This window comes from Camarhynchus parvulus, chromosome 3, assembly GCF_901933205.1.
Source record: "Camarhynchus parvulus chromosome 3, STF_HiC, whole genome shotgun sequence".
Lineage (NCBI taxonomy): Eukaryota > Metazoa > Chordata > Aves > Passeriformes > Thraupidae > Camarhynchus > Camarhynchus parvulus.
This window is the reverse complement of record NC_044573.1, coordinates 49,181,683-49,253,771: the sequence shown is the minus strand read 5'-3', so window position 1 is coordinate 49,253,771 and position 72,089 is coordinate 49,181,683. Positions and strand designations below refer to the sequence as shown.

General features: G+C 41.4%; 2 protein-coding genes across 2 annotated transcripts; both read left to right on the top strand.

Moving 5' to 3' along the window:
- Positions 1–23,971: 23,971 nt before the first annotated feature.
- IFNGR1 (interferon gamma receptor 1) lies at positions 23,972–43,897 on the top strand. The gene is given in 8 exon segments (XM_030945901.1): positions 23,972–24,076; positions 24,079–24,105; positions 30,973–31,087; positions 31,484–31,656; positions 33,072–33,220; positions 33,885–34,056; positions 35,079–35,194; positions 41,437–43,897. Coding segments are annotated over 8 exon segments (1,302 nt in total). The 5' UTR covers positions 23,972–24,018; the 3' UTR covers positions 41,929–43,897.
- An 8,953-nt stretch (positions 43,898–52,850) lies between these two features.
- Positions 52,851–58,367, top strand: IL22RA2 (interleukin 22 receptor subunit alpha 2). Its single transcript, XM_030946256.1, has 6 exons — positions 52,851–52,968; positions 53,985–54,135; positions 54,959–55,137; positions 56,382–56,551; positions 56,985–57,163; positions 58,269–58,367. The coding sequence occupies exons 1-5, from the start codon at positions 52,905–52,907 to the stop codon at positions 57,138–57,140; spliced, it is 720 nt and encodes a 239-aa protein (XP_030802116.1). The 5' UTR covers positions 52,851–52,904; the 3' UTR covers positions 57,141–57,163; positions 58,269–58,367.
- The last annotated feature ends 13,722 nt before the right edge of the window (positions 58,368–72,089 follow it).

Below are 72,089 nucleotides of genomic sequence, written 5' to 3'. Positions count from 1 at the left end.
TTGTCCCCCCCTCCTCATTTTTCCCATCTCTGTGCCTGGGCTCAACTTCTCTCAGCAATGCTCCAGAGGCATGGTGGGGACATTCATTCTCAGTCAGTCCCTCATCAGCACGAACTGATGGCTTTTCAATAGCAAATGGGACACACATGCCTGGTCTTCTCATGCAGGACATGCCACTGAAACAGAGGAGTTGTGACACTGGACCTAACACTGGCTGGATCCAGAAAGCATCTTCTTATTTAGAGATTGAAAATACTAGCCCAACTTGGAAGTTGTGCTACTCATAGCAGAATTTCATCCTTGCCCTGTGACTTCGTCCTGACGGGGTTTTATGTGTGGTTCTACAGATAGTTTTAGCCACACTCATCTGAAACCACACGAAAAACTTAGACCGCAGGTATTCCTGAGCCAAGAACTCTAGACTGTGGTTCTTGCTATGAATGCCTCCACTGCACTACAGCACTCTTGCTTTTCCCCACCTGGTTATGGAATGGTGGGCTGCAACATTCCTTCTTCCCTAATCATCAGTCAGGTCGCTTCAGCCAAAGCAGCCCCATCTTGATGTACACAGATGACATTCAGTCTATTGCAGCAGCAATGGAATTATCTCTTCTTTTTTGCTGTTTTTTTGCTTCCTTAGTGCAGAAACAGATTGTGACAATTAAAACCTTCATACCTCCCAAGCACAAAGACTGAGGACCATGCTGGCTTGAGGACATTACAAGTTGAAGCAATGCTAGGAATTAAATCCCACAAGGGAAAAATCTGGCAGTTTACTATTGTACATTTACCTATGAGAATGTTTATATCAAATACATATGAAACAGACTGATTTTTTTTTTCCAGCAGAATTTCATTCTTTCCACTATGCATCTAACTGAGAATGCCTTGAAAAGTGTACTTGGATGCCAGGAATGCACCAGGCTGAAGGATCACTGCGTTGGTGTGACACCATCATACGTACCTAACAGATTTTTTCAGAGCAGAGACACAGACCTCACATCATCACCACTCTCAGTTCACTCTCAAATTCACATCTTTAGGCTGGGGCCATCTTTAGTGGCAGAAATAGAGTAGCTTTCCCTTAATTTCCAAACCCCATTCCCAAGCACTCAGTAGTCAGATTGTGGACACAGCAAATGCTGACTTTGCCTTCTTCCTCCTTTTTCTCCCTAATACTCTTTCCTCTTCAGCAGCAATTTGAAGTCTTACTGCAGCCTTCTGGCTACAGTAAAAATCACAGGAACGAAAGCATTCTTGACATTTGTCTAGGTTTTAACCCAGGCCTTCACAGGTCTTTTCTCCCCGTTTAAAGCTGAAACTTAACTCAAGGCAGTGGTAACAACCATAATTTTCAGCCAGACCCACATCAAATGAGAGAAAGAAGCAAAAATCTTCATTCCATCGTGCACTGCATTCAGAAAAATAAATACTAGGGAAGAAATCCCACAAGGCTGAATATGCGCACACACATGCGAATGCAACAAAAACGCAAACCCAGATTTTTATGAGCTGTGCTGTCAGCAGGGAGATTGTTTATAGTTGCCAGTAATTTATTGCTTTTAAATGTAATGTTGGAATGCAAATAACTTTCCCTATGCCCTTCCCTCAGTTATCTGTTCATGAATAGGGCTGAAAGGAGCCCAAATCAGAGACATCACTAGGAAGGATAACAAGACAGGGAATGACTCAGCCTGCTCTCGCTTTCTGTCAGCCCCTGGAGATGTCATCCCCTCACCATGGGATCTGCTCCCAGCTCAGTGTGAAGACGTACTTGGTGCACAGCTGTGTGGGGCATGATACTTAAAAAACTCCTGTCCCAGGCAATGAAATGGGAATAGTGCTCAGCCTACCCTGCAGCAAAAATATTTGAAATGGCATTAAGCAGAAAGAGCCCAAGCTTCTGGAATTTTGATGGGAAGTAAAGGTTTTTCCTTTTCCTGCAGGATAAACACCCATCCTGATGCTCCTCTCTTCTCTTTCTGCTACCTTTTCAGATCACTAGGATGGAGGAGGTATTGAAAAACGCCTTTCCATGCCTTCGGTGCCAATCAACATCAGAGCTGCTGACATCAATTCTATCACTGTTTAGTGGTGGCACTACAGTTCGTTGTCACAATCAGAAATGTGCTTTCTCTTTATGCAGTTACAGACTGATTAAAAACCTTCCCAAGGGTGCTCTCCCGGGCAGATGCCTTTGCCCAGCCTGCTCAAAAGACCAGCTTGAAACCAACTGCTTTGCCCGCAGGTCTCTGCCGGGTTTGAATGCAAGAACTCACAGGAAGATATATAAAGTAAGGAGTCAGCGAGTTACTGTAGTACTGTACTTATGCAGTACTGTAGTCATGCTCACAGTGCTAACAAAAAAGTTGTCTGCAGAGCTTTTAATCTCCATTCTCTGGTGATTTCACTGTTGGTTTTTTTTCCTCCTCCCTCCCCCCACAATGTCAGACATTTCTATTCATTTATATATATGACAAGTTATAGTTTAGATTCCATAAAACATTTTTGAGACCTACAGGTAAAAATGCAGGAGCTAGCCTGTCAGATACTTGTGAATAAACACAGAACTAAAAAGATCTGCCTCATCTCTCAACCTGTGAAAAACAGAAAGCAAGGAAAGAGTTAATGGGATCAGGCAGATGTGAACAAAACTGTCGGACTGATCTCAAGCAAAAATAGCAATAGCTCATTAGCAAACATTTGAGTTGTCAGTATTTTAGAGAAATAATGAAGAAGAACCCTGGGCCACTAACTGTTCAAAAACGAAACCCCAGACCACAAAATAAACCAAAACAAATCATAATGAGTGTTTTTAAATGCTTAAAAAATGAACAACATTTTGAGCTTAACTTAACACCTATGAAAAATCTGAAAGTTCTTTTGGTGGGCAGAGCTTTGGAGCCAACTTTTCAACTTTCTCTTCACCACTTCGTGGATGAGAAAATCCTGTCTCGTTTTGAAGCCGAGGCTTTGCTGTGCTCACATGGTGTCAGAGTGAGGGATGGGAAGGGAGGCAATGAAATCCCAGGGGCTGGGAAGGAGGGCTGCAGGGCAAGGGAGTGGCAGCTGCCTGGGGAAGGCCAAGGGGAAATGCTGCTGGAGACCGAAGAGGGACACAGACTTTATGGTCACTATGCCAGTCTGTGACTCTGTGTGGCAGCCTGATATTTGTAATGCATGTCAATATGCACATGGATAAGGTCAGAGAAACACTCTCATGCTAGAGCTAACATGAGTGGGCCTTGGGCTGATGAGTTTTGGTTTTGTCACATGGCAAAAGAAATTACACTATTGACCCCTAATTATTTTTATGTAAAGATAACAAGTCTAGGGTTTTAAGCAATTTAAAACAACTTGAGCTACCACAAGTAAGCTATTGATATTGTTGCTTCAATTGCTTCAGATAGATGAGTAGAAAATTAATTTTGCTGGTTTTGTTTAACTGAAAATCTCTGCAGGAGTCATCTTTTCACATAAGACTATCAAGATCATTATTATAATTTAAGAAAACCAGACAAACAAATAAAGCAGATGCTAAAAACTCCAACATCTAGCAAGTTACTTTTCATCAGGAAACTGTAAATACTTTCTTACCACTTAAAAATTTCAATTTGTCTATTAGAGGTAATTTTAATTTTTTTTTCATTTTTCTCATTTTCCTTCATTTTTTATTTTTCTACAAGGGCCCCCAATGTATGAGGAAATATTTTTTAAAGTCAAGAATTTCAAAGCTAAATATATGTCTTTTGGGAGAAAGTGCAACATCAGGGAGATGGTGGGAAGTGTGACTGTTCTCACCACTGCCAGGGCACCACGTGCAGGTTATGGTGGTGACTTAGTCCCTGGGAGATCAACCTCCAAGACTTCACTCAGTAAGCTCAGTCCAGCCTTATTGAGATGAGTGGGATTTTTGTCCTTGGCTCTATTTAATGCAAGATCACACCCTTAAATTGAATCTTTACCTTACAGTAGTCTTGGGAAGCTGTCTTTTTGACAGACAACCTGCTTTCTGAAGGGCTTTTGGCATAGTGCAAACCTGGACTCTTGGTCCAAAGCAAGTGATATAGCACTGATGTTGAAAGCCTAAGGCACAAGGGCACATTCCCTAGCAAAATGGGGGATGTCCTGCACCTCGATGGGCTCAGGTGGCTTTCATTCCATCATCCTAAAGCCTGTTCTTTCTGAGTGGTTTAACACTGAGAAGCACCATGAGATTTCACATATAAATGAGTTTTACCCACAACATTTAACAAACTGGGTTTGAGGGCAGCCATGTGTTGTTCAGTGCCATGTCTCCAAGAGCATCCACAGATCAGCCCTTTCCCAGGGCTTCCTGACCTGCATTTCAATCTCCTTCATTTTCATATGACCATGAGAAGCTAAAAACAGGGTCCTCAACCTTCAGAGACACTTCCTAAGTCTTAATTAACTAATCCACCTTCTGCTTCCAGGAAGGATTCGCTTGGGGTAGTTTTCTCCTTGCAAAGAGGAGGGAGCAGCCCATTACTACAGAGCAGCTCAGGGATCACCCCAGAGGTGCCCCAGGGCAGTGTCCTAGGCAGGAGTTGCATATTTAGCTTTAAAAGCTCCAGAAAGTTTCTGGGGGGGAGGACTTAAGAATGCAAATGGAAATTGGTTTCCCTTTATATAGATTATTAACATCTCAAATGTCCCTTAAAATCCTGTCCAATTTGCTGGTCAAATTAATGTCAGTAGTTTAACCCAGAAAGTATCACAGAAGCAGGAGTTAAATATATTTATCTGGAATTTGAAGCAGTTTCACTGCCAACTACTAAACTCCAGGCTGTGCACTGAAAAATCCTTCATGGCTCAATAGGTAGCAGCAGCATACAGTAAAATGTACCTGCCCTCCCTCTTCACCTTCCATGTCAGAAGGAATATATGATTTAATGAAGTTAAAGAGAAGTTTTTATGTACTTAAAGTATCCAACAATTCATAAAGTTGTGTTTTATTGAACACTGAGTACTTTCTATCTAGGAAATAAAAAATTAGTGCAACAATTACCTTGAAAAATGCTGTGGTGCAGTTCATTTGGAAAATTTTAAGCTGTCACCACTTACTAAAAAGAGCCAAATGACCACATTTATAGTATATATAATCCTACATTGCAGCTAATACAGTTTCTGTAACAGCACTTCTTAGAAAAGAGACTGCATATTTATGGAAGTTTATTGAAAAGTTTATCTTCATTTTGAAAATGCTCACATTGAAAATGTCTGCATTTGCTTGGACCTGTATTTCTTGGGAATGTTTCAGATTTGTCAATTCCTCTGCTCCCAGGCTCTTTATGGAAGTCTAAGTCACAAGTACTGTATAACCCCTACATATATGTAATATATAGAAAGAGGGTTTGCTGTAGAAATGGATTACATGCAAACTGGGGCTGGATTGAGCATACAGAATGAAGATAAAGAAACCAAATTAAATATATCATTTGCCACACTGGAAAATCTATAGTGTGCATTTGTTCATTTTTAATTATACAGATAGTGGAAATTATGCCATTCAGCAGAGACAAATTAAGCTTCAGATGGAAAGCATAATTCAGGTCAAGTGCATAGCTGAAGGAAAAAACCAATATAATTATATATTGCCATTTGCATCCTTAAGACTCAGATCTACTAGTTATATGGAAAAGGTATTCAGATTCCTTCAGACACTGTGGAAGTCTCCATTTTGATGTCCTCCTGCACAACACTGCAGTCTGTTCTGTCCTTGGAACACTGTTGTTCTATTCTGTGGTAAGTAAGCAAATTTATAAAGTATTCATGATGGAATCCTCTGGTTTCTTTGAGCATATTCTGCTGACAAGATCAATGTTATGATAATCATTTAAACTTTAATGTTGAAAACAATTTCAAATAAATAAATTGCCTAAACATACTGTAATGTTCATCAAAATAAAGTAAATATATGTGAGGATATAATTATGTGATGACTATTGTTAAACAGTTTTTTTTTGGTTTTGGTGAGTGTAAATCTGAGTAAATCCTTTACTCAGAATAACCAGGGATGATGTGTATTTTTTAAGTTAGATTCAAAATATGCCTTGCTTTTAATAGGTTAAAGGCAGTAGCTTCCTTCCTATTCAGCATTTTACACCACATTTACCCTTCTGAGGAATGCTGTTAAATACCAATTGCCACAGCCTCTCTGGGACTGCCCAGAGAATTGCAGCCTGTGCCCGCAGTCTGCTCAGCATCAGTTCTGTATTCTGGTTTGATCCTTTACTAAACTAACTCAATATGTATTTGTCTGGTGGCTTAGGATATTGATCAGAAGATACCTTTGAAATTATATAATGCTCGAGACAAAAACACACACAAAGCAACTATGGCAGCAGAGCTACTGTAAATGCCTCATTCGATACTTTGGCATGGTCTAAATATCTGGATTGCAAATGGTAATGTGGAGAAGGGACAGAGGACAGCAGAGTATTTCACAAGAAACATGACTATGCTGTTCCTGCCCAGGGAAAATCATCCCATCTCTGAAATACACCCAAGATTTCTTTATAAAACTGAAATGGATTCATGTGCATTCAAGTAATTTTTAGTGACTGAAACTGTAACGTAATAATTTAATAGGGTTTTAATACTGTTCCTTACAGCTATTATGCTTTCTTACCTCTCTGCCAAGCAAACCATTGAAAATCATTTCTTTTAATGTTCATTTGTTATATATCATTTTTTCTTGTTAAAGGGCATGCTAAAAATGCAATGTATCAATTTAGAGTGTTGTGCAGTGTTGTAATCCCTTGTCACCTTTGCCGCATTTGTGAGATTTACTGTGTAACAGTAGCAGAAAAAATGAAGGAAGTTTTAAAATAAAATTCTTTGGTAAAATACACTGCTCACTGTGTACAGCTCACAACCCGAAGACAATGCTCTTCTCAGTAGTTGTGCTCTGTCAATCTCTGTCCATTTTTGCAATCTTCATTTGAGAAGAGAGCTGGGCTCTTTCCCAGTCACGTCTCCTTCTCCCCCAGAGCTTCCAGCTCCGCAGAAGCACGTGTCTGCAGAAACAGGATGGTATGATCAACCCCATCCCCTCCATGGGACTGAGGTATGTGCTCCATATGAGCACATATCTCAGTGCACAAGCAGTAATGAAATAATTGCTTTTCCTAACAAATTAATGCTTTTCTTTAACACTACTTCACGAAGCATAAAGGTATCCCTCAAACATGCAGGAAAATGCACTTCGCCTATATCTGCTTTCATAAGCATCAACTCAAGCACACCACGTAAGGTGTATGTGGCAGGGTGCGATGTTTAGGGGCAGCTCGGACCTGGGCCGTCAGTGCCGCTGCTGGCAGGAGCGCTCTCGGGGGATGCAGGGATGGAGCCCGGCTCTGCCGCCGCCCCCCGGCCGGCCCCGGCCCGGCCGCTGTGTTGCAGTGACTCCAAGCGGATTCGGGGAGATACTGCAGTGCCCGAGAAAGGAAAGAATACTTTGGGGCAGTTTGAATCGAACCAAACTTCTCTTTAGTGCCTCCTTAAGCTCCGGCACGGCTTTATCCAGCAGTGGCGACACCAGTGTTATTGGCCTCGCTGATCTGAAGTTTATGCGTATGCTTGCTTCCGAGTCCATACATCCAGGTTATATGTAGAGAGAGATACAGACACAAAGAGATTCTGAAACCTAATTTTGTAAACTCCTAAGCATATCTTTCTCTGTTGAGATGGTACACCAGGACTGGCTGTGGGAGGTGGCAGGCACAGGTATGCCCAGCTGTGGGCTGCCTATCCCTCAAATACTCCATGGCCTCGACAGCAACCAACTTGTCATGAATTTGCCCCTGTAATCATCATTCATTACTTCCTGAGATTTTCTGAAAGGAATGGCCCACACATCATCCTGATAGCTGTCAAGGTGGTATCTAGGCCATTTTTTCTTGGATATTTTTTACTCCAAGATCTTACAGGAATGATATCTTTATAGAAAATGCCCACATTTTAAAGCAGAAAGGAATACCTTTCACAGCCATCTCTGGAAGTAAACTCAGGCACATGTCCATATAATTTATGAGTAAGTTTGTTATGATAAACAAGCAGTGAGCAACTTACAGAACTTCACAAGATTCATTGTGCTTTAAAAGGCTTCTTTGGGCACTGCCAACCCAGTATTTATAAAGAGAATGAATTTTTTGAAGCATTCATTAGTGTCCAGGTAGCATGCTGGGATCTGTGTGTCCTCCTAGCCCCAGCTGAAAGATATTATTCACCTAGCAAGCACTGCCTTTGTCAACATTTGTAATTGAAGCTGCAGGCGTTTGTGTTAGGTTACCCTTTCAGAGACCTGCACCCAAATCCAGATCTGCAGACCAGTTTTCCAAGGGGAACATAATTCTGGTGGCAGGACATCACAGCCAGCTGTGAGCTACCCCTGCCCAGCTGGGGAACCTCTGGAGGCAGAGGTATTATGCCCCTGGGGGTCCCTACCCATCCACCACTGCCATTAAAATAGCAGTGCTGGCCACCAAAAGTCTCTTTGAGGGGTGCTCAGGTAATGGGTTACAAAAAACTAAGTGGTGCATCTGCATTCTGTCTTTTGCCCTTGTGAGAAATAGGTATGAATAATTTCAAAAGCCTGGAAAATTCTGATATGGGAGAGCTTTAGGTGCCCTCTGCACAGGTCTAAAATACACTCCATACAACTGCTCTGTTAGCTGTGCTATGCAGTCCAGGTTTCTCCATGTTTTTCTTATAAACAAGTTGCAGGAAGAATTTTAGGAACAGTCAATATCCACCTCTTGATCTTCCAAGGTAAGAGCAATAGTGTGCCTCCAGTAAATTGCTGGCACCTAATAAAAAGGCTAAATCATTCCATGGAGCCCAGCTTGGCTCATTTAAAACAGAAAACAACTCACAGAGCCGCTACTGCTCCATAGTGAGCAGTCATTATTAAACGAATTCTCAGGGGCAAACTTGGTTGCAGTTGGTCAGTCATTTAAATATTCCTGTTCGGCTGCCTTCATGCTGTCCAGGACATGAAGCAAATGAAGCCTGGCTGTTACCCAGATGATCCACGATGTTGTGACCAGATGGAACTTCACTTACAACAAGTGTAGGTGCCTGCTGGACAATAAACAGGCTTTCGCTGTCTTTTGCTCTGGTGAACTCAAGGGGGTTACTGGCAGGTTAAAACAATCACAGCCCCCAAAAGATTTATTATTATTTTTCAAATTTATGCCAGATGAACAGAACAGCAACAACAAAAACAAAAGGTTAAATGGATGTTTATTTTTTGTATTAGTGTTGATTCCTAGTTTTCCCACTTAACCTGGAATCAGAAAAAACCCAAGCTGGTATCTTCGCCCATATGTCTGTGTTTGGTTTGTTGTTGATTTTTTTTTAATCTTAAAAATGTTGTAATCACTGCAAACACAGTTTACAGATAAAACAAAAATTTTTATAGCCTCATTTCCATCTGAGGAGAGTGCTTGCATATGTGCACACAGGAGTGACAGTCCCCCCACCCCTGCCATGTGTGCTTCTGCACAAGTGGTCATCCTCTCTTCCAAAAGCTTGCAAGTTAATTGGACAACTTTAATTAAATACCATGTGAATTCTTACAAATACAATGAACATTAAAAAAAACCCAAAAAACAACCAGAGATAGAAGGAAGAAAGAGATTGTAGCTTGTGCTGGAAGGAAAGCAGCAATGCAAGCTCTCCCCTTGCTATGCAGCAGAAATTTGAGAGAAGGCAGAGATGTGTACATAAACACATATACCCATTGGGACTCTTCCAGTTGCAGAAAGACCTTATTAGACACCAGAGAAGATGTAGATCCATGGCAAACAAGCTACAATGGCCCTACTGTGCTGTTCCTCAGACCATGGGCATGTTAGAGAATCACAGCACCATTTATTTTGGAAAAGACTTCTAAGATTAAGTATAACCTTTGACAGATCATGACCTTGTCAACTAAATCACAATATCCAGTCATTTCTTGAACACCTCCAGGGGTGGCGACTCTATCACTTTCCTGGGAAGTCTGTTCCAATGTTTAACAACCCTTTCCAGAGTTGTTCCATCGCAAATTCTCCCTGATGTCTAACCTGAATCTCCTCTGGTGCAACTTGAGGCTGTGTTCTCTTGTCCTGTTGCCTGGGAGAAGAGGTCAAACCCCACTTGGCTACAGCCACTTTTGCAGGAGTTGTAGCCAATGATCAGGTCCCCCATGAGCCTCCTTTTCTCTGGGTTAAACACCCCCAACTCCCTTAGCTGCTCCTCACAGCACTCGTACTCCAGACCCTTCACCAGCTCTGGACTTGCTCCAGGACCTCAAGGTCTTTATTATAGTGAGGGGCACAAAAGTAGGCACGGAATTCAAGGTGGGGCCTCAGCAGTGGCCAGTACAGGGGGACAATCACTGCCCTGATCTTGGTGACCACACTATTCCTGATACAGGCCAGGATGCCATTGGCCTTCTTGGCCACAGCTGGCTCATGTTCAGACACTTTGAATCAGCACCCCCAGATCCTTTTCTGCTGGGCAGCTGCTCTGCCCCCAGCCTGTAGCACTGCAAGGGGTTGTTGTGACCCAAGGGCAGGACCTGGCACTGGGCCTTGTTGAATCTCACATGGTTGGCCTTTGGCCCACTGATCCAGCCTGTCCAGATCCCTCTGCAGAGCCTTCCTGCCCTCCAGCAGATCAACACTCCTACACAACTTATTGTCATCTGTGAACTTACTGGGAGTACACTTGATCCCCTCACACAGATCATCAACAAAGACATTAAAAACATGAAACAGAACTGGGTGTAGAATAGAAGGACTGGACAGAGATCAAAACTTACGCAGAAAACACCAGTTGTTCTCTGCACCCTCAGGTTTTTTTTGTTGGTCAATGAAGTCTCTGGCTGGTCTCAGCCACAGAAGGGCCAGAACCAAACAGCTTTAAATTTAATTTCCCCCACTCATGACAAAGGATGCAAAAGCTAATCCCAACACCCACGCTTTAAATGAAACTTTTAATGTCAGTTGTTTTATTGCCCCCTGCTTAGCTCTATCACCCAGCTCTAGAAGCTGAGCACTGATGGATTGTACGAGCACTCCCAGTCTGCTCCTGGAAAAATTAGTCTTACCTAGCCAAAACCATTGTTGAAATTTGCACTAATATGTCCAGGTTTTAATGTAGAGAACACCCTTCAGATCTGTTCCAGCAGCTCAGCTGTGTGGGGAGCAATATTCAGATGAAAAGTTGTAATGAACAGCTGGCAATTTTTTCAAATGCTTCTGCTGGTTCTCAAACAATTATATAACAATGTCTCTGCAAGAACAGAAATATCTGCTTCTTTCAAGAAAGAAGGTGGAAAACAGTCACAACAGTGCCTGTTCAATATATATCATGTTATTATCCTGTAGGTCTTCACAAAGGATATGTTGATGTCTGGAAATGCCTCATTTGTACTGCAATGATTAAAAACAAATCACAGTTGCCAGAGCAGATGAACTTGGCAGCCTATGCCTTTTAGTGATGCCATTCTGATGCTAAATGTGTTGGGAGCCTGTATCAATTTAATTTCCATATTTTCCTACTGTTGAATTTTATTCTGCTAATATTAACTCTGCTGTTCTTCCTCAAAAAAAATTCTAAAGGGCTATCACGTTTGTGAGGTTGAGAATTTTCAAAGGTGACTGGTGCATTTGTATTTTTGTTTCCTTAAGCCAGTAGGAGAAGCATAAGATGATGGGAAAAGTTTAAGCAATAGCTGTATCTAAAACACAAAGGCCTATACAGGCAGACTGAGTTTCTTGTTGCCATGGATAGCTGGTGCCAGAATGGAAATCATGCCATAGAAAACAAGGTGTGCAGCTGTCAGGGGCTGTGCCAGGGTTTCCTAGGGAAGGCATCTGTGATGGATGCCTGATCAGTGAGAAGGGGGAAAAGACTTGTCTTTTATCCTAGTAAATGCAAACACTTTTAACAAGAAATGATAGAGTAGAAACTAGTTTCTAAAACCAGATGAATCTTGGCTTAGATGTGTTTCCACATTGAATGTTTAATTCAGAGGGATAAACTACTTCAAACAAGTGGATATCCAGGAAGAATGCTCATTTGAAATGCTCTTGCCATTTGGAAGTAGAGAAGAACTCTGAGACAGCATGATCAGCCTTGGAGAGAAAAGAAGACAGAGGTTAAAGATACATGGGAAAGAGGTATGCAGAGAGGAAATTACCTGTCTCATGTGTGTGAGATGCTGTTCCTTCTCTGTTGGACAGAGCACTGCAGCATCAGACACTTGAGTCCATTAGAGATGTGCAGGCAGGGCAGTGAGCAGTGAAACCCTTGTCTGTGGCTGTGGTGAGCACATTATACACAACCTGTTCCTGCCAAACCTCCTTTCTGAAGCCACTTCTGACCAGACTCCAGCACCAGCTCATGTCTGTCTAATCCTGAGTGAGCAAAACCCTCTTTCAGTTCTGTGGGATAGAAGCCAATGGTAAGGAAAGTGATGGAGGTGGTCAGTCAGGCTTTGAGAAGCTGGAGGTCAGTCAGGCTTTGAGAAGCTGAGGGGAACCAGCTTCTGAACTTTGTAGGAATGAGCTTGTAGGCCAACACAAGACATAGAGATTTTAGTGATCTGTGGGTAAAGATATCTCCCTTGTTTCTGCAAAGCTAGCATGAGGACTAGGTGTTCCAAGCTACATTGCCACAGTCCTGGGCAATGAGGCACAGCTCCCAGCAGAAAAAAGTACAAAAGCTACATTTACACTGCATGAAAGCAAGTTGCATCAGAGCAGTAATTGAAACCCTTCGGTACTGTATAAATAGCATCATCAAGCATTTTGGCATCACCACAGCACCCCTCTTGTCTCAAGAGACAACTGCAATGGTTTAAAGAATTCAGAAAAAATGCCATGTGCACACACAAGACCCCAAGAACGAACAGGAAGATTTTCTCCAGCCCTTTATTTATATACAAGTCTAGCAGGACTCATCGGCCTGGAATGAGGTCAGGGACAATGCTCTGTTTGCAAGGAGTGAGAGGGGGAATCATGTGCTGCTTTTGGTGTTGAATTATGCTAAAACGAGTCTGGGTCTCCAACCCCATATCAACATCCTGACAGTGAGACAGCTGGAGACCTGCGACTGGAAGTCAATCACTTTATACTATGGAAGTCCAGCCTACTCTGATATGGTTCAGTTCTTCTAACATATTCCTTCTTGGAGTGGGTGGGGATTCCTCCCTTGGGTAGGGGACATCCCCCAGGGAGACCCCTCAAGGCTGACTGAAAGAGATTAAGTCCTTGGTTGTTGGTATGGGGGAGTTACATCAATCTCTCCTTTAATTATTCCCTCTTTTTGCTAGGTTTAATACAACTGCTTTGATATAGTGCACTATCCTATCCACTATGAGTAATTTTAACTTTCACTAGCAAATAATTATGATTAAGATCTTTTTGTCTAATCATTTATTATAAGAATTCATTTTCATAGAAATATATCTGATTTGCCATCATTAAGACCATGGGACAAAGTTGTGCAAAGATGGCACCTCTCTAATTCCTTAAACTTAAACCCTTGACAAAGTCTAAGGCTAAGACTGGACGTAGCTGCACCTAGACTATTCTCTGAGAAGGCATTTAGGAAGCAAGGGGATTTCGGCACCTCTTGACTCAACCAGAGGACTTCTCTAATAAACTTCATCTGAAGTCTTCCACTCTCCGCACATTAACAAGTTAAAATCAAGCCAAACCAAACCAAAATAAAGAAGGTATGAGACATTATTGCAAATAAACATGTTTTTGTCAGGAAAATAACATGCTCTGTCATCAGTTCTCCTTCCTATAAGAAGCCTGGAAATCTCTAAGGGTTCTCGTGTCTTCTGCATGTCCTGTGGTGTGTAATCTCAGTTTATTTAGGAACTGAGGCTCTCTTCTAGTTTTTTTAAAGTTCTGCAGACAACACAGAAAAAGGATTTCAAAACTTCTTAAGGGAAGTGGTAGTTGAAATGTTCCCTATCATGCACCTTCTTGCACAACTCTTTACTAACCACAGTTGGTAATTTTTGCAGATTCTCATGTACTCTTGTATAATTGAATTGAAGAGACAATAAGGATCACCTAGTCCACCTTTGTACAGTGTGACCTCTTCTTAATTCCTGCATTACACTTCTTAGTTTCTGGACTAATCCTAGAACTTCTGTTAGGCTATGGCATATTTTCAAGAAAGATCTGTGATCTTGATTTAATATTAAGTGCTAAAGATCCTGTCTGTTTTCTGCAGAATTTGTTCTGACAGGATGTAAATACCTTTTATGAATTGCATCTGTTTACAACATTTTCCCTAGACTGAAGATCTGTCTTCTATCAGAAAACACTTCATGTCTAGGGAGACCACAATTTGCCCTTTGCCAGATAAACTGTACTAAACAACTTGTTTGCTTTCTTTTCACAAGGAACAATTTCCAGATCTCAAATTACTCTTTCCTGGATGCACTTAAATTTTTAAGCCATCTAGTCAATATAAACAGTCAAGACACTGAAGCATGAAACTGCACAAAGGCCTCATGGTCCCCCCTCAGAACTCTGTGGCATGCAGTGCATTGCTAATATATCAAGGTTTGGATTGCAGCACAAGATGTGGTGAAATATCTCAGTACATGGTAGGCTGCCATAGGAAAAAAAAAATCAAAAATGAGAGAAGCACTTTTGGCTTCTGCCCAGAAACCAAAAAAGTTAATGGAAAGCACAGGGACTGTTTTGCAGCCCAAAATTGCTGGCAAACTTCAGACTTAGCCCAACATCACTGACACAATCCTGTGAAAAGCAGTACTTTCATGTCATGGCTTAACAGCTGAGTAGAGTTTCATTGCATATCTTCATATTTATTAAATTTTGTTCAAAATGCATAGCATTAGAAGAAAAAGGATGAAAATTTAAAAAAAACCATTTTTTTCTTTCATACCATATTATTGCTATTTTGAGACTAATATGAAAAGGAAGATTTTATCCTCAATCTGTAAAGTGAAAGTAAAGTTCATATTTACTTTATATTAACAAGATTCACAGTGTATGAAATGCTATCTTGGGTCTTCACTGTTTATCTCGTATCTGCTATTATTTACTGAACACAGTTACTTCTTTTGATTCTAACTTACAGAAACTTTCAGGGATTTGGTTTCCTTTATAAGCAAAAAGTTAAGATTGAGCATCATTTCTTTTCTATCAGAACCTGAAAATAGTAAGAAGCAAACAACAAGAAGAAATGTGTTTCATAATACAGTCAAGCTCCCTCTGAAGCACTGCTCTTCCTAAAATGTTCCTGTTCTTTGTTTAATTCCCTATTAATTATTTCCTCTGTACATAGTTTCAAGGAGTTTTCTACTTTTCCTTCCTGTTCTTCACACCCTTCTGAAATTGTTTTCTACCACGTTTCCCTTACCACCGTGTTCACAAAGTTCATCTGATTTGCACTGTGGCCTCTGTTCGAGCAGCAGCTCTGGCTGTTTCCACCACAGAAGGTGCACATGCCCTTGGTGCATGACTGCAGTTGTGTCTGCCAGCTGCAGTGAAGCTTTGCAGTCTCACCAATTCAAATGCCTTCTCCCTCAGCTCTGCCCATCTTCCCAGGGAAGTTCAGAGGCATGGCATTCTGTATGGACCAAAGAAAGTGAAGGAAAAAGAAATAACAACAGATTGCAAATAGCAAAAATGCAACTATTAGAGAGAAGCCAAAACTCTGAAGAGCATTCATGTACAAACACCTTGCCACACATAGCCTTCATTATACATTTTTGCTGAGAAAAACCTTTGCTGTTGCCCAAGGGGCTCCAATGGAGGTATCTATGCAGGATTCCAGAGGGCGGCACTCCCCACTGCCTGTTCTCCATGCTGAAGATGCACCTGGCCAGGGAGAGAGGAAGCCTGGCTGTGAAGGCCAGTGATCAGAGACCTCCAGTAGAAGGGGAGTTCTGGACTCTGGTCCTTACTGGTAGCAGTATTACACTTTTTATGTACTTGTTAGCATACCAGGTGACAGTGTGGCAGCAACCTAAGTTGGCCACCTCTTTTGGCCAGAAAGTATCAATTCTGTGCCTTTTGTCTTTGAAAATATCTGGAAACAGCATCTTCCCATGGACACTCTTCAAATTTTCTTGATCTTCACTCTTTGCTACACAATCCTGAGCCTGCCCATACATTGTCAACTTCCTTCAACAGACCAAAAGGCACCTGACCAAAGGTAGCTGCATGCCCACATACTTTTATTTCTTCCCAGTCCAATCTCAATGTCTTTATTTTTATCTGATATCTCAGCAAAGCAAAATTCTCTACAGATCAATCAGACTTTCAAGTTATGTATCTTATTTTTCTCTGTCAGAATAATTTCTGGTTCCTATTAAAGTCTTATCCCAAACTGGATTAGTAAGATACTTTCCTGTGTTTAAAGTCTCCTGGATCTCTGCAGCTAACAGCTTGAAATTCCCTATTCTTTTTTACTGATGTTTATTTGCACCATGAAGTCTAGTTGAGCTGAACAAACCTAACAGAGAAATCAGACAAATTCTATCTGTGCTAACAATTTTTTTATTAAGTAAATGTTGGAAAATGGGCTCACCTTTGCTTTGTTTGGGTTGGAAGGGATCTAGTTCCAAGACCCTGGGTTTTGCAACAGCTGGGACTGTAGGCCAGGGGAGACCTGCACTAGGACAGCTACAGGAATGGGATAAGGTGTGCAAATCCCCGTGGGAACACAGGCAAAGGGGTGCATGGAGGAACAAAGAGGGAAGTAGGCAGAAAAGGCTATGAAGAGATCTGTTAAATGCAAACAGGTCCAATGAGTGTGTTTGTCTGTCTGAGCCCTGTGCATGAGCAGTCTGTCCCTCCCAGGGTGAGCGAGCTGAGTGAGGGGCTCTGCATCAGGGGCTGCAGCAGGGCTGTGGGTCACAGCCTGGGTGCCTGTGCCAGCTGCTGGGGATGAGTGTCTGTATCTTCCCCAAAGAGTCAGAGGAGGGTGTGTGTGTGCTTACCAGCAAACTTCAGGCTGGACCAGCCAGTGAGTAAGGGGGCCTCAAGCTGGGGCATCACGCTGACATAGAGCCAGGGCTGCCATGCCTGAGGGCCTTGTGAACAAGGGGTGGCTGTGGAATGAGATGTGAGTGCATGGGTGTTTGCAGTGAGCCTCCATCCGGATCAACCGGCAACTGGGAGACCTGTGGGGGAGGCAAGGGAGGGTTGGATGCAGGCAGGTGACCATCAGAGGGATCATGCCGGTGCCTAGGGGATCCATGAATGCATGTGTGCTTATGCATCAGGGAGTGTGATATGTATGCCTGCACCAGTGACTTTCTGCCTCTGCCAGTCCAAGCAGAGGCGAAAAGTCTCTATTCTATGTCAGCTGTTGAAGGCAGTGCCTTACCTGGAGGAGGTGGTCACTCAACATCACTTGACACCTTGTTTCCCTTCCAGACAGCGGAAGGAATTAATGATTCGTGCATCTGACTTGCATTTTTTTTTCCATGCTCCTCTTCCCTTTTTACTGCAGATGATTATAAGAGAGAGTAGACAACTCCAATTAGGATCATCAGACCAAGAATAATTGCTTTTCTACAACCCCTTCTATATGCTTGTGAACCTTCATGTGTCTCTATAAAAGCATGTACCTGCATACTGAACATTTGTACTGGAACAAGAAGTTCAAAAGTGCATTACTTATCAAAGATACCAGAAAAGTATTTTTTTTCCTGGTTGACTTCCACAAAAACAAATGCCTTTGATGAGAACAAAGACTGGTGTATGATTTTCTAATGCGATTGTGGGTCGTTTTTTCTTACTCATTCACTGTATAGGTTCAACTATTTGCCAAAATGTCAGTATCCGGTTTTCCTTCAGGAAGAGGGTGGTCAGGGAACCAAATGGTTAAATGTTCATGTGTGCAGCCAGCAGCTTTCCTACATGGTTTTCAAGGCTGTTGTTTGATTTATAGAAAGCTTTTTCTCCCAGATAAAATACACTGGAATGCAAAAGTTGCAGTTTCACCTAACATACCCTTGTGGTATTATAGCTACAGTATGCACACACCCCTCTGTGGTGTCTGGTTCCTATTCTCTCTCCTGTAAAACTGATTATTAGCTCTGTGACTGAACATCAATAGTTTAGAGAAAAAGCAATAAAAAAACTGTACATGTGTAGTCTGGACAAAACATACCTGCATGGCCCTGCCAGCTTTGCACATTTTAGAGGAGTGATTTTATCTTTGCACATCATTTCAGAGATCCTCCTATTGTTCCAAAATGGGTTCTTTTACCTGGTGTGCAAGAGGCTGATTCCCACACAGGGCTGAAATGTTTGATATATTTACAGCTCTGCACAGAAAGCGGTGGTGGGTGGCAAATCCACAAAATCAGCACACTGACTTTCAAAAATTTTCACTGTTTATTGCATTTTAGCAAACAAAGGCATTAATGTTCATTGGCTACAAGTTACCTATCTTTCTTATTAATTAATATTCTAGCTTAATTGGTTGAATTATGTCTTTGCTTCTTATGCTAATTAGTGGGTATGGTCAGTCTTTCTCTTCTCTTGAGTCGGTGGGTTTCTTGAGTCAGCGGTTTATGAGTTGGTGGTCATGATCTCTCCCCACCAGAATTGCTGTTTACCCAGCTGGAGAGGATTCAGCACAGTTGCCGAGTTGGCTCTGTTAGTTTATTCCTTGTTTTGTGAGTTTATAACGACCCACCCTTAGGAATTCTGCCAAATGTCCCTGTGGCCTGTAAATTCTGATTCCTTGTGTCTACTATCAGTTCTACATCCGTCTTCCCAAGCTTTGTTACCCTCCACCTAGGACTGAGATCACTGAAGCATGTCAAGCCCTAAACTTATTGAAACAATTCTACCAACAAGCAATTTATCTCTCAAAATCCTGGACACCACTCTATTTCCCGGCATGTGCGTGATGTTTAACTCCTCTTTATATGGCTCTCCTCCCAATAACTGAAAACCACCATAAATTTCGTGCTGTTCTTCACCAAAATAAAACCAAAATAACTGTAGAAAAGTTTAGGAAAGTTTTTTTCTCAGGAAAAAAATCAGGAAAACAAAATCACACAAACTACTAACTGCTTGGTTAGCTGCCTGTATGTTAAGTAGCAATCATGTTCTACTTATGTTCTACAATGCACTATGTAAGTTTGTTACAGATCAGTCTCAGGCACAATTCCACAATCTAAACCATTTTGACAATTTTCTTTTTAACAACTAATTTCTTAGTTGATGTAATGAGACATGCCATCCCTTTATTGATCGTACTATGTCAGAATTGTGCCAGACTGTGTGCAGCTCTGCAGGGCATTTTTTTACACATGTCCAGTAGAAATCAGAAAGACATCTCATTTTTTTTTCTTTTTCCAGGTTTTATTTTGGCATTATTTCAAAGTATTGTCAGAAGAACTTTTTTCTTTTATGGGGATGTAGCTTGCTTTTTGTCTACAAATTTAAAAAGGAAAGGCTTGGAGGCTATCAATAATACACTTTACAAGAAAAAGAAGCTCTAAAATACAATACACTTAGCAGCTAATATTTATACACATTATTCAGTAATCTAGAGAGATTACCAGAACCCTTTTTACTGCTATAGCAGTGAAATAGTCTTTATTAATTATTCTTTAATAATTATTTGTATTATAAACAAACTTTATTACACCTAACTAGATTTTTATTCCCATTAATCTTAGTCTGAAGCTGTTCCAAGGTCTCATCTCATGAAAATGAGAAACTTTCTTGTAATTTTCAGCCTTAATTCAGGCAGGAACATTTTGTATTTCATGATTATGCTTAAACTTTATATTTTGGTTTAAAAACTATGAACATATTTGCAGAAAGGAGATGTTTCAGTTTTAGCCTTTTCTTTTACCAGACTAGACAAGACAAGCACTTTTAGCCTCTCCTCAGAATACCCACTTTCAACTGTTGATCAGAATATCTCCTTTCAGTCCCTTTTTCTGATTGCAACATCCTTTTGGGACAGACAAGGACAGTCCAGTGCACTGCTGCAGAAAATATCTGCAGAAAAATATCAAGAAAAGCACTTGCTTCCTCAAGTGCTGGAGTTGCTGTTCCCCTCTCTCTACTGGATTCAACACATTTATAATTTATTAGTCTGCTGCTAATAAATAAACAGCATCTGATAACATTTTTCCATAGTCTATTAATTATCACACAGTTCAATTGCAGCAAGTGTCTCAAGAAAATAAATCATTGGATAGAATAAAGAACAGGTGTCTGTTCTGGCTTCAGCTGAAGTGATAGTTTGCTGACCCACCACTAATTTATCAAATATCCTTTTGTTATTTTTAAACAACAGAAGCATAAGCCAAACAAATGATATCTAATAAAAGGCCAAGGTAACAAAAAAATGTTGATAAATTTGGAAAGGTAGTGTCTCTGTAAGTCTCTGCCATCTGAGTTTTCTCCAAGATGATCTCTTATGTTCCTGGAAAAGCCCAACCGTGTCCTGCACAGGAATAATCCCCTTCCCCGTAGGATCCTGAATTGATCCCTACTCCATCTCAACTTCACCCAAGGGTAACAGCTTAACATTGTGCTGAAATGAGTACCTGAAGACCCTTCTTTTCCTCTTCCTGTTCCTATTCAACTGCAGGACACCTATTGCAATGGCTGCCTAATTCTCTTTGGGTGCTTGTGGAAAATAATGAAAGCTTGGCTGGTATCAGTACACATACTGGCACTTTCATATATTGTTTCATCTATTCGACTTCACCTTCTACCTCTGCTACTCATTCCAGTTACTGTTTATTTGGCCTCCTCCCTTTCCAGATCACAGAGCTTGCTTCAACAAACACATATTCACATAACAAAACTTTGCATGAACAGCAGAATTATTGAAGCCTGATTTCCTAGGGATTGATGTTGCAGATTCCCAAGCTCCATGCTCACACTGTGTGCTCCAAGATACCTTCACTATGCAAAACCAGCACTTTAAGTGGCCAGTGTGAGTCATATACCTCCTGCTTGGCTCAGCACTCTACAGCCATTGCACAGTCAGTCAGATATCAAGATCTTATTGTTGTTGCCAAGGAGAATGTATTGCATTCCTTTGTCTAACTGGAAAATCTTTTAAAAAATACTTTAAAATTAGAACCAAGGGAGCTCCGATGGAGTTCTCTGTTTTCTGGAACTGTGAATTTAGAAAGAATGGGTAACCAAGAAAAATAAAAATGGGCATGCATTTGAAATGACTGCTGGAGAGTTAGGAATGATGCTTCTGGAAGATCAAATGTGTATTTTTACTGTTAAGTGTACATGAGAAGATTACTAAACTTCCTGACAGATTAATGGGATGTATAGAAGCGAAATGATCACAAATGAGCACTTTTTAATTTTATTTCTTTTGAGGCTGTGTATATGTTTAATTGTTTTTACCTTTGAAGGATGAGCACAGCTAGTGCTTTGAATTACTAGGGGAAATTCTGGTTAGACATAACTTCTCACATAGGTCTGTGATTTCTCTTTATGATAGCATTTAAAGAAAATGTGGTGCTATGACTGATATTGAATCAAAGCAGCAGGCATTTCAGTCTAAGTGAGGTGAAAATTCTGTACCTACCTCTTCAAGGATGGCAAAACCACATGGAGGGCTACTGCACGTGCAGGTGAAGGCACAGTAACCCTGTGACACAACTAAGGGATAGCTAAGGAAACAAACAAGCATGCAAAAAGGCTGTGAAAATTTGTCCCATGATGTGTGAACTTGTTTATCTTGTCAGGAACTTTACTGGCAGAAAGGCACATGACAAGCACTTTGGCTGAGAGTGTGAAGAACAAAGGAGGAAGTTACAAGACAGTTTACATATTAACCAATTTTTTTCCCCCCAATGTGTAACACAAGGATAAATTTGAGCAAGTTGGCAATGTTTTGGTGGTGATAGACTACATGGACTGCACAGTTAAGAACACCCTCTGCCAGGAGCTGTGTACATGGTTCTGGTGGCACAGGCAGCGGGTACACCAGGAACAGCTCTCATAAGTAGAATCATATTTACTTTTTCCATACAGAGCTGGCTTCATTTTTATTCATTGATTTCCTCTTTCATGTTTTTTCAAGTCTCTGAAGAATTTTCATAAAACACCCACAACCTTATCAAGCTCTGTTTATGTGACAGCCATCTCAGGTACACTGTCAGCCTTTGATAAAACTGTCAGAACACTTGAACTCTATCCAGGGCTGGTGATGCCTTGTTCTTCCTTAGTTTTGTGTAAAATATAATTTCAATCACAAAATCATGTAGGTTGGAAAAAAGTATTACCATCACCAAATCCAGCTGTTATTGAAACATTGCTAAGTCCACCACTAAATCCTGTCTCTAAATGTGACATATGCGCTTCTTTTATCCAGGGATAGTGACTCAACCACTTCCCTGGGAAGCCATGTTCTAATGTTTGGCAACTGCATTGAGGTAGAATTTTTTCCTAATATCTAATCCAAACTTCCTCTGTCACAATGTCAGGCTGTTTTCTTCTCATCCTGTCACTATGTGCCAGAAAATACTATGCAAGCATGACCTAATTCAGGCAGTTGAAATCCATGTGCCAGTGAGTGCCCAATACTTCAGTCAAGGCAGTTAAGTGCTTGTTGGTTGGAAGAAGCTTGCTGTTGCATTAAGCACAAAGGTCAGTCTATGAGGGTTGTTTGCAACACAAAGTCAGTGTAGTTTCACAATCCATTTTCTTCAACCTTAGCACAGCTGGGAGGAGATGTTAGCTCTGTACCCCACACGATCCCACACTCCACAGCACCACTTCATCACCTCTGGGAACACCTGATTTCTGAGGCCATAACAGTGAGGTGCTTTCCTCAGCATCCATTGCTAGCTTGTGACCTCCTCTCTCCTTGCTACTCATTCCTTCCCACACAGCAAATTGTGCTATCTCCTGAGTTTTTCCTATGTGGATATGAGATGGTAAGAAAATCAATTTCTCCACACCTTTCCCTAGGGAGTGGACTAATGCTTGGGACAGGAAATAAAGATGAGAGAGCAGCTGAACTGTTTCAAAGAGAGATACAGGAAAGGGGACGCGTAATGGCTCTGACAAGTAGCTCTGTTTTCTCCTTCCTGTCTCCTTGAAAGCCTGAGAAAACGTGTGGATGTCAAGGATCCATCAAGGTGCCTCCATTTTAGGTCTGAAAAAAGCACAATTTGCAAAATCACTGACAAGAGCTTATATAGCTGCTATATCCTCATCACAGCTGCAGAAGCACATAGCAGAAGAGGGTTCTTCTGTGTCCTTCTACTCATCTGGCCCAGGGTGGCCTAGACTCTGAAAGGTTAAGGTGCAGAATCACCTGGCATTGGGACACTAGATGGAATACACTGGAACAGCAGGTTGGCAAAAACTGCAGTCTCCATCCGCTCAGCAAACTTCAATTTTTTGCATATACATTTAGGTTATTTCCAAGAAAGAATAAAGCCTCCCAGTGTAAGTTCGGATTCCTCTACGCGTATGAGTTCAGTGCGCTCTTTCTGTAACACTCCACAGGGTGAACACCTCGTGTTTTTTAAGAAATGAGGAGCGAGCACAAGCCGCAACATGATGAGCTGGACGGTGCTTTCCAGGCGGCCGGGGCTGGCAGGTACGGCCCAGCAGCAGGACTTCAAGCAGAGCAGTGACACAGCCAGCAAGGGCATCGCGGAGCACAACATCCTCCTCATTGCTGGGGCTGGGGCCGGGGCCGGGGCCGGGGCCGGGGCCGGGGCCGCCGCAGCCGCAGCCGCCAACCCACGCTTCCGCGGCTCCCCCGGCTCCCCCTCCTGCCCTTCCTCCCCTTCCCCCGGCGCCCCTCGGGCGCTGCCCGGCGGCGACCTCCGGGCCGCCGCCCGCCCCCGCACTACCATTGCCGGACATCCCGCCCCTTCCTGCCTGGCGCAGGCGCCGCAGCGGAGCGGGGCGGGAGCGGGCGTGGGAGCGCCGCGGGGCTCTGTGTGCGGGGCGGCGGCCTCCGCTCGGTCCCCCGCCGGGCGCCATGCGGGTGCCGCTGTCCCTCCTGGCTGTGGCGGCGCTGCTGGCGCCCCGCCGGAGCGCGGCTTCCCAGGGGAGCAGCCGCCCGCAGGTAACGGGCGGGGCGGGACGGGACGGGGGGATGGGGCGGCCCGGGCAGGCCGACCAGCTGATGGGCAGCACGGGTCACCTGCGGGGCGGCGGCACCGGCACCGGCCGTGCCGCGCCCTGCCCGGCACCCTCCGTGACCGAGCGCCGCCGGTGGGGCCGCCGGCCCCGCGTCGCTGCCGGCGGCCGCTGCGGGGACAGAGAGCCGTCGGGGCCGTGCGAGGGGCCGGGCGGCGGCGGGAGGAGCCCCCGCTGCCCGGGGCTGTGCCGTGCTCCCGCCGAGGGGCCCGGCCGAGCTCTCTCGGTGCGCGGTTCAGGCTGGCCCCGGAGGCCGTCTGGTGGCGCGGCGGCGGCGCGCTGGTGACATCAGCTTTGTTTCGGCTGTTCTCGCATTTTGGCTCGCAAAGCTGCAGCGGCGTGTGCGTCGGACAGGCCTGCTCCGCTGTGCTATGTGGCTTCATGTGTCCAAATGAGTAGAGAAACTGGGAAATTCGGGTCGAAAAGGGGAGCACAGGACTGGGGAGTGTAAAGAAAGTATCGGGATCGCGGCCTGGGACACGCACGTTTTGGCCAAGCACTCCTGGGGGGGAGTGGCTTGCCGGCGGAGAGCAGCGTTCTCTCTGTTTGCACGGCAAGTAAATTACGAAAGAAATAGGCTTACTAGTTTCATTTTAAACTGTAAAAGTTCATTAAAAACAGAGGTTGCTGTCTAATAGTCATAAAGGAACATGCATTTAGTTTTTATTGAGACTACTGAGAGCTGGCTGTGTGCCCAGGCTCCTTGGATTCTGCAAATGGAGATTTCTTGGAGTTCAGATCCATGCCCAGGTGAAGTGACTGAACTTGGTTGCCCCTGAGCATGGGCCGCACCATGCTTTGGAAGTCTGCTTAGCTTTGTCTGATATGGACTGCTGGTACTAAAAACAGTAATCTGCCTGCATTATTGTCCCTTAATAGTTTGCATTTTGAATACCCAGTTCATTTGACTTGGTGTCTCATTATAACTGGTGAACTTTGCAGGTATACTATCTTTTTCCCCCATTGGATTGGTAAGATAGCTCGATACGTTAAATATTGTCTTGTTTGCTCTGACTTAGTCTCTTTTTAAGGGCATGCTTTAATTGCTAGTAAAATATGCCACTTCTACATTGTATTAAGCATTTTTAGGGTAAAAAGCACAATACCAGTAAATCACTTGTCAAACAAACCTGCTATAATCCAGCCTAGTCCAGCACAAGAGTTATCTCCATAAGCATAGAGAGTAGTGCTGTGGTGTAGATCATGTAACAGGCTGCCTAGAAGCAGAAAGCTCACTTTTCTGCATGCAGCAAACCTCAGCTCAAAGGAGTCAGGTTTTGAAAACTCCAGCAGTATTTTCTTGGTGACTTGCACTCAGCTTGGTCACAGCCACTATAAGTAAGCCCTTTTTTTTTTTTTAGTGAGCAAAGGCATCATGAAGGGAATTCTAATTGACAGTTCTGTGTATTAGTTGAATGAAAATGCTGGTTTTATATGTAATGACTAATAACATGCCCTTACTTCATTTTAATATTGATGCATGTAGATGTGCTGAACCATAGGGGAAGAATTAAGGTAGAAAGGGAAGTCTGAACCATGTTTATGATACCATCACATATAGAATAGCAGAATGGGTCAGGTTGGAAGTGAGTACAGTGGGTCGTGTGGTCTAGCCTTTTCCTGCTCAATCATGGTCATCCTAGTATTTGCAGTGAGGGAGACTCCACAGCCTTTCTGGGCAATCTATTCCAGTGCTTGGTCACTAGCATAGTAAGGAAGTTCTTCCTCATATTCAGGTGGAGCTTTCTGTGCATTAGTTTCTGCCCGTTGCCTCTTGTTCTGTTGCTTGGCACCAGTGAGACACTCTCTCCTTTCACTCCTCCTTCAGATACTTGTAGATATTGATGAAGTCCCCTCATTCATCTCTTCATGAAACAGGCCCAGCTCCCTCAGCCTTTCTTCATAATGGAGATACCCCAATTCCTTGATCAGTTTTGTAGCTCTCTGCTGGACCTGCTCCACGAGCTCTATGTCTCTTGTACTGAGGAGCCCAGAATTTCCGTGGCAACAGTTGTATGATTATTTTTTTTCCCTTAAATCTTATAGGGCTTTTAAAGTGCCAGTAGTGTAATACATATATTAAGGCTAAGTGTGTAATGAGGAAATGTTCAGTCATCTTCATCTTCTGTTGTGGGACACTGTTTTCCATAGAAAAGGAATAAAGCCAGATAACCCAGCAGCAGTTGGAACACCTGCATTTCCTGCAGCTGGGTGCCCAGTGTGCCTGCATTGACAGGCCTCTGACTCCACAGTGGAGCTGAGCACTTATTGATGAGAGCTCTCAGTCTGCATTTTAGTATTGTGGAAGACAAGGTCCGTGGTCAAGATAAAGAAGATTTAGAGGCTATGGCACCGGTTCAGGTGCTTCCTGCACATGGTAAGCCACATTTCCAAGGATGTGTGTAGTTCATTCAGGCAGCTGACTTCCTGTTGTGTGTGATAATCATGGAGGCCTTGAGTTGTTCTTTATGATTGAGATTACTGACATTCATAGCAATTTACTGTCAAGCTGTAAACAAAAGCAAATTAGATGGTAGAAGGTGTTGTATTTAGATATCATCTATTACAACACTTTACAGCTATAGCAAAAGGGATGGACACTCATAAAATAGATAAAACAATATTTAGCTTGTATTATTACATCTGGTTTTTTAAGTGTCCATCTTGTGCAACTTGCTGTGGTTTTTCTCAAGATGGTGATCTCAGTCTGCCTCTCCTCTTAGTACAGCTTACAACCTTGTGGAGATTTTTATCATAAACAATTATTTTAAAAACCCCATAGAACAGTGTCAAACCTCTGAGCCCTTAGAAAATAAAATTCTGTTGTAAATAGAAGCTGTAAAAATGCTCTGTCTACTGTGTATAATGTTTATCCACAATACTTAAGTTCATTCCAGTAAATATTTAAAAAATTATTAGCTTTAAATTGGTGCTTTAGCGTCATGGTACTCATTTAATTTGTAAACAAATTCCTTTGTGGTTTTGAGGTCTTTCAAGAACTTCTGGTAGAACTTCCTGCATAAATTGTTTTACAAGCATTAATTTAAGCTTGTTTTCAGTAAATTTTTTAAGGAAGTACCATCCAGGTATAGGAGTGGCATTACAAGAAAAATGCATGTCCTGGGTTTCTTTTGGAGGGATAAATGAAAGTTGGCCAAGGCAAGCACATGCAAGCATTTTCACATACACCTCGTGGCTGCTGCCTCTTAAAAGAAGGCCAGAGTCAGCTAGCAGGTACAAAATTTCTTCATTGCCTTGCTCTTGGGTGCTTGCCAGTCTCTCAGGTTCCCAACCAAGCACAGCCAACAGGCAACTTCCCTCCAGCAGTCTGATAGGAGCAGGACCTGGCAGATGGGCACAGAGAGGGGGCCATGCTAACCCAGGTGTGCTGCCTTGAAGGGGAGCGTGGCAGAAGGCAGAACCACTGCTCTGACAGACATTTCCTGTTCCTCCCCAAGGCACGTGCTTGGTGCTCCTGCAGCCTGTGGTGAGCACTGACCTCTTCCTGCTCAGTTTCGGTCCTGTAGTGCTGGGCAGTGCTCCTAACTCTCCTCTAGCCCCCAGATGGCTGGACTCTGCTTTTAGTGCGGGGCAATTTTGTTTGATTTATAACAGATTGAAGTGAGGATATAAATAATTGGGAGGACCATTTTGTCAAGGTTTAACCAAACCCTGCGTAGCTGCTTGTTGGCTCTATTACGAGAAGGATTGGGGAGGGAATCAGAAGGGTAAAAGCTGGAGAACTCATGGATTGATATAAAGACAGTTTAATAGGGAAAGCAAAAGCTATGCACTTAAGCAAAGCAAGGAATTAATCCACTGTTTCCTGTGACTCAGCCATCTCCAGGAGAGCAGGGCCCCACCATGGGTAAGAAGACAAACACCATCTCTCCAAGTGTCCCATGCTTCCTCCTTCTTCCCCCCACTTTATGTACTGGGTGTGATTCAGCACAGAAAGCAGCAATACCCTGGCCACTTGCCAGCCCTTGTGTATCACCATGGCTGTTACTGGAATGTTCCCAGACACATTACTGGGAGGTGATAAGCAGTACTGCAAGCAGTGAGAGCAAGGAGCACTGGACTCCAATATACCGTCAGGAAAGCGAGCCTCAGGGCAAGCCACAGGAGCTAAACAGCACTTAGCAGTTGTAAATTCAGTCTAGTGCATCCCAGTCAAGTCTGTTATCTCAAACCCTTTGAATCCCAAGTTGAGCACAAAAAAAAAAAAATTAAGGAAATGCAGCCTCAAGAAATAAACTAAATTCTTTTTATGTATTATTTTCATTCTTAGCATTGACTTGCTGCCTTCTAAATCCATCTTTCGGAGTATTGGTTGCCTTTTTGCCACCTTTTTTTCTGTTTGGGTTTTTTTATAATGCATATGGCTGCAGAGTACTGCAGAAGCATTCAAAGGTAGTGCAAATGTATCTGATCTTTTTTCCATTTTCTTCATTTTCACGGGTGGCAAAAGCTGTGGAAAGTGACGTTTTTGCATTGGTGAAGTCGTCAGAGCTGCTACCCTTTCTTGCTGCAGTTTAAGTGGATACATGAGCTCAGTGGATACGTGGGCCACTTACGTAAGAGTTAGATTCAGTGGTCCTTGTGGGTCCCTTACAACTCAGAATATTCTGTGAATCTGTGAGCTGAAGCAACTGTAGGTGGAGTACAGGGTTGGCCCAAGGAAGGCACACGTCTCCCAGTCAGGGGTCCAGAAGGGACTGACTGAGTACTATTGCAGCTGTCTGTCTTTAAATGATGAGTTAACCATGACTCTGTGGCCAAGTTCAAGCTGTTGTCCTTCTTGGCCTGTTAAAGTAGCTTATAACTGTCTTCCTATGGTGTGTCGCTTTGGGAATGTAAGGATTTGTTTTTAATGGAAATCTGAAAAAGGAACAAACTTTTAAAACACACTTTTATGTGTTATTTTTTCACAGTTTATCTTTTCAAGCTTTCAGTTTGTGCTTTCAGTCTGTACTTCAGTGCCTAAATGATGTTAAAAAATCACATATGACTTGAATGAACTTCTATGGCTTTTAGGGCTGCTGTTGTCTCAGATAGCTGTACCATAAACTCTGTGTTGTGGTTTCATCAGGCCCTGTTCTATTATGTGCATTATTGCACTTCAACTGTGTTCCAGTTGTGTAAGCAGTGGTGACAAATCCCTCTGTGTATACAGTAATGCCAGAATGAGGGAAGGAATTTCAGTCTTGCACAAGATGCAAGTATCAGGCTTTGAAGGCTGTCTCATTTTTACATCTTGGAAAGGTCCTGTTCATTGAATTAAGTTTTGCTTTAGGCAGTGCATTGCTAGCTACTGGTCAACAGGGGCCTCCCCAAGCCTTAGGCAGATGATGGAGGGGTCCTACTGTAACATTTCCTACCTCCTTCAGTGCTCTGGGGTCAACCCCTTATGTTAAGCAGGTTTTTTTGTGTAATAGTACACAAAAGTTAAAATTTTGTAAGGCTAGCTACACTGGCTTAAAAGTGCATATTTGAAGTAACTATGTGATTTCACCTGTCTGTGTGCTTGACACCTCTTCTGTCGACTTGTCACCTTTTTTTTTATGTGGTTGTGAATTTGATGATTATGTTCCTCTTCTTCCAGTAGCTGAAATACCACTCTTATTAAATCAAACCACAGTATTGCTTGCAGAATGACCTATATTAAATCAAACCTTTGTGGTTGTTAATAGCATATCTCAGCCTCTACGTATCACTTTCAGTAATGTGTTATATTTGTGGTCTTGTTCTCAGGATGTGAAAATTGTTTACTTTCCCTAAATATATATCACAGAGTGAAGCTGTAGTACTTGCTTTGTGAACAAGAGCAGGTCTAGTATGAGTTCCCTCAGCATTTTTGAGGGAAGCCACACTGAGAATACTAGGAGTGCCAAACCAGACTTTCAGAAGCTGAGTTGCAACAGTTAAATTCAGTTGAGTGATCTTAATTTCTCTTCTCTTCCTGAGTGTCATATGGCAGCCTTCAACATTTACAGGATTCTGTAATATTCCTTCCCCTGCAGCTGCTCCCTTGATAGCCCTCTTGAGGTTGCTGCTTGAAACAGATATTTGCTGTGCATGGGAAACTGTCAGTGTTGCTTTTTATTTTTGGATTGCTTTACTACATTACCTCTGATGTTGTTTGCTAAGTATACTTCAAATGCGTTCCTTCAAATGGAACTACATTATAGCTTCGGTGTTCAAATTCCTTACAAATGTTTGTAGTTTATTTTGGGCATCACAGCTTACTGAAGAGACTGCTGGAGTGGTAGAAGTATCACTGTTAGAAATTCATAGGGAATCCAGGCTTACCCTAGGAGGCCTGTTATATTTTGGCCTTGATACTCCAGCTCTGGTACCATCTCCCAGCCCATCCATTCCAATTCAATTTCTGAACAGCAAGAGAAATCTACAGGAACTGGGCTAATCTCTAACTTCAGTAAAGTCTTAGAACCTGTCTTGCTGTTATATCTGTAAAAGACCAACACAGGGGTATAATCATCACTGCTTATGGACCTGATACAGGCTGTCTGAGGGACTTGCTTTCAGTGGGCATGGGTTATCTGATGTTGCAAAGAGGACAAAAGCTGTCTCTGCAGGAGAGGTGAGTAATAAACTAGCTTACAGGGTTCATAGGTGTTTTTACTGCTGATAGATGAGCTCATTTGGGGAAAGTATTTGTGAGATTTATGTCTAGCATGTTGCTTTTTCCAAATAGTTTAGAAGTACATTTGGCTGTTCTTGTGTTTGCAAAGGTCTGTTTATCAAAGTGCAATTGTTCTCTTCATTCTAGTGCCTTCACCAACGGGGGTTATAGTAACATCTGAAAATTTCAAAACAGTTTTGCATTGGCAGTACCCACCTATGTCTGAAACTCCTCATTTTATTGTGGAAATCATGCCTTACAAGTAAGTTCTTACTATTTTATTATTTCCTATACCTGATATTTTCTAGAAGCACATAAAAGTAGTCAGTCCATGGTAAATTCTCTTGTTTCTATGCAGTGAAGTCATGTAGGGTGAAGGTTGCTCAAGTGTAATTTAAGGCAAAATTTTCAAGTAATAGAATGGTTGAGGTTGGCAGGCATCTCTGGAGGTCATCTGGTCCAAAGCCCTTGCTTGAGCAGGTCATCCACAATTATGTCCAGTTGGCTTTTGAGTATCCCTAGGGGAGGAGACTCCACAACCTCCCTGGGCAATTTGTGCCCTCACAGGTCCTGGCCACCCTCACAGTTTTTTGTTACAGGCAGTGTATTTTACAGAATTGTTGAAATTGTATTAATTATTTCTTGATCTGTTTTACAGTTTAGGTAACTATACGGAAGTCTCAACCTGTGTGAACACTTCAGCTCATTTTTGTGATCTCGCAGAGGAAATATGTGACCCTTATTCATCTCATTGGCTTAAAGTTAAAGCTGTTGTTGGGTCACAACAGTCTGAATATGTTGAGGCAAATGAGTTTATTTTGCAAAGGCATGGTAAGTTGTAACTAAACTAAACCTTGTAATTTTTTCCAAAAATTTAGAGAGTTAGTAATTATTCCTTTTGCTCTGTTACTGCATTGCATTTGGGAATATCTTAAAGCTTGGAGTTCAGGATGAAAGGAAGCTTGATGATTGCTTTGTAGGAACTTCATGATGCTTGCTAGCTCTTACTGAGTGTCTGAGTAGGTTTCAGAATGTCTAAAGGCAAGCAGATGATGCTGATGGTGCACTCTGAATCCTTCCCATGTTCCAGACACCAGTTTAGGGTAGGAAACTGTCATCAGACAACGTGGACCTTTAGGCCTCACTGAAGTGGCAATGTATTGCTTGACACTAGAATGCCATGTAATGATAGCTTCAGGTGTCTAGGTAATACTAAAAGCTGTAACTGGATAACTAAGTTACTAGTTTGTCATGTAAATCCTTCAGGCTGCTTTGGAAAAAATCAGACTTTTAACATCAGTACTGTAAAAGTCAATTTTGTGTCTACAGTCCAGTGTGGCAGGCCCTGGCGTTGCATGGGCAGTGCAAAGGAAATGCAACAGTCAGGAAAGACTGAGAGACTTCTTACCATGCTTTGCTCTGTTCCCAACACATAGCTTTAAGGGAGAAGCTGGTCCATGAGATTCTGTCTGACTTGGGCTATGCTTTAACTGGAGCTGGATTTCTGCATTGCTGGAGCTGAAGGAGTGGAGTCCCTCTTTGCTTTCTGCTATGACTCCGTTCGCACTCAACAGTCCTATGACTTGAAATAGTGTCTCGTTTCTGTAGTTCGACAAAAGGACACAAGTCATGGTAGTAATGCTCAGTGTGGCAGTTTCCAGAAAATTGGTAGCCATGTATGGAGAAAAGAGGCAAAATCCCTTTCTTGAACAAGAAACTTGTGTTCAGTCAGACCATTAGACACAAAAAATTCACATAGGCCATTGCCATGGGAAATCCAAAGTTTGGAAACTTTGGATGCTCATGGTGAGATTTGTTTAGCTTTTCATATAGCCTTTGCTTCAGTGCAGTATTGTTTTTAACTGAGGTGATTTATGGTGGGATCTAGTCAGCAGGATCTTGTGTTTGATTCTCATTCATGGATATGTTTAATTGCTGTAAGTTTTTTCTGTTGTCAGCTGAATTTTTATGATCTTATGTGTGTAGGAAAGTGAAATTGTTTAACAATGAAATTCATCATGGACAATCTGTTTCCATTTTAGAAGCTGATTAGTTAATGTATGTAGTTAATGCCTCCATTACTTCTAAGCAACAGAGAGGTCTTACCACAGCTGTGCAATATTCACAGCATGGAAATAAAGATGTAATTCTTTTCAAATCTCTGATGAATTTTGGAAAGCTAACAATAAATACTGTATTTTATGTTAAAAGCTTTGGCCTAATAGCAATGGTGCAATGTGTTGCAGGAAAAATAGGACCGCCAAAACTGAACATCTCAAGACATGGTGATGAAATCATGGTTGATATTCACCATCCTGTATTCCCCCTTTCTTGTATTGAAGACATTTATTCATATCTTGCCTACTCGGTGACTGTTCGGAATAGTAGAAATGAGGTAGGTTCCAGAAATAAAAGTTAAAATTCAAAACACTTGTTTACCTTAAATGTCTTTACAAGGGATTTACACCTATGATGCATGGAGCTAAAACCTAAAATGTTGAGCACATTACAATGAGATATGTGAGTGAAAGGTCTGTATTTTAGTTGTCCAAATGAGTGCTTACAACAAAAATTAGATTATTGCATTAACTGTACACAAGATAAGTGTTACTGAATTCCATGCTGCTGGTTCTGCATACATGCAAACATTAGTAACTTAACTTGTGCCCCTCCCAGTTGTCTAAAGAGACATTTCACTTAAGAAAATTGCCTTTCAAGGTATTTATACCAGTTTATTTAGCAATCATGGAGGGTGAAGGTGAGGAAAATTACAACAGGTGTTTTTACTTACAGTTAGCTTTTCATATACATCCAAGTGCAAGTTTTATAAATGTGAATCTCTACTATGAACAGCAGAAATTTTAGCTGGAAAATACTATGCTCTGATCAAATATAACATCTTAAGGTAGCCAGTAATGGCCACAGAGCTTTTGCAAGGTATATGAATGATGTGGGAAACACATCTAATAGTGTTGTAACATTTTTGGAAGTAGTGGAAGGTGCTGTAACATTGTTCTAGTGAGTCAAATGATATAGCATGTCTTCCATTCTTTTTTCAGACTGAAGAGCTCGACGAGGACAACTGTACAATGCATAAGTGTAGCCTCAAAATCCCAATTCTTCCTGAAAGTTCCACTTACTGCGTTTCAGCAATAGCAATTTTTGATGATCTGATGTTTGGCACTCCATCAGAGGAAATTTGCACTCCTGTTCCTCTCAGGCAGACATTGAGTAAGAGGATTCAAATGCTATATTAAGAACATACTGAATCTGAAGACAGATCTGATCTAGCAAGTATTTGATGTTTGGGGTGCCTTTGGGAGAATAGAAAAAATAGAGAAAGCTTAGTCAATCTTCTCCAAATGCACTTTGATTGTTCTACCCTTTACAAATCATGTATTCAAGTAACCCTGAATTTTGGGGGGGGGGTTCCTGTGTTGATATTACCATACCTATTTCTATTGCACGTGAACACTGGTGTAATTAAAAAAATATCACAAATTCTCTGAGCTATATGGTTTTCATAGGCATTGTCCATTCTAGCAACTGGCTTTTTGCTCAGCCTCATCACTGAGGGTAATGTGTATATATTTTAACTGGAAGCAACTATAAACTTACAGTCACTAAATTAAGATATTACTGTCTTTTTCTTAAGTAAAGAGAACAAAAGGCAAATAGTGACCTAATTTTTATCTCTAAACATCTTACAAACATTGTGGTTGTACTTCATCATGGTCTGTAATGTCAGCAAAGAGATAAAATAGATAGGAGCAGTCTTCTTGAACACACAGGAGCAGCTGGATGAGGGAGGGCATTAAGGAGAGTCAGACTAGTGGAGTCCTACTGTAATCATTAACAATTCTGTATTTTGGAAGATGTATTTTACTTTTATTGTACATAAACTCTGTGTAGTTATGTCAGTTAATATGCTATCACATAGAAGGTGTACAAATCTTATTATCTCCAAACTGTCACCTCTAAGGAACAAAAAATTAATTGCAAAATTCCTTTATTTCTATAAAAATGTGATTATGTATATTTAAACTGAAGAGCTTCTGTCATTCTAATTTTTATTTACTCCATAAAAGTCTTATGGATTAAGTTTTCATGAATGAAAAAAAGGTAGTAGATTGAAAAATTCACACATTGCAGCTAAACATTCTGGGCTATTAAAATTTCTGAAATTATTCTAAATGATACAGCAGGGGCTTGTTTGTCCAAAATTCTTAGTAGATTTTGCTTTAACTTCTTAGGTACACATGATATCATCATTCTGTGTGTTATTATTGGGATCTTGACGGTAATACCGACAGTGTATTGTGGCTGCAAGAAACTAAGGAAAAACAACATACAGCTGCCTAAGTCTTTGGTAAGTTCTGTAACTACTGTATGTTTATGCCAGTCTCTTGCGTTTCTTTGGTTGGGGTTTTTTGGCTTTTTTACCATGGTCTCATAGATATTTAGAATTTATGCCAGTCTAATATTCTGATAGCCTTTACAACCAGATGCCTCTTAGTTTTTTAGGGCTAGACTTCAGTCTGTCTTTAACTGAAGTAGCAGTAGCTGGTCTAGTTTGAGAACTCGGTTCTTAAAAACTCCGTGTGCGCATACCTAGGCAGGTTTGTGTTCACTCTAGTAGCAGAGACAAAGCCACAGTCACTGACACGAGAAGATACTTTTTGAGGTCATCTACCCAGAGCCTTTTGCTCAAGCACAAGAGCAGGTTAGCCATGAGCATATCCAGATGGCTTTTGGATACCTGCAAGGAAGGGGACTCCACAGCTACTGTGGGAAATCTATTCCGATGTTAAACCACCCTCATAGTTTTTCTTACATTCAGAAAAAATTCTATGTGTTTCAGTTTGTGCCCATTTCCCTTTGTCCTGTCACAGGAGCTGTGAGATTCCTTCATTAAACGGTAGTACTGGCAATTCTGCTAAATGCTACAATATTCTTAGTAATGTTCAGAGTAAGAGGAGGGAGTAATAGTTCTGTAGGAAGAGGGAAGAAGGACATGGGAAAGTCTGTTCTCACGCTGAGTAGTCACAGGGAAAAGAAGTCAACAGCTGCTCTATTTAAAAAACTTCCTGTACCCGTCCTTAGGAAACAAGATGGATGTTCCTTAAAGAGCAGCAGCACTCCTTGGTTGAATGTCAGGCCAGAGTGGAGTATCTAAGAACTACTGTTGTAATGTTCTCCTGGTGCCCTGTTAATCACAACATGAACTATCACAACTTCAAAGAGCTGCCACCGGAGGCAGTAGTAAACAGAAATCACAGCAAGGATATCTTCTCAATGGATGGAGGAAGTCTCATTTATAGAGAGTAGACAATAATCTTCGATTCCATTGTCTGTGTTCAGTTTCAAAACCCTTTAAAATGACCTCTCTATAGTGAATGCCCAAGATTACTCTGGAATTTGTGTTCTTTAGAATAGAATATCAGGAGGCAAGATTGCTCTGACTAAATGGAGATACCAAGCCAGATGTGGTCCATTTGTAGTAAAGCAGTGATCTAGTCCACTAGCTTGTGCAGCACAAGATGATTCATTTTGTTCTGAAATTATATGCACTTCTGGTCAGACAAAATGCTTTCTGAAATTCCTGTTTCCATAGACTGTGATGAAGCCAGGGGACTAGTTTGGAGGTAGCCATTCACACTGTAGGCTTTAAAAAATCAGATGAGAGAAACCTCTCTGACATCTCCAGCTAGGCCCCAATATCAAAGCAGACACTGGAGACTTTTTTGTCACGTTCACACCAGGGTGTACTTCTCTGAATATGTAACTTTGTGTCCTGTGTACATGCAACAGTAATTTCTGTGAAGACCATTCATGTAGCAAAATATGGCTCATGCAGGATTACAGTGCTGTAATCAGTGGATCCAGTGCTGTACTCAATGGATCCATACTTACTTTGGCGTTCCAGTAGCACTGTGATATCTGATTTAAAGGATTAGGAAGCAGAATATCACAAATAGAATGTGTGCTCCTTAACACCTCTGAGCTTCCTGATGCATGGTCCAACTTCACACTTGAGCTCACCTTGTAGAAACTCGTGTGTGCCCATATTCTCATTTTGCTGGGCTAGATGTTACTTTGTGTTTCCTAGGTTCCACTACCACACTATGGTTCACATGCTACATCATATTTTATTGCTAAGGAGCTGAATAAAGCCTTTAACTGTTTATAAATGTTGTTAGCTAGGTGATCAGGCACTGAGACAAGCTCCCCTGGGAAGTGGTCACTGCCCAAATGCTATTCAAGAAGCATTTGGCCCATGCTCTGAGATGTGTGGTTTAACTCCTAGGTTGCCCTGGGTGGAGTCAGGAAGTAGCCACCAGTTCTTGTTGGTTCCTTCCAAAACAGGGTATTCTGTATTTCTGTCCATTTCCAATGAAGACTCTCATGACAAATATAAGTTGTAGAGCTCATAGAGGTAGTTTCAATATAGGTGATGTGAATACTGTGGGAATGTAAAATGAGCAATTAATAACAAGCATAATTACTTTATGGTTAATCATTTGAAGTAATGAGCAAACAATTTATTTAATATGAATGATAAGTTTAATTATATGACATTATAGACTTAATGGCACTTGGAGCCTGTCACTGACCTTTGAGTATGTGTTAGATATTTCTTTCTGTACAGGTTATCATCATTGTACCTTTCCTGAGCTTGTCTGAAATTAAAACATCTAGGGAGTTCTTCCATCTGTTAAAAGGCTGGGCAAGATTTCCTATCTTAGGACTGCTAATCTTCTGTGATCGCCTTCCTGGCACCTTTAAGTAGATTCTAAAACATCATTTGAGTGACTTCCAGCAATTTGGAGTTTTCCAACAGAGGGGAAAATGAGAAAGAGTAACCATCAAGCAGCTACCTTTGCAAGTCTTACATAGTCAGAGAAAAGAAAAAAATTCCATTGCCAGTTAGAGCTCCAGAGCTTTTATACTGTATTTTCTATGCTGTTAGTGACTCCCAGGAATTGCTTATCAGTCGTGTCTTGGTCCTTCTTCCACAGTGCAGCTGTCATTTGATACAGGCAATGAATGATTGTCTTCATCAGAAAACATGTTTGTTTAAATGTTTAAACATCATTATAAACAGTAGGATCCTACCAGGACTATGCATATGTGAAATGGGACAGATTCCTTTACAAGATGTCATGTCAGTCTTCTGCGTGGATCAAAGGAATCTGATCTTTCAGCAGTTCAGCTGTAGTTAAAACTCCCTTTTATTTATCTCATAAAAATTATTGCAGGAGGCTGTCTCTTTCCACCCATTGTCTTCAGTCATTGCAATTTTTCCTGTGGCTATTCCTGTACTAGCTTTTTGTTTTAAGATTTATGATAAGGGCATACCTACTTTTAAAGGAACCCAACCATAATTTTCTGATGTGCTGTGGGCATCTCTCTCTCTGCTTTATCTTCCCTGTCTTTTTCTTCAGTGTCTTTTGTCTTTGAATGGTGGCAGATATTTTTGGGAGTAGGAAACATTTACTCTCAAGAGAAAAGTGAAAGTTGAGTCTTACTTAAGCCTGCTTTTCTGTTTTCTGCTGGTGGTTTTTCTGGTTCTGACAGGAATGACAAGGCTTTGCTCTTTGGTTATACAACATATATTTTTGATGTAGAGAAACTAATTGTTCCTGTAAATATTGACTGACACTTGCCACAAATAATTGTCATGTTAGAAGACAGAAGCTGCTTCATTGCTTTTGTGAAAACTTTTTTTTTCCCCTGTGAGCATCTATAGGGGGCAGTAACATAGTCTTCTCTTTATAAAGTTACATAGCATTAATGTTTTGTGGAACCATGCAAAGACCACAAAGATTTTTGCCATCATCCTAATAAGATTTGAAATGGAGTTGTCAAACTCTCCTTCATTAAATGTGCATCTGAAAATTACTTGGAACTCATACGTGGACACATCTTTAGAAAAGGAAGTTAAGAAAGAATTAGTAATTACCTTAGCTGTTATGGATTCCTTGGGATGTGTTATTTATCTGTGTCCTTGAGCCTGACTTTCAGCAGTGTGTCTCACTAGTCTGTTGAGACAGTGAAAGACCTGAAAGCTCAGGTGCTGTTATTGGAGATGGGAAGTTATGTGAGTACCTGCACATGCCAGGAAATGCTGCTGATACCCATCACTGGCTGTCAGTTTGCTAGGTAGTGTGAATAAAAGAAAAATATTAACTCACCTATAGTAAATACTTTTCTTCAAATAGCAACCGTATCATAATTACCTTTGTTACTTAAGATCTTTTGAATGTTACTGTAATAAGCATTCAGTTACTGTAATAAACTGATTCTTATCTTTGAAGCTAGAAAAGACTGCATGAGTTGCTAAATTGTCTTGTAGTTATGACTCAGTGGCTTTTAAAAAACCTTTGATACCGGGAAACACACGGGAGTTTTTTCTTCTGATCGCTTCCTTCTTTCATGAATGGGAATAGGAGTGTCTTTGCACCATCTTGCCTTGGTCAGAAACTTCTCAAGAGAAAAATGGGTTTCCTTTTTTGGGAAGTCTTGGATGTTCTTGTTCAGAGAATATGCATTTTATCCCCAGTCTCAAAGTATTGCCAGTGCTCACTGTGAAATGCTGGACCTGTGTAGAATGCAAGGTGATCCCTCAACACATTTTAGGATTGTGATTTTTTAGAGCTGTGTGAAAATCCTAAAAGGACAGAAACAAGAACTCAATGGGTTTTGTTTTTAACTTCTGTTTAGCCTCTACTGGTATGGGGAGAGATGGAAAGCTGAAAATGCAGCTTTTGACTATGGTTTCTGTAATACTTTGTTGTAATTTACATTTCTCAAGTATTCCACCTTACACAGAGAATTACCTTCTCTTGTCACTTGCTGTGTGATTGTCAGAGTCAGATGTTTACTAACTCCCACCCCAAAAAACTATAGATGCTGGTTCCTTCAAGATCAGTGTTGTATAGCATAAGTACCCAATATTCTCAATATATATCCAATATACTTGTGTAAAGAGATTCTCAAAAAGTGTATTAATCCTTTATGGTGTTCTTAACACTTTCAGTATCTACCCATTATTGATTGTAATCTGTTACTTGCAACTAACTTTTAAGCATCTGCTTCTTATGAATGAGTGGTTTCCATGAATTCTCATGGAAATTTCTCTGAATATTCTTTGTGTAGTATTCTGTTTCCATAACAGAAAATGAAGATCCAGAGACACGGATGGTTGAGTGGCAGCTAGTTGTAGTGTGTCAGGAGCCACCTGAATGCACTTTGCAGTGGCAACCCTTGATTCTCTAGGAGATTGCCTCACCTTAGTGATGTTCACACAGCTGTTTGTAAAGCTAACTTAGATGACCAGTAACTGCTCTTCAGGGAGTGTTTGCTTGACTTGCGGTGGTGTTGTTTGGCTGGTTGGTTTTCCTGAATTGTGATGCTTTTATTGATCCAGCCTTAGCCACAGAGTAGCATCAACAGGTATCAGGGCTACTGAGGGGTAAGATAATCAGACTGAAGTGAGAGATGAAAGCAGTTTCTATTGAATTCAGTATGCTCTGAAGGTAGGAATGTAAAGCTACAGTCTCACAACCTTTTAATCAGAGAAGACTCTTAAAAAGCAGAATCAGATTGGATCATCTGGTTTTGATGGCCCTCTCAGTTCTTACACTAGTACAGACTGGGAGGTTCTTTGTGTCTCTTTGTAATTTTTCTTAATGTTATTTTACTTCGCTTTTCCTTCTCCTGTACACATCTCTTTCTTCCAAATTTGCCTTCATCTGAATTTTAAGGCAAATTATTTTTTACAAAGTATCTGAAAAAACAGTGATTGTGTATTTCATTAAGAAATTCACGGATCTGTAATACTTGATATTGTGTGATTACACATACATAGGGAATTCCAAAATTTGTGAAAGGACACTATTAACTCTTTCTCCTTAGGCATTCTGCTATCTTCAGGGAACATCATCAAATAGCTGAAAATTCACCCTACTTTGTTTTTCATTTGTATGTACTCTTGTAAAGACATTAAAAAAAAAAAGTCTAAAGAATCTAAGCAGCCTGAAGGCATACTGTAATTGTTTAAAACAAGCTGGGGCCTGGCCATTGAAAGAATTCATACGATCAGTTTGTGGAGGGATTTCAGAGTGAAACATGAAAGTTTGTTCCAGCACTGAGGGACTGCTTAGTGGCTCTGTGAAGTAAGCTGAGAGACTTAAGCATAGAAGCAGTTACTGGATGTGTTGTTCACTTCCCTCCTCGCTGGGACAGGTGCCAGGCACTGTAAGTTACACTCATTAGCTGTAGAGTATGAAAGGTTTCCCCAACTTAAGAGTATTACATTGTCTTATTGTTTTGCTGTTTTCCTCTGTGTTGGAAACTTCACAGTGTAGTGGGTGACATGAAATGGATTTGATCCTTGCAAATATGCTTGCCCAAAGTAAGTGGTTTTGAGATCTTGCATACAAGTGTTACTGGAACAGTTGAACTCATGGACATAGGCCAGTGACTGTGCCAGATTTTAATTTTGCAGTTTTGTTTTGGAATTGGTTATAATGATGTTAAATTTGTTATTATCAACTTCTATATTTTTCCAGCTTTCAAACTCAAAGTTGTTTTTTTTCCCCCATTTAGGTCAGTGTGATGAGAAACCTGAACACAGGTGCCCTAATGGGACCAAGATCAGAGGGGAAGTACATGTCTGTAATATCAGCCCACTCAGAGTTGCCAGTGAATGGTGAAGTAACCTTACTGGAGATAGAGCCAGAAGAACAAACTGTTAGTCCTGTGAGTTCCTGTGATGGAGAATCTTCTGTCCCTTCCCCAGAGGCACAAGCCAAAGCAGAAAAGGTGCCTGTGCAGGAAAGCACAGAGGAGGTCTCTTTTGATGCTGATGAACAGAATTGCGAAGGAAAGGAGAGTTACTTCATTTCTAACAGTAGCCAAATGGGTATTTGCAGTAAGTCTTCAGGGTCAGAGATTGCTACCACAGAAACACAGCAAACAGTCATTCCAAGCAGCTGCTTCAAGTTTTCTGGCTATGACAAGCCTCATGTTCCATTGGATATGCTGATGATAGATGTTGGTGAAGAGCAGCCTGTGAATGCTTACAGGCCAACTGAGTAGCCAGGATGAAGTGCTGAAGTGCTTAACCACAACTCAGAAAGAACAGCATTACTAAAGCTTGTGGAAAGTCTGGGTTAAATTGTAAACATCTACAAGTTGTACTTGTTCTGATCAGTGCACAATTGAAAATAGTACCTGAAAATGGCATAAGAAGTGTGGGGAAATTTCATAAAACCACTTTTTAAAATGTTTTTATATATGATATAACTCATTATTTCCTATTTGGAATATTGCTATGGTTTTTAACAATACTCTATAGAAAACATACCATCAACTATAAAACAGCAGCTGTACCATTATTCACTTCTGCTTCAAATCTTGTTCAAAATTAGTTCAATGAACATAATGCTTAAGAAATACTTCACTTGGTTATGATAGACATGTGCAAGAAATGTTTGAGAGTTTTTACTATTACTGGAGGTATCCTCTTGCTTATCTTCTTCTTTTGAAGAGTATTTTTATATTAAGTGCTCTTAGTTCTTTTAAATAAGATTATGCCTATAAGCTCTTCCTGTATATCTTAGGAATTTGATTCCATATCAAAGAAGTAAGAAGTAATGGCCATAAACTAAGGACACAAGAAGTTCACCTCAACATGAGGAAGAACTTCTTTGCATTGAGGATGGGTGCCAGAACACTGGAAGGAGCTGCTCTAGGAGATCATGGAGTCTCCCTCTCTGAGGACATTCAAAACCCACCTGAACTCATTCCTGTGTCAGCTGCTCTAGGTGACCCTGCCTTTCCAGGAGCGTGGACTGCATGATTTCCAGAGGTTCCTTCCAACCCTAACAATTCTGTGAATTTGTAGTCTTTGCTGTTAACTTCAGTACAGCAGCACCCATTTGGATCACCTAGTGGTGTGAATAACCATGTCACATTCTGGCAGAATATATTAGCAAGCTGACTGATCATCACTGAGAAAAAAAAGTCTAATGGGTGGTTGCACAAATTCTTTAGAAAATGTCTTCAAAATTCAAAAGCCTGGTTTCTTCTGGGACACTTCTATCCTAATTTTTAGAACAATATGTTTGTTCACTAAATAGAAATGAATAGAACTTCTTCCAAGCATGTTTTCTAGCAGGATGAAAATCACTGCCATTTCCCCTGTTTTAATAACATAACTCAGGAACTACATAAAATCACCCTCTAAAAATATGTCTCAATACAATAGAAAAATAGTGTGGTTAAGTTGTACTTCATAAGTTTTATTTTCATCTGCCAGCCTTCTGAATTTTGTGTCATAGAGTTGTAGTTGTGAAAACTGAGGAATAAGAATTTTATATTTTTATATATTTTTTTCATATTGAAAACCATGCAATCCATTTATTTCCCTTTAATCAAGATTTGATAGGTATTTTCTATTTGTAGGAAATGTTTATAGCAATTATTAATAAAGTTTAGTTCAGGAAAAAAGAACATTTTACGGGTACAAGTTGGTCCATTTACACAAAATTGTGGGTTTGTTTTAAAAGACATTTCTGTAGGATGATCAGAATTGTTAGCCTGTTACAGCAGATAGTTTTAAAGGAAAACCAGTGTCACAGTACTTCTGTCCTTACATTTCTCAGTGACATCAGTATTCTTAAGGTGAAGGTTGTTTACACAGCTGTTTCAGGAGTGCTTCTGTTCTTGTCCATATCAGACATTGACCACATGGTACAAAAGATTTAAAGACAATAGCTGTTTTTCCCATCACTACTCACAGGAAGGGTAACAGATGGGTTACCAGGGTTTTGATCATTTTAGGAAAAGCCAAATCAAGCAGGTGAATTTTGTAGTTATGATGTCACAGAAAGCCCAGTTAGTAATTGTTAGCTGTCTATGATTTGTTTCTGCATTATATTCAAACATAATGAGACCCCCTAGCAACTTTTTCAATGTCATGTTCTGGGTTGAGTTCCCAGAAGGCAGTGCTTAGTAACTTACTGCTCAGATGCACTAGTGTGTAGGTCTCCCCATGGCAGAGGTACAGAAATAACTTTTTTTTTATTTATAATTTTTTTTTAAAAAAAAAAATAAAAAACACATAAAAAAAAAAAAAAAAATTTTTTATAGATAATATTGTTTTTTATAACAAAATTTTTTAACAAGCTGTTTAAAAAGTAGATGAGTAACTGTCTTGTGCAGAGGTTGGAGTTAATGTAATTTCTTTCTGAGTGTGGAGGTTTGTTGATGAATAAGAATTGCAGTAAATACCTCAGGAATTTATAAATGTCAGAGAAGTGCTTAAGTTAAACTTGGCTCTGAAGGGATAAAGAGAGCTTCAGAAACTGTAAAGTTATTCTTGTTTTTTGGGAAGAAGTTTCTGACCCAACAATTTGCTGAGTATTTTCTTTGCAACTGCTCAGAGTATTTAACCTTGCACTTGGTAACTTGTTTTTCTTCTGTCAGTTTTATAAAAAAAAAAAATTGGTGTTGTCCAAGAACATCAGGAATTAGCTCTGGCAGTTATTGGATTTGATGTATCTGCCACAAAACCAAGATTCTGTCAGAAGCATGTAATTTTTTTAAAAATTAGGTTTACATTCCTAGCAGTTCATCAGGAAACCCTGGTGCTGTTAGAACTAAGACTTAGCATCTTAGTTTTGTGTGAGCTAAGTGTTTCATTGTTCTGAAAGATTTTCCTTTGCTGATACAATGGAAGAGGAATGCAGATAGTGGAAGAGGAATGCAGATAGACACATTTTAAAACCAAGTGACTATCTCAGGTTCTTGTCTCTTACCCCTGCAATACAACTACATTGTACATTCTTCTGAATCTTTCAAATCACATGGAGTCAAGTGTGAGTAAAAGGACCCAGCCAGGAGCTAGGCTATCATTAGGAACAGCAATGTTAAGATCAGTAAGAAATGACACAAAAATATATCATAACATAAGGGGAAAATGTGTCATGGCAGATAGTCACATGTATTGGAAAGGTGGTGTTATTTTAGAAGCTGAGAATCACTAACAGCAGTATGAGTGCTTTGTACTATATCACATATATATACAACAGACCTGCTCTTGAAATAAAACAAGGTTAAATATACTTTTAAATCAAAATTTCTGAGCTGTAAATATAGAAGCCACTGAACTAGCACCATCCCTGCAGTTTGTCTTCTGTGTGCTGCATACTTACCTAATGGCACAGGGATAGTTTAGATGATTAAATTGCTCCAGCCAGCTTAGAGCTTTTCTAGTTGTGAAATAAAGAAGTTTAAGGGTGCACAAGGCACAGGATTCTTTTACCAGCTGTGATTAGCTGAAAATGTGAGGCTACAGTGAGACACTATGTGTTTCTGGATCAGTAAGCTGTGTTACCACCAGTCCTGTTTTTAGCAGTTGCCAGTAGTGGTATTGAAAGCCTAAGAGCAGGGCAAGTCATGGTGCTAATCTCTGGATACAATCCAGCAGCTTGCAGTGTGACGATTTCTTGGGATGGGAATGGAAATACCTTTCCAGCTACAGCTAGTTAGCCTTGCTTTTGCAAGTTCTGTAATACCAAATATCTGAGCAACGTCATTTGCAACCTGTCAGGTAATATTTATCTATACATTTTCACCTAATAGAGTTTGCTTAATTGATTAATATTCTTGTGATTAAGTAGTTTGCTTGAGCTTCTGAATATTCATACATAGCGCCTTGATCCAGAATATGAAAGTGCCTAATGTTTATACATTGAAAGTAATTTAATATTCATGCCTTTTATAGGCCTATCAGCTATCCAGTGTGACACATTTATAAGGTTTTGCCACTTGAAACCTTTTCAGCTGATTTTTACTCTTGTCCTGGCTGCTTAGCACTCTTCCCTTTCTCTCACTTCAGGGTGATTTGGGTGATGAGGTAAGACTCCAAAACGTTATATCCTGTGAAAGAGGACTTCACAAAACTTTGGCCTCATACCTGCCAACATTTCTAAGAACTTCTTTAGTTCTTGTTCTTGAGTGGACATTGTAATTTTTATTATTAGATCTGCAGTTAACAATGAGGTATTATGGCAGCACTGTGCACTGGCACAGAAACATCAAATCTGCTTTTGTGTGGTTTTCCACATAAGTCAATAATGTAGTTTAAAAAAAATAATTGTCAAATATACTGACATTTGTGCAAACAAGACAGTTGCCTGGAACAGATGCACATGCTTTTAATTTGTTTTTTATCCGTCATAGAAGATTGCAGAAAAAGAAACTTGCATGAGAAAGCCTGTTTTTCTCAGGGTTAGGAATAACCAGTTGCTCTGAAGTGATTCCATGTAAACAGTTGAGTATTAGTAATTAAGAGATGTTGGTACTTGGCTCAAATTAATAGTTTCAGCACATCTTAAAAAAACCAAAAACCCAAAAAGCAAAAACACACAACCAAAATGACAAACCGAATACAAAGCACCTTTTATCTTAGGAAAAGGTGACCTGTGTAGATTCCTTTAGTGTGTATTTTATAGTTCAGTCCCTTAACTATGAAGTTCTTGTTTATTAATACACTTTCTATATTCCCGAAATGGATGCCATCATTGGGCTGAAATCTGTAATGAAAGTCCTGTAAATACTGTACAGTTTAAATGTTTTTATATGTAAATAAAAAAAACCTAAGAAGGGAAATGTGTGTCCTTGCCTCTTTATGACTGTTAGCTTTTGTTCTGAAGCCTAAATGTGCTTTTGAAGCTCTCTCAGTTCATGTTACTTACATGGTGTATGCTTGAGCTTTATTGAGAATCAAAACACTGTCTGGGGGAGATGTGTGTGGCCCATCTGTGTGTGTGGATGTGTGCAGCAGTTCCTGGATCCTACTGACCATCATCATCCTCAGCATTGCAGTTTCTCTTTTGCCCTTTGATGCTGTTGAAGCAGCCTGCAGTAACTTAAGTCCGGCCCTATTGCTTCAGCCTGGGGCTGCTTCCTTCTGTTCTATTTTAAAATTATGGACAGGTATGAAATGGTCAAACCATTTGAATGGATTAATGCTACAGAGAGGAAACAGTAATAAGTGGAACTTATTACTGTTCATTAGAGGTTTAAAGATCACAGAAGTCTTATCTGTGTGATGTTTTAATTTCTGCTGTCTAGCCACAGCTTGAAAGAGGAAAAGCATTACAAGCAGAGCAAACAATGAGCAGGCAAACCAAGAGGTTCTTCTGCCTGCCAGCTTGCTATGTGTCCTGCAAAATTAATCCTGCAGTTGTCCCATCCTTGCAATGTTCACAGTACAGCAGTAAGAGTATTGACTCTGATACAGCTTTTTTTTCTGTGCCAACATCGCTTGAAAAACAAACTCAAAGACTGGACATCCCTTGAGAGATGCTCTTTCAAAAAGAGTACATACAATCCTTTCAGACTGAAAATACAGAGTGAAAAGAACAAAAATAAATACACTTCATTTTCTTTCTGGGCATGACAGTGTAGTGTTATATTTTGTGGCACATCTAAGTTTATAGCAGCTCAGTTAATAGCAGGAAGGGTGGAGGCCATGTGCAGTTCCATTCCAGAAAACAGGAAGTGTATGTACTGTTGTGTGCTTTCTGCTACCAGGTTTGGTAGAGTTGAGGCCTGTGCTAACCTGCTGCAAATGTGAACAAGTGTGAGATAAATTATAACAAGGAAGGAAGAGTTGCAAAAGCTTGTCTGAATGGCTAGAGGGCAGTGGTTGCAAGGAGGTAGAGAGCATCTATGCCATTTCTCAGTCCCTTCTTCCATGTGGCTTCATCTCAAGTATCAGTCTGGCATTGTATCAGCTTTTAATACAATACTAATTCATACTTACTAATACTCACCCCCCCAAATCTGATAAGAAATTGCAATAAACTACTGTGAATTTGGATGGCAAATTACAAAGAATTAATTTGTCTATTGCTTCAGGGTCTGCAGCAAAACTAGCAAACAGAGAGATACACCAAACTTCATTTAAGATGAATATGGAACAAAGCTTTTTTATCTTTAAGAATAACAGAGTAATCTTATTGGTTAAACAGCCATGTTGCAGTAGACTCGAAACTAACACCTCTGAGAAGTGTGAAAACCAGTTAAGTGTGAAGGGTCCTGTCCTGAAAAGCTCAGAACAGAGTCCCGAATGCTTAGGAACTATCCACACAAGATCTTCAACACTGTATTTATTAAGGAAAACAAAAAAGTATTATAAAACAGTGTATATACAAATACAGTAGGTATTTGGAGACAGTGGTGCTAAAGATCTTTGTAAGAATGGACTTCTTGGTTTGCATTTCTTGGATGATGGAGAATGATAGTGAGAATTCAAAAGACAATCATATAACTGAGCCACAGGATAGAAAGTGTGATGCTTGCAAATTTCTCCTTGCAGAAGAGATGAGTGAAAGGCAGATTCTCTTTTTTCTTCCTTGTATTTCTTTTTTCCCTTGGCCAGGGAAACCCCTGGAACTTGCATCTTTCCAGGTTTTATTGTCCAAAGTAGCTACCAGAAGTGTTTGCTCCTTCTACAGCCCAGTTTTTGATGACGAATGTGAAGGCAGACATCCCAGTTCTGCGTGTCTTTTCCCAAGTGCAGGCCTGCCAACACCTTGCCCTTCTTGTGCCATGTGCTGAGTCAGCTCAGTGTGGTCTGGACTTGGTGATTAGGTGCAGAGGCTTCGAACCACTCCCTGCCAAAAAAAATATTTAAAAAAATTTAAAAAATCAGTGTGTGGGTCATATTCTACCAATATAGTAGCTGCCTCTGGTGGCAGTGTGTCAGAGAGCATTGGCACTACCAGAATTGAGCCTTTCTTTACTTTAGTAGGTGGACCAAGAAAGCATGAGCAATGTTTGTGATGTACCTCTCCAGTTTTATCTGGGGGTTCGGTTGGCTGAGTGAGCACTTGGCACCTTTACTGTGCTATGAAGATTACCTAAGAAAAACCAACAAATTCTGGAATATTAATTTCACGTCTCCAAGTTGTTAGATTTTGCCTGCAGATTATTTGGTGAGGGATCCACACCTAAAATGTGTGTCTTAATGGGCTTAAACAAGCTACAGCACTCCTTCACGGTAGGAAAAAATATAATTCTATGGCTTTTCAAGTGAGAAAACCAGACAGTTTTAAGGGAACTTGTCATTTAAATGAAGGACTTGGAGCTATCTTGGGGTTTGTATTAATTTCAGTTCCTAATGAATGTTAGTGTTGGTTACTAACTTCCCAGTCAGTTCAGTGTGTTGCACATGGTTAAATAAATACTCCATGTGCAAATGATGACTCACTACGTTTGAGCTTTCAGGAGATCTTCATCTTTATTATGGTCAAAAGTCTCCTTATGTAGATGCAGCTACAGCATTGGTATTTCTAACTGGAATCTTTAAAATGCTGTGTAACAGTGAGGATGAGGTTTTTGTGCAGGAAGCAGGGAAGGCACACACTGTGCAGTGAAAGTCTGCGTTGTTCCTCAGAAACTTCTCTGTAAGAGCTCGTGTGATGCAATGTCTCTTCCCTACAGAGCAGGGAAGAAAGATCCAAAAAGTCCCTCCTGCCTGACTGTGGGGGTTTGCTTTGCTTTCATTTTAATTTTTGTATGCAGTGTAGTGATTCACTTTCCAGTCCCCACTGAGCTGGCAAAGGGCTGTCCTGCTGCACATGACACACCAGAAGAAGCTGAGGGAGCTGGAGCCCTTCAGCCAGGAGGGGTGGCACCCAGGAGAGATCTGATTGCCAACTACAGCAAACTGTAGCATCTGCAGAAATGGCAGACTTTTATCTGAAGTAAAAGCACAGTAAAAACACAAAAAGCATCCATCATAAATTGCAGCAGAGGAATCCCACTAGGATATGCAGGAGGAAATTCATGTTAAAGGTGGTTAACTGTGGGATAAAATTGTCACTATCCCTGTGCTCAGGCTGGACAGGATGACATCCAGAGTCCCCTCCCAAGACAGGTTTTCCTCTGAGTCCACACTGGCTGTTTAGAAAAGACTGAAAACTGTGGCTCCAATTGCGAATAGTCTTTAGAGTAACACGAACCACTAACATTTTTTATTTTTGTGTGAAATGCTACACACGAGAGAGAATTGCCTTGCCTCTGGCAGTTACTAGAAGTATTCCCTGTATGCTTTGGCTATGCTTTCTTCATCCTCCCACACCCTCATCCAGGCATGTAAGCAAAACCCATCCACTGCATATATCAGACTTGCATCTGAAAAACCAAAGGTTGTGCTGCGGTACCAGTTTCAGGGTTACATTTTCCCCTCTTATGTATGGGAAACAACTCTTCCAATGGCAAAAGAATAAGAAAGAGTAACAAGGAGGTGGTCCTTTCAAATGAAATGAGTCAAGCAGCTTTCAGCAAAAATACTTGACTTTTACCTCTGTGTAGCAATAATCTGTCCTCAAGAGAAAGCAAGCTGTTTACACAGCATTCAGATAGGTTTCTATTCCAGCAATGGAAAAAATTCTCATACCCATGTTTTTTTTATGTTGGGTCACAAAAATATCAGTCCTGCTGTTTCACAATGGTTTGGATCACAAAGATTTTGCAGTGTATAAGTTAGGATGAGCTAGCAGCATAACTACTTATGTGGATTCTTCTGGGCTAAGTAATACACTTCAGCTTTCCATTTCTTCATAAAGTACTGCTCAGAGTAGCCTTAACATTGCTTCTAGAAGTTCTCATATTTGAAATAGCACTGCAGCGTGCATCATCCTGTGTTCCTGATAGTGTAGATTTTGAAATGTGCTATATACACTGTATATACACTGTATAGTTATTCTGTGAGACTCCAGACACACATGTACATGTCTGCATGTGTGTGTGTGTGCAGCTGCTCCTTGTGACTGTGCTGATCTGTATCCCACAAAGCACCGAAGCAGTGTGACTGAGGCCCATGACTAGCACAGGTGCTAATAGCCGGCTATTGCAACAGCAGCTGTTTCAATGACAACAGAAAGTGTGTGAGGAGTCAGCGATTACTGCAGAACACCAGCTCAGCTGCAGATAAAGCACTATCGGAGTGCAGTGCGCAGGAAACGCTGGGTGTTTTCCAGCACCCATGTGACAGGCATTTCTCTCACCACGTCGCACAGCAGCCTTTTCCGAGCAAAACCCACTGGTGCCGGCAGGCTGGCCCTCAGCTCTGCTTTCCTAGGAGGAACCACCATCAAAAGGAACTTTGACAAAGGTCCACACTTCAGCTCCTGGCAATGGGCTGCTTCTCGGGATATGGGAAGGTGTGTACAATTCAAGTAAACAAATACATGACCTGTGACTAAACACTGATGACTTTTCAGTCTAGTGATTGGTTTGTAAAAGTTCCCTATTCCCGTACTTGAGCTCATATAACATGATGAAATACTAATTGAATTTGGCGTGGGAAACTATTTAAAGTAAATAAACTATTATTTTTTTTAAAAATCTGCAGCTGGAGATAGAATTTCTGACTTCTGCCTGCATTTTGGTGGGGGTTTTTTTGTCATTTTTTCTCAGCTCTTTAATTCCCTTAATTTGTTTGACTAATTCATTATTCAAAGCTACACAGTTAGCATTTTACTAAATATGGGGCAGGTTTGGTGCTAGTATAATGAGGTATAGGTGATCAGCTGAACTGGGACCCTGTGCCCATCTATCTGACCAAAATCAGCTTCTTGACTAGATGTTGTTCTGTTTGTTCAATATAACTGGTGGCCTTTAAATAAGTTCATTTGAAACAGAACTTGCACTTTTTTTGACCCGACAAGTCTTCTGTTTCCATGTTTTCCAAAATGAAAGATTATTTCATGACAATTACTCGTTACCAGACAGGTCGTCTTCACATCCATTACTCCTTTTGTGAAAGCTGTTACACAGGCCTGAGCTAAGTCTTATAAAATCAGCATTTTTCTCCTCCAGCTTATCATCATGAGTTTGCAGAAAGAGAAAGCATCCTGACATTTGCTTAGCTGCACTAGTGCATGAGCAGTGAAGTACCAGTGGGTGTCAGCAACGGGGAGTTTTCGGGGAGGGAAGAGACAGGACCAAGCCTAGGCAGTAGCACGGCATTCACCACCAGCAACAGAATTGTCTGAGCTTTCCACACATCCCAGGAGCACAAAACTCATCTCCCACCAGGCAGACTGCATGTGGCATTAAAGCATTTGCAAGAACAAAGTGAGATTTTTTTCACCGGAGAGCCCCAGCATCCCCAGCCCTGGGGTCAAGCTTGTAGGGATGGACATATTGGGCAGGGAGGATGCAGAGGATAACACTGTCAAATGCCAATATTTGTGCAGGCAGTGTTGCAGCACACCTGCACCAGTTGGGGCACACGATTCCGAGCAGTCTGAAAGTCCAACCCAGAGTGGCACTTTGCCCTATGGGCTGGGCTTATCTTCCTAATCCCAGTCTGGAGGCTGTCAATCCTGCAATATCCCCAGCATCCCAGCATCTCCCCTGCAGCCAGCATGGGATGAACGTGCTCCTCAACAGCCAGAAGTGATTTCACAGCCCCTCATTCCTCCAGTGACAGCCCCCTAGACGATGTCCTGCCACCAGCACACCTGCAAACTCCAGCTCTTGCTTTTGGCCCAGAGGCAGTCCATCTAACCCAAAGCACATCCCATGGGTAGGTCTTCTATATCTTTGGAGCAAAATTTCTTGCGTTCTTCAGCTCTGAGCAACTAGTGAGCTGAAAATAAATAAATAAATCATTAAATAAATAAATAAATAAAAATACTAAAAATCTTAGCATGGCAAGCAAGAAAACTGTGACAAGTTTATGGGGTAAAGCAATTTTGGCAGACATCATCTAGGAATTAGTGTCTTTAAAAAAGGACTTTTTCATAATGGCTTGGTTCATAATTAGTTCCAAACTCTGCATGACCACAGCTGCCAAGAAAGAACAATTGCTCATGTTTAATTTAGAGCTACTCATATGTTTTGCAGCTAAATTAAACCAAAGCCAAACCGGGGAATTTGGAAACCACTGAAAATAAGGGGAACTCTGGAGTGCTTAACAATTACTTCCTCATAGGACATGCCCAAGAGGAAGAGAGGTGTTTTTCAGTCATGGAACTACTCTCCTAAGCATGAGGAGGATCATGCTTTCCTTCCTCTGCTTACTGATGCACCTGCTTCAGGATGAGACAGCTTGTAAGTAAGGGCTTTTTGCTCTTTTCCTGTATGGGAAGGGAAGGGGGGGTGGGAGGACAAGGATTGTTGTTGAATTTTTTGGATGAGTCAAGAAATCTCTGTATCTTTTGGTGGGTTTCAAAAGCTAGTCACTTTCAAATTAGTTTGTTATTTTATCATTCCAGGTTCTGAAATGCAGATAAAATGAACATGTTGTCCATTAGATTTTTTCATGGCTGTATTACCAGTTTTAGTTCAGCCAGTACAAGTCTTATCTGATTCTGTGCTATGCCAGGGTAAAAGCTGCTGTCATCTGGGTTGCAAAACGCACAAAAATATTAGGGTTTGAATGATTCAGAGAGGTTGTTAACTGAATCTGTTATAAATCATATAGCAGTTTGAAAAGAGATGATGAAAACTGTCAGACAGCCTTTCCAGTGGTACAGACAGGAAAAGAAGTGAATTTCAGGTGGAAATTTTTTACTAGGCAGGAGCTGGTAAACATGACTGTGGTAACAGTTAAAAGAGCTATAATCTCTTCAGGTTAAAGCTGAGTTGTGGAGTAAAGTGGGAAAGAGCACTAGCACTTGATTTTTAAGTATTGATGGGGATGCTCACTGCAGACTCTGTGAAGAGATCTGAAGGGTTTGTTTCCTGGGATGATCATGGGGCATCTTTCACAGCAGCAAACTCACTAAGGAAAAATATACCAATAAACCAACAAAAAAGAAAAAAAAAGAAAAAGAAAAATAAAATGACAATGAATGAACAAACAAACCCAAAACAAACAGCAAAAAACCCCACCTCAAACACTCAGACCACATAAAAGTATTCCTTTCATAGTTCTAAATGTGTTTCTTTTGTAACTGCTTGACTTCGTGACTTGGAAAGTTTTGAATGTGAAATCCAGGAGATTTAATTTCCCTGTGGTCTGCTAGTCATGAAGCAAGATGGTCTGTAGCAATACCCTCTGATTCCAGTATGGAGGAGTGTGTCTGTGACAAACACCTTATGTTATCATTCCTTCTTATCTGCAGCACTTTTAGTTTTGGGAAACCAAGACCTGCAAGATTCGATTAAGCCACAGAAGGTAGAGTTCCATTCGTTAAATTTCAACACCACTTTGCATTGGCAGCCTGGGTGGGCCAGAGAGGCCAGAGATGCGCTCTACTTTGTGCAGTATAAAGTGTAAGTACCAGTGCCTCCCACTGGGCTGGGGCTCAGCCCTGCTGGGGATAAAATGATTTCTCAGGTGGCAGGAGGTTCTCATTCCTGGGCAACAGCCATGTCCTGCTTGGCTGCCAGCTCTCAGTTGTTTCTGCACTTACCAATCCCATAAGGAGTAGTCAAGCAGCACGAGGCAGGCAAGGAGTAAGCACCTCCAGCACTATGCTCTGCACCCTCATTGCACCAGGGATTTGAAGAAAAATGTAGTTTGCAGGGGACCTCTGAAAGCCACTGGGTCCAGCCACCTGGGTCCAGCCACCTGCCTCAAGCAGGTCTAGGTAGGTCAAGTTATTCTGTAATAGAACATTAAAGGTATTTCAGTGGCCTACCTTGCCCACAGCACTGTCTCAGGGTGCCTTGCATGGAAAGATTGAGGCAACATTAGGGGCTGGTCTCCAGGGTCTGCTCCCATCCCTGGCATGCTGGTGAGTGCCTGAAATGATTATTGCCCTTGAGGAACAGTTTAGTGAAATCCAGCATTCTGCCCATCAGTGAACACACTGGCTGAGCCAAAGCTGCCCACCTCTCCCATGGGGCAGCTAAGACGTGGCTCCTGACAGGGCTGGTGACCCTGTCTCTGCTTTAGATTTCTTTCAGAAAAGACAGAAACCTGTAGCTCCCAAACACCCATGAAATCAACCTTCCCTGTTATCAAATTGAAGGCAGTTAACTTCCATGGCAGGATGCTCGTCAGTGTCACAAGAGGAAAACAGACGGCTGAGAATCTGCATGGACACAGGCAGTGATCCCTAAAGTTTACATCCTTCCCCCTCTTTCTCCATAGGTATGGGCAGAGCACATGGCAAAACAAAGACGAGTGCTGGGGGATTTCAAGCCATGTCTGTGACCTAACACATGAGACCTCTGACATCCAGGAGCCTTACTACAGCAGAGTGAGAGCAGCCCTGGCTGGTGTCTATTCCAGCTGGAGCCTCAGCTGCAGATTCACTCCTTGGCGAGAAAGTAAGTGCAAACACACATGTCCCCTGGAAGGAATTTGGTCTTCCATGGCATGGAAAGTATCATATCTGCTCATAACTTGCAAACATGGGTAATCCTTTTCCAGCCACAAAGCTGCATGTAAAGAAGTGAGTCAATAGCTCTCAGGTGAAGTGTTATGCCAGAGTAATTCTCCACACTCTTGAAAGGCAAGTGATTATGGCTAAATAGCCATTTACCAGCAATTAGAAGATCAAAAAATCCCTTTAATTCAAGCTCTTCCTCTGGGCATGGAAGTACACACATAATTTTAAGGCATTTTTGGAGCGGCTGGAAAGACAGGACTCAAGACAAATTTCTTCAGGGGGAGAAGAGGGAACGGAGCTGCATGGTGTGTGGCCACTATTCTTCTCACATTTCTGTGTTATCCTGACTGCAGGAAAGGACATAGAAAGGACATGTGCAAAGCTTTTGGTTAGCACTCATTACAGTGCCACAGTATGTTAGGCATGGAGGACTGCCCAAACACTGAGCAGTAGCAGTCTACCTACCAGTAAGTTCACCATGAATTAGCCTGTTTTCCCTCACTGGCCAACGCAAAATCAAATTGTCAGCGTGGGTCACCCCACAGCCCCAAAGTGCAAACCACTTTGAGCCTCCTGCACAGATGAAACCACAAGCTTTGACATAAAGAAGTACCTTGCAGCAAAACCAGAACATCTTGCCCTGTGCCACCTCCTTCTGCTGGAGAGATTTGTGCGGCAGCAGCTGCCCGTGTCCCCACACTGCTGGTGCTGCACACACATGTATGCAGGCACTGCCTTCAAGCCTTAGCTGTGTTTATCCAAGCCAATTGCAAAATATTTGAAAGTGATGATGTGAACTGCATCCTTGGCACAGCTGAAATGTTTTAAGTGGATGTTTTGTGCAGAAAGCACAAAGACAAATACGAGGGAAAAAAGAAAATCAGGGCAATTTTGGAATTTTTCTTGACCAGTCAGCACATAGCAACATCAGCTCTAAGGGATTTCAAAAAGTTTGGCTCAAAGATAGATTTACAAACACAGGAAATGTCCCCTCCAAAATAACAATAACCAAACCCAATGAACACCAAGAAGTAAGAATTTACGAAGTGTCACTTGAGGAGTAAATAGAGCATAATACATTGTTGGTAACATGAGCGTTTGTTGAACAGATTCAAATTGCATTCTTGGAAATATTATTCATAACCTATAATTGTGTTTATAGCTTTGGGTTTTTTTCCATAGCTATGATAGGACCTCCAATGGTCACTGTGGTTCATAGCAACAAATCCATAACAGTAAAGCTCCAGGCTCCACGTTCTCCTTATAGAAGGAAGAGAGGCAGCAAAATACCAATGACAAATTATTATGATCTGCTGTATCAAGTCTTCATAATTAACAACTTGCTAGATGAGGTAAGAGTATATTCAGATATGAACCCCTTACCATTGAATAGCCAGAAAAGTGTGGGCACACTGTATTTGTTTTGCTGGTGAAATAGTCTTCTGGGATTGTGAGAGCAGCAATAACTGTGCAAGTGTTTGAAAACAAAGTAGGCTTATTTTTCAGGAATTGAATTTGATTGAATTGATTTGTAATTCCTCCCTGTATTATTTTCCATCAACTTCATACTTCATAATCTATGACCTAGTTTAAAAAATTGGTACAAGAGAAGAATTTGGGGGGGGCAATTTTCTTTAAAAAAGCATAAATAAATTATTAATGCTGTTGAGTTTGTGTAAGTTCATGTGCTGTTCTGCATCCTCTGTCCTCATCAAACTTTACTCACAGATACACTTGCTAGGGGAATATGCTTGACTGGCTCTTCTTTCTCCACTCTGTATGAAGCAACACAGGGTCCTGGTGTATGAAGGGAAAGAAAAGGTTATTAAAATAGAAGATTTGAGGCCTGGAGTCAGCTACTGCATCGTGGCTAAAATGTACATGCCAGCGCTGGACCACAGCAGTGCCTACAGCAGCAGGCAATGTACCGTGCTGCAGTGACAGGGCTGGCACCTCTGACGCAGGTAAGTCACTGTCTGAAACTGGAGGTGACTCTGGAAGTCAAGATCTATCCCCTCACCAAAGGCAGATACTCTCCAAAAGTAGAGAAAAAAGTGTGTCATAGAAACTGCTATCCCACATGACAGTATTAGCTGGAATACTTACAAAACCTCAGATGCACACCAGGTAAGAATGATAAGGCCAAGATCATTAGATAGGATGGGATAGATAATTATTTGCATGCTGGCACTGTCCTCAGAAATATCCGCTTCTTCCCTTCCTTTAAACAGCTGTACATAGTATAGTTAAATAGTTATACATAGCATGGCTTTCATAAATATTTTTCTGCCAAGTAATAATTAACTAGAAAAATGAGTGACCTCCAACTTTATTAACATGCAATTCTCCTGCAAGCACTACCAGCCTTTTCTTCTCAGGAATTGATCTGATGGAATAATTAAAATGAGCCTGTCCCCTTTTCATGGACATTCTTCAGTGTAGTGTTTTTAAAAAGAAATCAGTTATCAAATGTCATGAGTTCCAATGGGCCAAAATGCAAGAATTATCTCCACTAGCTGATCTGAAAAATCTGGTTTTTTTACTTACATCAATCACTAGGCTATTGTCACATGTCACATGCCCAGCCAAAAGATTTGCTATCAATCCTGCCTTGCAGGTACAAAGGCACAGAGAGTACAAAGACCTAACCCAAACTTTACTTCATTGGAATTGGCCTTAGCAAGCTCAGATTTGGGGTAACAGAGGAAAACTGGAAAAGTGTCAGTTTTAACCTGGGCTTCTGTTCTCAGTTCTGTACCCTAAAACCATAGAAGTTCTCCTTTCTTCTGCTTCATAATATGATACATATCATTGATGTCTCTTGAGTTTTGGTCAGTGGGTTTAGGCTAAGGAGGGAGTCACTTTCTAGAGGACTTTTCTGCATTTTTTCCTTGCTTGCCCTGTACTGTAAAGAGCTGGAAACTCAGGTTAGAGCTGGACTTCCAAACAACTTGCAGAGGGACAGGACAGACGCAGGTGAATGGCATGTATTGAATGTCAGTTCAGTTTAATCCCACCCAGCTTAAATGCACGTGCCAGCAGCAATTCTCTTTCTCTTCCCCATTACAGGGATAATGGCAGAAGATGCCTTGCATCACAGGTCCAGCTGTAAATCAAGATCTGCTGTCTATGTCTGGAATACATACTTGGATACTTTCTAAACTACCCTTTGCTGCATTAAATTATTTGATTATTTGATCACAATCCTTTTATGCTACATGAAGGTCAAGGAGTCTTTGTATGTCCCATATAACAATTTATGATGATATATATTTGCATTTTCAAAAATGACAGACTTGTAATATAAAAATGAAACCATGAAAAAAGTCTTCGTGGAAATGTCCTTAAATTGCTTCTAGGGGTTTTGTATTTTAGGTCTTGAAATTAAAATACTATCTATAAAATAAATATGTTTTTATGTTTTCTACAATAATTACAAATGAAAATGAAAATAGTGTCCTTCCTTTAAAATAAGAAATGTGCAATACAGGAGTAATTCCGTGCTCAGAGTGTCTTCATAGGACCCTCAACATAATATTTCTGGCAGTGAAACCAGGATGTGATTAGCCAGGAATGAGTGTGAACTAAACCAGGAAAGATCCTCTCTTCCATTCAGTGAAAGACAGTTAAAGGAAAGAGACCCTCAGCAAGTTTGCTGATGAAACAGAACTGTGGGGAGTGGCTGATAAACCAGAAGGCTGTGCTGTCATTCACTGGGACCTTGTTAGGCTGGAAAATTGGGTGGAGAAAAACTTAATGAGGTTCAACAAGGCCAAGTGTAGGGCCCTGCAGATGGGGAGGAATAACTCCAAGTAGCAGCACAGGCTGGAGGCTGACCTCCTGGACAGCAGCTTGGCAGAGAAGAACCTGGGAGTCTTGGGGGATGCCCATGAGCTGGCACTGCCCTTGTGGCCAGCAGGGCCAGTGGTATCCTGGGGTGCATTGGGAAGAGTGTGGCCAGCAGGTCAAGGGAGATGGCCCTGACCCTCTGTCAGGGTCCTTGTGAGGCCACATCTGGAGTGCTGAGTCCACTTCTGGGCTCCTCAGTACAAGACAAGATGTGACTGGAGAAGGTCCAGTGGGGAACTACAAAGATGATGAGGGCTCTGGAGCATGTCTTTTGTAAGAAACATCTGAAGGAGTTGAGTCTGATAGTTTAGAGGAGAGAACACAGAAGGGATCTCATTAATGCATGTAAATATCTGAAAGGTGGGTGCCAAGAGGATGGTACCAGATTGTTTTCAGTGGTGCCCAATGACAGGATGGGCAATAAAATACAAGAACTTTCACCTCAACAGGAGGGAAAGCTTCCTTACACTGAGGGTGGCAGAGCACTGGAACAGGCTGCCCAGGGAGGTCATGGAGTTTTCCTCTCTGGAGACATTTAACTCACTTGGACACGTTCCTGTGTCACCTCTAGGTAGCCCTGCGTGGACAGGGGGGATGGACTTAATGTTGTCCAGAGGTCCCCTTCAGACCTAAGAATTCTGTGACCTCTATTTTAGCCATTTCACAGTTAATGGTGACTGAATGCTGACCATTACCTGAGATTTCTAATGATTTTAGCCCTTAATCATACAAGGGAAAAATTGCTTGGGCAAGATCTGGGTAGCAACTAATTAAGCCACTCCAGGAGGGAGAGGTGAAATAGCTTTTACATATCTGCAAGGTCGGTAAGTAATGAGAATCTTAGTACTTAACTATGTCCTGTAATTGCAAACTAAATGAGAGGAGGTGAGAGTGGCCCAGACACAAAAGGGCAAAGAAAGCCTCGGGAAAAATGGAGGTCCCAGCTACATTATCCACTGTCCACTTTTCCTTTAATTCACGTACACAAAGGTGGATCAATTCAGTTTAAGTAACAGACATTGAATTCTCTGAAGCCAAATTCCAAGCATTTTTCATGGTGTGGCACTAGCACCTCCCCTGGAGGCGTCACAGCTCAGAGCTGCTTCAGGATGCTGGCAGTAGCATTTGGGAAGAGGCTGTGTTTAAGGAAGTTAATGCTGGTCACTCTTGCCTTTAACAGAATGAAAGAGGTTGTTACATAATATATATTTCCACCACCTGATTATAATACATGATATCTTTGAACAACTAGGTTTGCAGACATCCAGCCACTTCCACACATCTAGTCCATAAAACCACAGGTTTCTTTCACCCCATTTCCCTTTTTGCTCCTTTCTCAATTCTTCTAGTTGCTTTGTCCACTCATACCCCACAGTATCTTCACTTAGGTAAGATTTTTTTGAGAAGCAAGCCTTTAAATCTCTGTGCAACACGTGGTGCCAAGACAAGTGTGAGATCCTGATGCCTGTCTTGCACTGTCCAGAAAAACTGTCCAGGCAAACAATTAAGAAATAGTCTATCTTGTATTTCAGCAGTGGTTACAACAGCCTGAAAACAGTATCTGTAGTAATTGAAGTTCTTTCTGAAATTCATTTACTTCCCTGGGGCAGCTCATGTTGCCGCCATTACACAAAGATAAAGCTTTATCAAAGAACAGAGTCTGACAATTCCAGATACTGTACCTGTGTCAGATGCAGAAGATAAAACTGTTTTATAGAAAACATTAAAAAAAAAAAAGAGAGAGAGAATGAGAAGAGGCAGAGCCATAGGAGTACCTGAAGCATTCAGAGCTAGCTAGAAATACAGCAGCTGCCATGCTAGGGGTCTATGAAGACAGTTGAAATCTGAAATTTTTTCAATTTGATAAAATGATGAAAAATGTGCAGCATGAATGCTGGGAAAAGCAATAAAAGATCTGAAGAAGTCTTGCACAGTCGTGTGCTAAGTTGTGGGCTAACCAGATTTCACTTCCTCAGCAACAACACAGGCTTACAGAAAGCAGTGCAAGAGTTGCAGGAACTCACTTCCATTCTGACAGTATCATGATTTATTACTGCCAACCCCATGATGTTCTGCAAAAGCCTATTTTTCCTTTCCATTTGAAATGCAAATTTTCTTTCAGTGCTGTTCTGACATGTAATTTTACTGGGGAAGGGTTTGATAGAAAGACTGGTGCTGTATTTTTTCTCCCCCAATGTCGAGTGATCTGCACTCACAGCTTCTAGATAGACTTGGTAATGTTGTAACTTCAAAAACCAACTTATTGTGCCTTAGACTGCATGCTGCACTGCTGTTTACAACTCCACAAGGGTGGAATGGAGAAAGAGTTCTCTTGACTGTAACTGGGACTTCCCTGCTGACAAGTCAGTTTGGAAATACCTGGAAGCGTGAGTTCTAGCCCTCCTTTCTCTTTCGCCTCCTGGGCACAAGCAAACCATCTGCTGTGGGTCCACACCTCTGGACCTGCCCAGGCTGGCACACAGCTGCACAGGGGGTGTGCATGTGCACACCATTCAGTTCAGGATGCTTTCACATTGTTGGCTTGGCTCCTTCTTGCAAAAAGTTTTCAGGACCCAGCTGAGAACACTTGTCTCTTGTTTTTTTAGTCACTTACACAATAGGTATTTTCTAACCAAGTGCCAAGTGCCAGCTTCTGTTTCAGGAAAGAGAGAAATGCTGACTTCTAGGGCTATGGCACTGGGAGGGAAAGATCAAGCAGTAAAAAAGGAGGAGTTGAGACCAATTCTGTGAACTCTCATGGGCCACATTGCTGAGGGATGTCTGCAGTGACAGCCACAGCCTGTCACAATGGCCTCAGCTGAGGGTCCTGCCAATGAGAAACAGACCTTATTCTTTTAGAGTTTGCAGCTGTGGATTTTGGTGTGAAGTGGAACCCATCCAACAAGGGCCTACCCTTCTGTCTTTCATGACTTTGCTTGAACATATCTGATCTGCCAGAGAGAATAAGAGCTGATCTCCTGCTATAAATGGATTTAACTTCCCATTCCACTGGCACTCAGAAGAGCAATATTCAGCTACCAGAAATTCAAGAACAGGCCTCCAGAAAAGCTGATAGAGCAACAGCAATGAACCAGATGCTCCAGCCTTATAAATTAGGAGAAGATTATGCATAGCCAGCTGTACCATATAAATGGCCAGTTTTATAGGATGCCATGGTCCTTGGTGTTTATCATATGGTGCAGCATCTGGCCAGTCCCATCACACCTCCCATGTATCTGCTTTAATCAGATGTGGACCTGGGGCTTACACACTTGCATGGCTTGATCTCAGCTGAGAACCACTTTGTGGCCCAGGGTGGGGTTCTGTTGTGAAATGACATTTGGCTTTTGCCACAGATCTGTTAGACATTAGTAAGTATTACAGACTGCAGGGAATTAATCATAATGGGTGGGGATTTCTCTGTTCTCTGGATTCCAATGTTTGCTACAAGGATACTAATCTGTAAAACCTGTCTGTAAAAAAAAAAAAAAAAGAAATCTCAAACTCCTGAATAGTAGTTTGTGACAAAGGACACAGGACACAAAACAAGGGTACTTTTTGGAGAGAAGGAAAGGCAAACAAATGACACTGGTGTTCATGATCAGGAAAGTTACAGTCTCCTTTGCAACTTGTTTTCAGAATATTTTATAAAAGGTTTCCAAAGGAAAAGAAACCCTTTTAAATGTAATTCCCCAAATTATGAAGTCACTGGTTGTTTTATTGTGTTATGTGTTTATTCCACTGAAAACCCAGTTAAAGGAGTCATTGCGACTAGAATTTTGGCTTGGGAGGGGGAAAACAGGAAGCTTGAGCCCCAATGCTTACAAGGGAAGAAATACCTGAAAAAGTTCCATGATCTGAGGTAAATACTGAAAACAGTTTTAAAATTTTAAACATTTTGCTCTTTTCTAATGCATTGAGGCCCTGATGCTCAGTTGCCTAAATATCCTTAATAATGAAAAAATGCAGCCCAGGAGTATCACACTGAGGACCAGACTCTTCGGAAATGTCCTTACTTTTAAGCACAGGAACAGGATGGCAATGAAGAGCCATTGTGCTAATTGTTATACCCACAAAAGAGCACCAGGAAAATTGTTATTAATTTAATGTATTTATTTCAGTCTTTCTAATACTTTTTTTTTTCTTTTTGGGGTGTAAGAAATCACAAATCATACAATTTTCCAAGAAAGCTCCCGTTTCTCATTTTTTACAACAGAGGAATATTTTTTAACATTACTTGTTAGGTGACACTGGGTTTGTCGAATAGCTGACAAGACCATGTTTGTTATAAGGGCTAAGGTCTTATTTCTAGGCTAACTTCTTAATATAAATTCTTATATTTGGAAGAATAAAGCTCTTAAAATGTATCAACAAAAATATAAACAATAGCTTTTGTGTGTATTAAATCAAACTTAAACACTTCCAGAGGGTCTGTGAAATCACGTCCTGAGTGGAATGAGACTCAGAGACACAAACCTGAAGAAGAAACTGCTGGAAAAGACAGAAAAGAACACAAAGTGCACCTAGAGAGGGGCTGGGAAGCAGAATTAGAGCAGAAATGTGTATTTCAACAAGTCTACAAAATAGAAGCAAAGTAATTTGATGAATAACACAGACATTAAGCAGTTTCTACCTTTAAAAAGGAGACCCATACTTCTATGGAGCAAAAACTCTTTCATGTGTCCATAGTCAAGGAGAAGATATACCTATAAGGACACAACATAGATGTGCTCTGATCAGAGAGACCATTTCAGCTATTTCAGCAGCAACCTTAGAGGGAGACAAGCCATTACAGAGAAGATTTCTAAAGCCAGAGAGAGAAATTCCTGTGTGGTCGGCAGATACAGTGAGGGATCTGCATGAGATCCCCATGTCCTGGGGGTGGCAGCTGAAGTCACCCACACAACATCTGTGCTTGGGTGACTGAAGCTCTACTCCAGTCACTGAAATACTGCTGTAATGTAGTAATAGGATATTTACCAGGTATAAGCTGTACCCTGAAGTCATGCGTATTTGTTTTGTAGGATTACATTAAGAAATCTGGTTATGGGGATGAAATACAGATGAGATGATGCTGATATATACACTGGAGTTGCAGGGTACCTTGGGCACAGTAGCATTTCTAGTGCCAAGGACCTTCTCTTTGCCTTTGAATAATTACATTTATATTTGGATGATCACTTTTAAATTTGAACTGGAATATCTTGTGGAAAATGGAGTAGGATGAATGAAACTCTGGAAAATGAACGTGAGACTTCAGAAACTGACTGAGTTCCCAGTTTGGTACTTCTTTTTATTACATTCATTCTGAATACTTTCTTGAAGCTGATTCTCTCACTCAATGAAATATTTCTCCATTCATGAAAATTTATGCTAAAAGTGCAGAAACTTACTAAATAAATAGTAAAATTCTTTCAGCTGCACAAGATGTATCATTATGTCATCCCTGAGCACACAAGGACATTATTTCTTGCCAGTTTTCTCCTCACTGGTGTTTGCCACAGAAAGACAGTTTCCCTGAAATAACAGGAGACACAGTGATGTAAAGTGCAATGTACTTTGAGTGCCTAAGATTTTAAACCACAAGAAGCTGGCGTCAAGCCCAAGCAATGGGAAGAGCTGAGCAGGACATGCCCAGAACTAGGAAATCCATCTGGGAGACACAGTGAGATGAATTACTCTGAATGTTCCAGTCATAGGCTTCCTTGCTCTACAAGCTGTGCTATGACCTCAAAAAAGAACCAGAGGCACAAACAAGCAAGAGCTACCGCAGCTGTGTGATCCTTTCAGTGTGTGCACAGTGTTTGTCATGCCTTGGAGGAAAGCCTGCTAGGACTTTCCCTAATTATTATACCTGTTGTATATTAAAGACAGCTGAAAGAACCAATTCAAATTACCATCACTCATCCAAAGGAACATTATGTTGTTCATGTTTTTACCATGACTGACCATTACAACAAAAAAAGATTCTACTACTTCTAGATGAAGTAGGAAAAATCACATTTCAGAGTGAAGCCATCAATCTGACCAAACAGAAGAGCCATGCATTGGTGTTACCAACACCTGATGACCTGTGGCAAGAAACACAACCTCTCAAGGTCCAAGGATAGCCAGTTATGTTATGGTGTAAGGTGGGGAAATAAGCCAAACAGGGGAGGGAAAACTGAATAGCATAGAAGCTTCAGCTGATTTTCTATAAGCCTCTGCCCTGCATGTGGAGAGTATCAAAAAAAAAAAAAAACTTCCAGAAAAATATTTCTAATGAAAAACTGGAATTTTGCTGAGAGGAAAAAATAACGCTTATTAAAAATATCATTGACAGCATCTTGTTTTTTGAGTGAAAAAAATAAAATAAGATTCTCTTCTCTGTGGGAGAAAACCCCTTGTGTCCTTAATTTTCCAGGCTGTGAGATTTCCAATGACATGTTTAAATTTCCTGGAGTAGGACAGGAATGAAAATTGTCCTTGACAGCTTTGATCAATCTTTATCTAACACATCCAGTCAGAGCTCATACTGCAATCAGTGACCTTTGGGAATGCTTTTAGTGAGGTGCTATTTCTCTGAAGGCAGTATAGTTCAATATAATATTCAATAATCCTGCCTGGAGTGCAGCATACCCACGTAATCCGAGGCAGGAGGCAAAAAAGAGGACATTGCTCTGTACACTCATCAGCCTTACTTCAAGAGCTGAGGTTGTTCCAGTCGCTCTCAGCTTCTTGTAAATGACAAGAGGCCCTGTGATTTCACCAACAGAGACTGACAGATCAGCATCACAGTGACAAGACAACAAGGAGTCTCCCTCCTCTGCCTTGGATTAGGCCTCTTCCCTGCTCCAGGGGCTCTGCTCCTGCTCACAATGTGCAAGTTTCACAAGCTACACTTCACAACACCTTGTTTCCTTGCTGTGCTGGCTAGAAAAGAAAAAACAAGACCCAAGAAACTTCTGCTGTGTAAGCATGAGGGTCCAAAGAGCTCACTGAGGTTCAGGTGCAGCAAACTGAGTATTAACTCCCACCCTGCACTTCATTTCAGCTGGTGAGCAGTGCAGAACACGGTGTACTCCCACAAACTGTCAAGATTAAAAACATCTGTTTCATGCTTACCATCCAAACACCAGTGCTAGTACTTCTAATGAATTTCAAGTCTTGAGCAAGCTGAAGACTGAAGTGACACAAACAGCAGGCCAAAAGAAGACACTGGAAGACATTACACCCACGTTATGCACATAGCAAGCTACAAGCAGGCACAACAGAGCAGTGAAACTGGCTGCTTACATGATTAAACATACTGTATTAATGTAATGTTCCTTAAGTAGAAGCAAGTTTTGAGGCACTTACTTAGACCTTTGCAGATTATGTCCTTCCAGCCTTAAAGCATTTCAGTTATCTGGAGAACAGGACAAACTCAACAAGAGAAGGACAGCTGGTCCAGTGGGTTCAAGTCCTAGGGCATCCTTGGGATTCGGAGAAGACAGAATTCCCCCAAACTAGTTTCAGTTTCCTGGTGTCAAAGTGGGAGGAAAGAGTGAGAGGTTTACTCTTCCCTCTTGGCCATTTTGCATTTACTGACATGGCTCAGGAGGCCATGTATTTAACCCTCACAAAGCAAATCACTCATGGTTTTAGGCAAGCTCTGAGCAGATACTGGTGAGTGGAACTGGACATAATGGGTCTGGGGTGGTATCACAGCCATTTGGAGAGGCTGTGAAGCAGAAGCAGGGACAGACTCCCTGCTCGCTACAGGCTGTGCCAAAAGCAGAGCCAGCTTTCAGAGTCCAAAGGCTAACTTCACACAATGATACAGGTCACCTGTTCACTTGATTAGGGACAGCATTTTAGCCATGGTCTGAAGACCAGACTCTTCAGAAATCCTTACTTTTAAACACATGAACAGGATGACAATGAAGAGCCATTGTGCTAATTGTTATACCTACAAAAGAACATCAGGAAAATTGTAATTAATTTCATTTATTTATTTCAGGCAATGTGAACACCAGATGTGAATATTTCACTACTACAGAAAAATCAGAATTACTTTGTAAAGAAAATCCCAATTTAAAAACTCCAAGTAAAGAAAAAAAAATCAAACCACAGTCACAGGGTGTAATTTCATTTTTCATTGATAAGTGTACCTAGCTTGGCAGGAGTCAGTCCTGGAAAAGTACATTTCAGAACTGAGCCTTTGATGAATACTTGAACGCTCCTTTTTAATAGAAAAGTATAAAAAGGAGGGATTTATTCCTGAAACAAGTCTGCATTACTTTTCTCAGAAGAGATACATTTCTTGTCAGTGCATGCAGCTGTTACTTCACAGATTGGGAAACAAATTAAAGCTGAAAAGAAAACAGCTAAATCCCAAATCCCAAGGCAGTTTTCTGAATAAACCAAGGAACTATAAAAAGAAGTGTGGCTGAACCATACGTGGGATTATACTGACATGTTGTGGCAAGACTGGAGTAATGCAATGCCTTAATCACAGCTGTGACCATCAGCTGCTATGCTGATCTCTTTCCTCTGCTTGAGGAGCAGAGAGAAGTCTGAGATCCTCAGCCCTAGACCAAAGACAAGGACAAGGAAACTGAGAAAATATATGAGCAAGAGATCATCACTGGATCCTTCCAATGTTTCCAACCACAATATGTGGAACAGTGAAGTCATTTCCACATCTTAGCATGGAGAGATGCAAGCAGATTGCTTCCCCATCTGAATGCAGAGCTGGAAACCCTCATCCCACACAGTTGCAGATATGGATTTGGAGGCCTCCAACCTCTGAGCTTTCAGTCAGCTGGAAAGCTCTCTGTTTAAAAAAAAAAAATCCATGAATGATTCGCTTGAATAATCTTTCCTATATCACTGATACTTTGGGAAAAAAAGGTTCAGGCTGGGTCCCAAAACATGACATTTTCAGAGGAAAAAGGGCATGCAGAGAAAATAATTAACAGAACTGTAGAACTGCGGCAGTGAATAAGCTCATCAAGTATGGAATAATAAAGCCTTTCCATCTATGGAGTCACAAGAATCAGTCTTAGTGCCAGAGAGCTCCAACTCATCCTAACCAGTGAATAGTTGTGGTAGGGAGATAAAGGTGACATGAACCAAGGCTTGTTGCAATCTGTTTGAGGGTTCCCTGAGAGTCCCGGGGCCCCCCTAAGCTGTGTGCTCACTGTAGCAGCAGCAGCAGCAGGCAAGGAGATTCCACACGGCTTCTGAGGGTGCTCATTAGATGGGGGTTTATTGGGGGTCCCACCCCTGGGAGCAGCATGGCTTCTGAGGGAGAAGGGGGAAGGGGGAGAGAGGGAGAGCCTAGGGAGAAAAGGGCCAAGAGAGACTCTGTGGTCTCCCTCACACAGCTTCACAGGGAGGTTCAAAGTGGGCGCGGAATAAGCCTTGGGCCAATGGGATTACAGATCCATGATACTGCAGGGGGGGATCACAGGCTTGGAATAAACCGTGTATTTTCGAAGGGTGAGACAGAGCATGCTATTTAAATAAAATGTAACACCACAGTATGGGAAAACTTCATCAGGTCTAAAATTCACAGTTCACCCACAGAGACTTCCTTGCATGGTCAAGGTGTGAGTGTCAGGAAACCAGAAGACTGTCACGCTGTTTCTACATGACTTCCCCTTTGAGGATATGCAGAAGTTCAAGAGGAAAGCAAGGCTTTTTGCCTCTTCAGGTTTGTCTGGAAAGATCGTGGATATGGTATCTAATTGACACATTTGAAACACCAAGAGAAACAAAACAAAGTTTCAAAAACAAGACAATCTGTTTTCCAGCTTGTCTTGTTCTTGTGAACAAGAACTTGTTTTTCAAAACAAGTTCTTGTTTTCAAGCACATGTATTCTTTTGGCAACTCACAAGATGCTCTGATGTGGTCTGTTTTATTCTCTTGTCTGCTTCCTGCAGAGAGTTGCTGGTCACCACATGGCTGCAAAATTCTGCACTTCTGACAGGGCTCCATGGGACAGGGAGAGAAATAGGATTCATGCCCTGCAACGTTCAGCACTGCAGCACTCAGTATTGTAATACATGGTTTCTAGGCATCATGATTAGTGCAATGCACTAAGTGATGCAATAATCTTCAGTGAAGTGCCTGAATTGCTGGGAAGAAGTCTCTTTCTTATTACCATAATCCCATACTGGAATTTTTCTGTGTCTTGTCTCTTCTGTTATAATTTGCACTGTTGGCACACCCTGACTGCTGCTTTTGTGCCTTGCCTTTGCTTTCCTGGCATGCTGGAGAGCCTGGAGGGAGTCTGAAGCTGCCCATGCATCAAGGTATTGAAGGGGAAAGGTGACAGGGCAGGGCTTTCATCTCATCCCTGTTGTTTGCAGGATCAGGAGTCCATGGATGCTGGAGGGATGCTGCTGCTCCCTTACAGGTGCAGCCTTTGGGACAGTCTGAGAGGAGACTCTGTACTGCTGACAGCTGTGCAGCTCCTTGGGAGGTAAAGCTGGGTGTCACCAAAATCAGGGTGCTGGCACTGCAGAGTGTGCCAGGGGCTGCTCCAGGCCCTGCTGGGCTGTGCCCAGCCAGGAGCAGCCACTCCTGCTGTGTTCCAATGCACTCCTCCAGGAGGTGGGCAGTGGCATGTGCACAGTGGGAGGGGGAAATTGGGCTGTGGTAACCAGCATGTTGGCTGGAGTAGCTCTCTCTTGTCTCTGTAGTAACATAAAATACAAAACAAATTTACCAGTGCAAGGAAGCACAATGCCATGTGAGCACCAGAAGCACTGAGTTGTGAAGTAGCTTCTTTCAACTTTCTTGTGTCTGACCAAGGAAGTTGTAAGTATAATAAAGAAATACTGATTTAAACCCTCTCACCACTGGTGTATTTTGAGTGCTTTGTAGACAATGCTTTTTATTTTCTTGTGAGTAAACTTCAAGCCATTTGGTATTTGTGTCTAAATTTATTCTGATTACTAACATTTATGTCAGGACAGAGAGAATTATACACAAGATAGTGGTAGGAATGTGAAACAACATTATGAGGTTCCAGCAGCCAGAGAAAAAATATTCCTTTTACTATAGATACCCTTTATAGTAAAGATAATAATACCACATATGATTCACTTCCAGAAAATATTTCCTCAGTAGGCACAGCAGGCATTTCCTGCATGTTTTCTGTGGACTATAGGTTTTTTACAAGAGTCACAGCTCTTCTTTAGTTGTATACTTGTCTGTGCCTGAGGAGCCAAATACTGTTCAAGGTAACAGGGAATAACAAAACTAATTTCACCTCAACATAAAGTTCAGCACAGTCAAAAGTGCTGTTGCTTCATTCAATTGCCTTCATACGTAATAGTGTCATTAATAGGAATCTGGTTTTAAATTACAGGAGGAGTAAAAAAGTCAAGATATAGCAGTGGTTAGTACATCTCAAACTGTAGGTTGAGTGTCTACATTTTTGCAGGCCTGAGAAGTAAATGAATTGATGTTTTCTGCTGAAACACAGAATTCATTTTTTGGGAAATAAAAATTGAAAAAGCTTGCTGCTTTTTTCCCCCAATAGTATAGAATAGAATCACAGAATATTCTGAGTTGGAAGGCACCCACAAGGATCATCAAGTCTAACTCTCAAGTGAATGGCCCATGCTGGGGTCAAACTCACAACCTTAGCATTATTGGCACCATGTTCCAAACAACTAAGTTAATTTTGGTGTTTTCTTCCAAGTAGCAAAGAAAAAAAAGGTATGGTCTTTAGTTATTCTAGGGCTTACAGAACAGCTGAACCAGCTGTTCTGTAACTTCCTGCATCTTTTGAAACACAGCTTGCCGGAACAGATATTTCCCCTTAAAATGGCACTTATAGTCTCAGCTGATCTTTAACCCCTGAACCTGTTGACTGCGATATAAACTCTGCCATTATCTTTCTTGCAAAGGAAGACTTATGTTCAAATTTGGCATTAATGTATTACTTTGTCAATTATTTTTGTGTGATAGGCAGCATCACAGCGGTCTAGTATTTGAGGTCCTGAAATCACAGAAAACAAAATCCAGTTCCCTGCATTGCCCACAAGCTTTCTGTGTAATCCTAGCAATCATTTAGTTCAAAGGGGATTGCTTGTATATCTTTACAAATACCTCTGAATACCTTTACAAACTGGATTAGTGCCCTTCCCTGTTTCACATGGATACTACAAGCATAAGTACATGAAAGTATTTAAGGCACTCTGAAAGTAGGGGTATTTAGAAGATTAACTCCCACTGAAGTCAATAGTTTTGGAATGATGTGTTCCCCACAGGAACATGTTTGTTCTTGCCTAGGAAAGATGAGCTCTTCTAGCTGCCTTGCTGTTTCAGTGACTGTGGTCTGCATGGTCCTGCAAAGACGTCCCATGTTTCAGACATTTCTCATGGACCAGAAAGAAGGTGCACCAACTAACTCTGCAGAAGTCCTCTCCAGGTGGTGATCTGATGGCATGGTGGAACCGCAGGCGGTCAGCCTTTGTGGTGTTACATTTTATTTAAATGGTATGCTCTGTCTCACCCTTCGAAAATGCACGGTTTATTCCAAGCCTGTGATCCTCCCCTGCAGTATCATGGATCTGTAATCCCATTGACTTATTCCACGCCCACTTTGAACCTCCCTGTGAAGCTGTGTGAGGGAGACCACAGAGTCTCTCTTGGCCCTTTTCTCCCTAGGCTCTCCCTCTCTCCCCCTTCCCCCTTCTCCCTCAGAAGCCATGCTGCTCCCAGGGGTGGGACCCCCAATAAACCCCCATCTAATGAGCACCCTCAGAAGCCGTGTGAGTCTCCTTGCCTGCTGCTGCTACCAGTGAACACACAGCTTAGGGGCCCCCAGGGACTCCCCAGGAACCCTCAAACGAATTGCAACACCATACAGCTAGCTCTACACTGATTTTTTTCCACTTGTGTTTGTAGGAGGAGCTTAGCTCCCCACTCCTCACCTGATCTGCTGAAATCAGCAGAGCACAGAACAAATGTAGAAGTTGAAAATCTGATTTCACAAGTGTGAAGCCTGTTACATCTGTGCATGAGTACACATGCCAGTGACAGAAGATAACTGGTAGAAA

What these genes read in the sequence shown, in the direction of transcription:
- IL22RA2 (XM_030946256.1), top strand. Translation starts at nt 52,905, where the DNA reads ATGAGGAGGATCATGCTTTCCTTCCTCTGCTTACTGATGCACCTGCTT. An exon ending in GCTTCAGGATGAGACAGCTT is followed by an intron (nt 52,969 to 53,984) that starts GTAAGTAAGGGC and finishes TCTTATCTGCAG; the next exon opens with CACTTTTAGTTTTGGGAAAC. An exon ending in TACTTTGTGCAGTATAAAGT is followed by an intron (nt 54,136 to 54,958) that starts GTAAGTACCAGT and finishes CTTTCTCCATAG; the next exon opens with GTATGGGCAGAGCACATGGC.